This window comes from Melitaea cinxia, chromosome Z (genome assembly GCF_905220565.1).
Source record: "Melitaea cinxia chromosome Z, ilMelCinx1.1, whole genome shotgun sequence".
NCBI lineage: Eukaryota > Metazoa > Arthropoda > Insecta > Lepidoptera > Nymphalidae > Melitaea > Melitaea cinxia.
In genome coordinates this window covers 18,836,793-18,908,881 of record NC_059424.1, presented here as the reverse complement: position 1 = coordinate 18,908,881, position 72,089 = coordinate 18,836,793, and the positions used below count along the sequence as shown (strand labels likewise).

The following is a 72,089-nucleotide window of genomic DNA, read 5'->3' as shown; positions in this document are numbered from 1 at the left end:
TCAAAGCATGTAATAAATGGAGTAACATTAATCCATATTATTCTCTTGTGAAATCAAATGGACTGAATCTGACAGTTGTGTGTCAAGGCTTTACTGAAATTCTCCGCACGGATTTTTATTAAAGTTATGAAATAAGCGTGTTTTTGATTTTATTTTTGTAATATATATGATATCTTCAGCAGGTTTACCGCTTCTTATAAATTGGAACGTGTCACTTTAGATGATATGTGACATCTTTTGTCATTACTTTGATGTAAGCTTCAAAAAAACATAGTCTTATCTCATAATGATCTATGATTGTTTTAAAATATGTTTAAATGTAATAAAAATTTCAGACGTTAAGTTCAATTCTTCAATAAGTTGATTATACTATATAAATAAGATAAATTACATTAATAATAATAAATAAATATTAATCTATAATATAAAAATGAATCGCAAAATGTGTTGCTAAGCGCAAAACTCGAGAACGGTTGGACCGATTTCGCTAATTCTTTTTTTAAAATGTTCCTTGAAGTAGGAGATGGAGAGGATGGTTCTTACGGAGAGAAAAATTCTAAAAAAAAAAAAATTTTAAATTTCCTGAAAAAGTCTAAAAACAACACTTTTCTATACTCCCATACAAAAGATTTGTGATAATACTTAAAAGTCAATTTGAACTTTAATACCATACGGTATATACGGATAAAGTTTGTGTTAGGCGATACGAAGTTCGCCGGGTCAGCTAGTAATGTAATAAAATCATTTACATCGTTTTGTATTTTGCGAGTTAGGAACATAAAAGTCACAAAAAAAATTGGGACAGCAAAGTACACAAACTTTCATAACTAGTTTTACAATGTGTAGTATTTTCATCGTAAAAGTTCACAAAATTGCTTTTTTATATAAAAATATCACGGTCCCTTGTGTGTTCTTAAATTAATCAAACGTCAAAGTCGTTGTTTACGTAGAAAAAAAATCTCAATTACTCTTATTGTGTCTCAAGATTGATGCGAAGTAAACGAATAAAACGGTTTGATATTATTACAAAATTGAGAATCGAGTTACTGTGAATTTTCCTATACTATTAATACTATGATATTTTATTAATTGTTAGATGTATTGCAGCTTCAATTTAATTAATTTTAGTATTAAGTTATTTTTGATTTATTAATATTTTAACAAAATGAAATTATTGTTTATAATTGTGAAATGAGTCAATTTTTCTTTTTGTCAAATAATAATCATGAATGTTAAATTTTATTACACAAACGCATAGCGTTTAAATTCAACTTTTATCCCTTTTTAAACTTACAAAGCTTACATAGTATGGCTTAATACAAGTTAACAGCTATGATAATATATATATATATATAGTCATATGTATGAAAAACTACAAAAATAACTCAAATTACAGCATATCTCGTACCAACGATTTTATCAACATATGTGCGCATATTCTATACATACACAACCAATTATACACACGTAAAAGCAAGCTGTAGGTTACTCAAGAGACGACAAACATTAGAAACAAATATTGAACTAACACGCCAAACCTTGACAAATATTTGAGTTCTGTTAATTTAGCAGTAGTTCAAGACTAAACGGTAACTCATTTATAACTCTCTGCATCACTACTAATAAATGAAATACAACGTTTACCGTTTCTGAACAGTTTTAATGAGTAATAAAGTGATTTAACTGAAAAGGAAAGAAATATTTAAAAAGTCGTTATTTCCTGATATTCGATATGAAAAATTGCAAATACAAAATTTAATTCTAATGAAAAGAAAAGCAAACAACTTAACATAAACTCTTTAAAAAACGTCAACAGTTTATAAAATCACTAACTGATATTATATTACATATCTCGCATCGAAGACAGCGCCACTGAATCTACTCATACTTAGTTACACATTTACTACATACTAACTTGAACTTATACTAAGTTTTGGTATCTGAGTCTATGGAACTTACACGCGCGTCTTAACTTGCTAATATTTTGGTTTATTGAGTTCAAGAAGTCCACGAAATTGACTGTATATATTCACAGTTACCTCAGACTGATAGACAGAGACCAGATGATTTTTTGTTTTATTTATTTATTTGGAGAAGAGAGCGCGGAACAAGTGACAGAGCGGCACAATCGGACCAAGCGTTGGTTTGTGACATATTTATCTCTGTTCTCGTGAGAGCTAGTAGTTCGAAATAATTCAGTGATAATAATTCAATTCAATTCATAAAATTATGCATTTTGTCATCAATGTTTCTTTACGACGTTATCACGTGAAACTATACATATTAATAAAATATCAAACTACATATACTCGTATAGTAAACCGACTTTACAGACAACTATTTGTTTTCGCTTTCAAGAAAAAACAATTATTTTACGTGAATTATTTTCCAAATAAATGTTTCTTTTATTTATTGACTTATGTCAGGTCGTCTGGTCTGTAATTTATGTTAGACTGGCTCTAATAGGTATTAAGCAATTGTAGGAATAAAATATTAATACCATTATCAAGTACATCTCTTGGCGGGAGTTCTAATGTAAAAAATATATCTCAAGAGAGAAGTAAAGACAAACGATTGGGTAGTTAAATATTGTCTGTTTCAAATGTGTCAATCAAAACACAGAACATACAAGCGTAAAGCGTAAACATCTTTGCCAATTGAGCCAACAGGCCTAAAAATTAAAAAAAAAAAAAACTAATGTTTAAAATCCGCTCGCTTCAGCCTGTAATATCTAACTTCTGGGCATAAATGCTAGGATGATAGGCATTAATATAATTAAATTAAAAACTAAGCATAATATACGACAGATTAAAGACTCAATTAGCACATTCTGCGTAGATGGGATTAAATAAAATATTGATGTACTCGTATGTCGGGTAGTTTCGAATAACTTTGTAACGTTAGGACGTCTGACACCTCAGTCCTCCCGTGACCATGGTTGCTGTAAAGTATCCGAAACGTCGGGAATCTAAAAAGTTAATAAACCGCGATAAATCCGAAAAAGTTGTTTCATTTAAATGAGTAAATTTTGCGTAAACATACTTTTTATCCCGGATTTCCCACGAAATCGGAATTTACGCAGTAAAAACTGTGTTTACCGCTCTCGATTATATACAGCCCAAGAATATATGAAATAACGAAACATTTTTTTTATTACATAATATTATATATAGCAATTTTTGCGAGCAAATCATACATATTTACTAATACGCAAAAACTGAATAGTTTGTTTGTTTCCATTGGTTCGACTAGAACAGTCTTTTTGTGTTGGATTTAATCCATTTACCGTAGAAGGTTTTAGTGTTTTACTTTAAATTAACGCAGGTGAAACTGTGGGACAAAACTAGTTTGTTTGTATAGTAAAATTTGTACAATTTACGTCGTGATTTCTCCCTTTTCATATTTCGATTTGACGTTTTAAGCTCTCTGTAATTAAACGGAATAAATAAAATTTGAATCTAATATTGAAAAATAGCTCTGTCAGTTGTCAGTACCGTGAGAATCCAATAGGATTTTTATTTTTTTTCGTTTTTTTATTGTACATTGCGGAAATATTTTATATCCGTTTATCAAAACGCTGTTATTATAGTTGTATATGAGTATTATTTAGCTACTACGGTATTTTTTTCTATTTATGTGACACTAATATTTTGAATACGATTAGTTAATCATATTCAAAGCTAGTACTCGCGACTTTGTCTGCGCAGGATTAATAAGAACTTCGAGTAGCTTAAAAGATATATGCTGTCGCGGACTTTGTAGGACTATTAAGATAAACGTGTCTCATAAATTTTATATGTGTAAACTCTACAGTTTTGCAACGTACGCCAGAATAGCTCGCAAATGGCAGATTTTTTCCGACTTACTTGACAATAATCGTTATATTTTGGACAGTTCAAACACCATCTTTAAAAATTATAGCCTATGTGTTATTCTAATATATAAGCTATATTATTGTAAACTTTCATTAAAACCAATTCGGTAGTTTTTGCGTGAAGGAGGAACAAACATCCATACATCCATACATATAAACTTTCACGTTTATAATATTAATAGGATTTAGTAATTAACCGTTTCAAACTATAAAATTGGAACGACCTCTTATTATCAAAATTAAATATTTATCGGCAAACACTACTTGATTCGAAACCAATTTTAAATTATCATTTTATATTATTTTTCTATTAATTAATTCGAAAGAAACTGTACTATCAATGTTTTAAAAATAACTTGACCACAGATTAGCATTAAAAATTAATTTTTATATCCTAAATACAACAAAATTTTCTCAACCAAATAAAGTTTTTGACCATCAAAGATTATAGTTTAATGACGGATTATCGCGTCCTTTAGAAGTATCTGGCTTGATAGTTTAAGCTAGGCCGTGAATTATTTGCCGATCATACTCAACACGCATATGTTACACCCATCACGTCAGTGCTTTCCGTTAGTAATAGTAGAAAGAAATAAGAATGTGGTTGATTGTTACGATTATGTAACAACGGTCTGAGCTCATTAAGTAGACGCCTTTTTGTAAAGTAATATAATTTGATAAGCGTTGGTATTCAAGTTTGAATCGTTTTAAATTAATTTTCGGTATAATATACATTTTCGTTTAACTAATTAACAATAATCAATTCATTATTTTATGTAGGTAGAACATAGTAGAAAATATCTTGTTTAAGCTCTGCAGCATCTAACAGGGAAAATACCCACAAACTTACAGAATATAGCCCAATAAAACAGTTCTCAAATAGATTTGTGTTCCTATGATAGGTTAAGTAGCCAGAAGTTATGGTTAGGCTAGGCAACATGCTCGCGATGCTTCTGACTTAGACTATCGTAACGGCTTACTTTCAGCTGGACTGTACGCGTATTTGCCATCTAACTCATGTGATAAATCGTCACTTCAGAATCACGTCAGCGTGTTCCTAGTTACATTGGTCCAGGCCAATAGGCTTTTGTAATGATATTAAAGTGACCTTCTGAAGCAACCTTCTTAAAATATTTCGAAATGCATTGCACTGATTCATGACATTCAAATCCTAAAGTTCTACTTTTTCTCATATGTGATAGATCCTTATCATTTATATTGCAACAAATCTTAGTTTTTATAAACGAGTATATGTAGAAAATGTCACACGTGGTCGTCATCGGACGCTGTGATAATTATTCGGTTAATGTTTTATTTTCAAAATTTACTGGTTCGACTCAACTTAAAAGAGTGTTTTATTTTTTTTTTATTTGGCCATCTATAGTGTGACTACACTGCTCTAATGGCTATTATTTAGCATCGTCAATAATGAAGCTAATGACGCCTAACGAGCTCAAGGTATCATAAACTCTGAATATCAGCTAGAATTCATAATATTTATAAAAAACTTTGGTTTTTATAAAACCCAAGTAGTCACCATCATCATCATGCTCATTTGGACGTTGATGTAATAGTTACAGCAACTAGCTCGTACACTAGCAGTCGCGGCTTCGACCATAAGCGTGACGTAAATGCGCCATACAGATGTTTATCGTGCTCGGGGCGTTTGAGAATGTTATGTCTATTTCCGGACTATTGATTATTGACTCCGAATTTATAATTACTGCTGACATCGTTGTATTTGTCATGTTTATTTATTTATTTCTCTACGAACAAATGCGGCAATGATTCGCAGTTGCAGGTTAAATTTCCTAAATTGTAAAATTTTGTAATTAAATTTTAATTACAAAAGTTAACTTTATAAATAACCATTTAAACTAAACGAAGAGTCTCAAGTCACAATTTTGCGAGCAGAAATTCTAATTTAGAACACGAATGTGGACTGGTATAAGTTAATTTCATAAAAGGTACTCATTATTTTTATGACACAGAACCGCAAGAGCCTTAACTGCAATTAAAATAGGAGAACGTGACCCACTTTTCTTTAATTCAAAAGCTCACACAGTCATTAACTAATTTTACTTTTTAATGATCTAAATTGATTCTATACATATAACTGTTTGTTTTTTAAAAAGCTTGCTTCGTACAAATAATTATATAATTACGTTATCAATACTTCTTTTAGATAAATGATTTGTCTTTATAAAATCAATATCAATTGGACCATCTTTGCACTTTCATTTAAAAAAAAATGCGCCCCGTGGATCCACCTTTTTTCATTTCTCAGAGTTATAACATCAAAAAGGTATAAAACTGAAAATTTGCGTTCATTTGCTTATTATAATTAGCATTTTAATTAAAAACTTAACGACAGTTAACGATAGTAATTTATAATTCTTACGCTCTATTATTCCGTATCGTTATATTGTAATTCATCTATCGTAAGTTATCTGTTTATAAAATAATATTAAAATTCAATCTCGAATTTTTATTATTAAATTTTCCTCTCTAACGCAAGGAACGGTGGGTGATGACGTAACAACGCTCGTTCACTTTATGGTTCTTAAAGTAATATAACTTAAGCCATATATTCCTATTAAAAATTGAGAGATGATCTCACGGCTTACATTGCATAAATTAACGACGATTGTAATAATGAGGATAATAGATAAATAAAAAATACATCTTATCTTACAAATGAACTATAAATGTTAAACGTAATATTCTTTTGAATAATAAATATAAGAGCTCATTTCTTACCTAGTAGGTCATTAAGCAACTTTCAGCAAACAACGTCGACTTATCTTTGAGCATTTTTATGGTTCTCTACACTTATATCAAAAACGGCGGCTTTATATTTTGTGCTAACTAATTATGATATATGAAGATATTTTTATTGATAAAAACGATTTACCGAAACATCCCATGCAGGAAATCCCCAGAGTTGACAAAGGGGCCAGGCTTGGGCCAGTACTGGGAAACCCAGCCTTGGCGTACCTGTATTGGCCCATACCTTGGCCAGGCTGCTTAACCCAGCTTCAGCCATGCCAATGATCAACCAAGCTTGGCCCAAGACTGACTGACCCAGCCTTGGCTATTCCAACGATTATCCATCCTTGGGCCAAGACGGGCTAACCCAGCATTGGTCGTTTAATGGGGATGCAAGCTCAGGAAGCGTGATACAAGTATTATTATTGTTCTAGTTCTGGTATGATTCCTTAGATATCGCTCTACAACTCAAATTATTTCTCTAAATCGCACTGGCCAGATTCTTTCGCGTCTAATGACCTCCCTCAGTCGCGTCGATACCAAAATTTCGCTTCTCGGCCTACAGGCTAAAATCAAAGTGTGTTAGCTGTCTTTTTCAGCTTCATATCCGAAAGCTCCCGCACTGCGGTACCAGTAGGTACTCACTTTAGCTTACCGAAGTCTAATGCCGGACATAGGTCAGATATTAAAGCGCGAACTCATGTATTTTGTGCAGGTAGTAGGTACTAGGTATATTAAACTGATTTTTGGAAAATTATGGGGAAGTTAGGGGCTCGCTCCACTCCCTTCACGGGTCGGCCCGACATTTTTTTTAATAAATATAATTTATTTAGAAAAGCGTTTACATAATATGAAACCGTTGTTGGCATTGTAGTGCTACCACCCCGTATTACGAGTATGTTTTTGAGAACCAAGTATGGTCCAGTCCAGAAAATTAAGCATGGCCCAGTCTTGGCAATTAAACATGGCACAGTTCTGGCAACCAAGCCTGGCCCAGTCCCGGCAACCAAGCCTGGCCCAGTCCCGGCAACCAGGCTTGGGCCATCGTTATCATTCCAGATTTCTACCAAGACTGGGCTAAGCCTACAAGCTTGCAAGCCAGGCATTTAGTACCAAGGGGCCAAGCCTGGCCCAGGCTCACATTTAAAACAAAGAATTATCACAAATGTTGTTTACTAAAAATTTAATAATTGAAATAGTTTGGTAAAAAAATAGGTTAGTACGGAGTCATCTGTTTATTTGTCGTGAACTCGAACCTTATTAACAAATAGTTTCAAAGTTTCTAGCAATGTGTACACGTCCTATATATTTTAAATATAATATACAAAAAAATATGGCCCCAGTAGGTCTCAACAAGAATAATGAGAAATATGACACAAATATGACAGGCACTTTTTTTATCTTTCAATAAATAATTGTGTTTGTTCGCAAACGAAAAAAAAAACCGACTTCAATTACATTGACAAGTAATACAACGTAGATCGACGAAAACATAGTCAAGTAACTACGCGTTATCAAAGATTACTTAAAAAGTAGTTATTAGATCTCGATAAAATTTAAATGTGACCACATGATAAACATCAGCTTTTGATTAAATTAAAAATTATCAAAATCGGTACACCCAGTGAAAAGTTATGCGGATTTTCGAGAGTTTCCCCTCGATTTCTCTGGGATTCCATCATCAGATCCTAGTTTCCTTATTATGGTACCAAACTAGGTATATCTCCTTTCCAAGAAAAAAAGAATTATAAAAATCGGTACATGCAGTAAAATGTTATGCGGTATAATACAACGTAGGTCGACGAAAAAAGCGGCAAGTAAAAACGCATTATTAGATATAACTCGAAAAGTAGTTGTTAGATCTCAAACAAATTTAAATGGGACCAATTGGCACACACCACCTTTCGATTAAAATAAAATTTGTCGAAATCGGTCTACCCGGTCAAAAGTTCTGATGTAACATACATAAAAAAAAAAAAAAATACAGTCGAATTGAGAACCTCCTCCTTTTTTGGAAGTCGGTTAAAAAAGTGCCTGTGTACAAAGTACACATGTCAGAAGTGAAACTTCTTTGGCAAACTAATTTTTTAGTCTCGTTTATATTTATACAAATCTAAAACTTTAGTTATCCGTTCCAACGCCATCGACAAATAGTTGCCGTTTCATCCGTAAAAATCTTACACTCATGCGCCTGAAGTAGTTTCTCTTCAATAAAAAAAAAAAAAAATTAATAATTTGAGTGTCGTCACAGATAAAAGCAACATCTTCGTGGCGGTAAAAAAAAAAAACAAATTCCATTTCTTTCTCATTTGTTACGTAGAGTTTGTATCGTGTTAATAGATTAATAAAACCTTAACGCTTATGTTATAACCTACAACCTGTGCTCCGCAATATACCTACCGCCTACATATATTGAAAATAAACATAAATCAATAGTTATCAAATTTGCGTGTATATTTGGTAGACAGAGAATACGTAAGGGTATTCCTATCTATATGGAAGAACAACGTTTGCCTGTTCAGCTAGTAAGAATATAATTATTGTGCCAAGACTGAAGACGGGAATTGAAAACATGATCCTGCAGTAGAAATCAATGTCACTGTCAACAGCGTCCATGGTCCGGACAAAATTAATGGCTATTATAATTAATTATTATTTATAATTAATTAAAGCTACATATATGTACACACACACACACACCCACAAACACACGCAGGTATGAAACATAAACGCCCAGACCTAAACAAATATATGACGTTAATTCACTTTTATTTTGAATGGGGATCACATCCGCAGTCATTTGCGCAACAGCTACTAGCAACGACCAATATGCCAATCTATTTTTTATCCAATTATAGGTTTAACTTCCAGCGCAATATTGCAGACAATTGATTGAATTATCAGAAACCCATTTGGGCCGATAGGCGTTTTAAATAAAACTGCAGGAGTATACTTTGGTTATATGAACTGATGTTGAAAATGCAGTAGCAACATTAAAATAAAAGTGACAGAATTTTTCATTTACGCAACTTTTAATCTATTTATTATATTTTTAATACCATAATAATGTCTAACAAACATTCATCATCATTCTCGTCGATTTTAATTTCTTCAAAATTATATATATTATAGAAATTATTCTTAAGATTTTATCTTTTTCTTGGGGTAAATGTCGATAATTTTAATATTTTGGGTAAGACATCTGTTTTTTCAATGATCATTATGCATTTAATGTAATCGATCACTTACAATCTTTTATCCTTGTAACCGTGTTTAATATAATACAGCAAGTGCATTACTTTAGTTTAATTTCAACAGTTAAATGTCTAGGCTTTTCAATAACACACACCGTACTGTAGTGGCCTCAGGCTTATTGAATTATAGGTTTTCAATCATATGACTAAACGACTTCGTCCTCTAACGTTTAAATAATTGCCCAGACATTTATTTATTTATTTATTTATTTATTAAGAAAACCAACAGCGTTTCAGTTAATACATACTATAACTAAATTACAAAAAAAATAAGGCCAATAACAGGTTTCCCTTTATAATATTTACAAGCATAGTTACATTGTTGCATTTGGACCGATGGGATGGCGCGCTTACAATAGTCACAGTTATGGATCAATTTTTTTTTATTATTGTTCAATAAATTTATACGAGTATTATATATAAAGTACAGCGTGTTTGTCGATGTTTCAATGTATAGGTATATATGTATAATATATAATAATGTTTTTTATAATATATTAAAAAGTTATTTTAATATCATTGTATTTACTATAATCATTAGATAATAAAATAGGTATTAGGCAGACATATTATGTGTGTCATCACATAGTGTGTTGTGTGGATTAGGAATTGACGCCCTAGCCCTACGATGTCAATATCTTGGGATCGGTACATGACCACTAGGGAGCTTTAGCTTGCAATAATGGTTATTATCTTGATACCTAAAGATTCAAAAATATTTAGCGAGGGTTAGGCGCACATTTATTTACTTTTAGTTTTTAGTTTTAAGATTAGTTTATTTCTAAAATTAGCTTTAGAGAATGCAAATAAATCTATGTCGTTGAATGATTCATTAAAGATACGCGGTAATCTAGTCAGTGCAGAATTGGCAGAGTATTTTCTGCTACTACAAGGAACAGACAACAGAGGCGTATGACGCGTACGACGTTTAGGTGCACAATATGACAGTGTACCTACTAGCTCCGGGGAATCCACGTGTCCATTAGCTATATGTTGTTTTGCAATATATGTTATTAACCCCCTGAATTCCTCCCTTATAACTTACGGGTATGAAAAATAGATGTTGGCCGATTCTCAAACCTACCCGATATGCACACAAAATTTCATCAAATTCGGTCCAGCCGTTTCGGAGTTGTATTGTAATTGGTATTGTGACACGAGAATTTTATATATAAGATAAAGTTGTAGATTTTATTTTGAAATTAATATCAGGAAATATTCAATTTTAATACCTTGTTTTAAAAAAAAAACTTCCGTAAAGAAATAATAAACCGTAAATTAGAAGAAAAAAAAAACCGAGCTTAAAAATATTAAAAGAAAATGTAAAAATACACTCTATGCGTGTTTATATTAAAATCTTGTTAAACTTAAAACGTTTGCACAGTATAATAAATCATCAGATACAACATTAATCAAAGACCTACAACAGCCCTCGTACACGGTTACAATGGTTGTGTAAAGTCTGAATGTAATAGGCAATAAATAGGTCAGTAGGCCACGAATGTTCGTGTTTGTGAATTGTCATAGAGTGGTCACAAAGAAAATTGTATGTGTGTACCGACATAAATTTAAAGATGTATTAGGTTGAAAGGAGAGGCATCTTTGTATAAATAAAAAAGATAAAAAAGTATATTTTTTATTTATTTAAGAATATATAATTCAGAGCCTACCTATTATAAGAGATTATTTAACTGCTGTGACTATTCGATAAAACCAACTATTATTATTGATTATCAAAAGAGTTTTTTTTTTTTTCTTTTTATATTATAACATTATGTATAATAGCCGATTCGATTCAATATTTTAAACAAAAAAGCCCTGCATTTGGCCAATATTTGAAGCTTTACAATATTAGAGTATAAACTGTAATTAAAGATTACTTACAATAATATAGGCATCTAAACATAGTACCGATATGCACAGTCTATTCTAAAATAACGTTACCTAGAACACGATTTATTTACATTTGATTTAAGATAGTTGTTAAGTATCTTATACATTATTTAATAATTAATGACACAACACAATTCTATTCTATCATTTGCAATTTATAGTCAGATTGTTGGACTGTAATAATACGGCGAACGCTTCATTACACCTTACAGTAATATGTTTCTGTAATTACACTACTATCATCAGCCTCTCACGGCTATTCGCTGCCGGGCGTAAATCTTCTGCACGGATCTCCAATGTTCGTACTTTATCCATTGCTGTTTTACCATCATTATTTTTATTCCCAATATTCTACAAAACTTCCAAGTTCTGTCTGCATATGTACACCCCGACTATTTCGTCCTGAAAATTAATAATCTGTCGCGCTATGCGATCTTGATGTGTACCGAGATAATTTGCGAATTTTTATGATGAACCGTAAATAGTTGTTGAAAATTTCTCTCTATTCCGTTCAGAAAACATTGAAAATACGAGTGTAATAGATGGTTATAGTTATACAGTTTGTTTACAAAATAGTACTTTTACTAGAACGTTTTCCAAACGCAAACTATGCTACGAAGTAATCAATAAATTCCTTTATAGTTCAAACAATAAAGCAATGAAAGTGGTTTGCATTTACTTCAACCCAACTGCGGAACTACCAATGCAGTATGTTTCATATAGGAGCTACTAATTGTTGTTCTAATTTTTAATTCGAAAATTATCGTTTGCAATTTAACTGGCGTTTGCGTAAAGGTTGCTTGTTCGTCCTTGATAAAGTGATGCTTTTTGCGATTCACTGGTTAATCGAATTTGTTGTTTACGGCGTCGTACTTGAACCAGATGATCGATTATGACGTATTCATGTGAACGTATGTGTGTGAGTATTGCTTAAATATAACTTTTAATAAAGCTAGTTAATATATGAAGAATAATATTATTTCAATTCTGTATTTATAATTTTTGTTTTATTATTGTGTTATTGTCATCCTTGTCTACAGTTTCATTTATGTTTTCGCTATCTGAACGCAAAGTCTGATTATGTAACAATAAACTAATATTTGGGGAAGTCTCTGTGGCATGTAACACAGCTTTTCTTAAGCTAGCACAGGTCGCAGGGCTTCTAGATTATGTAAACTACATAATTTGAGCAGATAAAATTATTTTATTATTATTATTATTATATATTTATCAAAAAAATCAAAATGTATATTGAAAGAGAATGATTTACACTAAAAAAAGAAAATAATTCAGTTGAACCTAGTTTGCAATTTTTGTTTTTGCTCTCCTGTAAAATGATGGCACGGAGGCACTGATTTTATTTTACTCTGTGATTCTGGCGAACGGAACTAAGCGTCGTTTAACCGTTTCAACTATCCCGTCGCAAATGTTACAAAATAAAACGAACATAAACATCGAGCTTTATAAAGTTGAATCCATTTAAAACTCACTTGAGAGTAAACATTTTATAGTCGCCTGGTATAGTTAAAATTGTAACGTTATTAGTAAATATTGTCAAACGGTATTTAAAATGTACGCAGCGTCCTTTAAGGTATACGAAAGTATATATAAATCTATACAAATAAATAAAATTGGAGTGTTTGTTTGTAATAATAAAATAACCGCTTTTTACTAAATGCATATGGATGTATACACGGTACGTATACCAAAATATATATTTATTTACAATTTTTGTCTGTCGATCTATCTGTTTGTTCCAGCTAATCTCTGAAAGTGCTGGACCAATTTCAACGGGACTTTCACTGGCAGATAACTACTGGTTTTCGAAAATGTCGCTCCGCATTAGATAATTTGTCTTTGTTTGTCTTTTGTTGTCTTATTCAAGTCGGTTTCTCGAGAAGATTAAGCACTATATGTTGTTTTTTGGACTTACAGGATGCGTATAACAATATCAATATATCGGTACTCTTAAAAAGATGGATGACTTGAACGTGTGTAGTAGAATGTGCCGGTATTTGTTGATTTTTTTTAAATGATAGATTATTAAAAATTAATATAGATAATGAGTTTATTAGTAGAAGATCCAGTAATGGTTTAGCTCAAGGAGATCCTTTCTTACCCATACTTTTTAGTATTGCGACCCTCGAACTATGTAAAAAATTTCATAATAATTCTATAGCTATATCCCAATATGCAGACGGCTTTGCATTATATATTACTTGTGAGAACGTTGAGAGAGGTACGCAACAACTCCAAATAGAAATAGAAAAATTCTTTAATTCCTCTTTACAGTTAGGACTTTGGGTATCTTCAAGCAAATCTGAAATTTGTGTTTTTAGTACAAAAAATAGAAACGAAATAGCAAATATATATATCGATGGATTAGTTCTTCAGCAAGTTGATTGTATTAAATGTTTGGGATTATGGTTAGATCAATTGTTACTCTGGAATAGGCACATAAATGAAACAAAAGAGAAATGTTGTAATATATTAAAAATGTTTAATGTGTTAGCAGGTTCCGGTTTGGGTGTACATCAAATATATTTGAGACGTCTTTATATATCGGTGCTACGTAGTCGTATGGATTATGGCAGTTTCTTATATGCAAACAGTAGTATATATAAATTAGACCGCGTACAAAATCAATATATGCGAATTATTGGCGGTTTTATAAAAACTACACCCATTCATGTAATGGAATATGAGATTTGCCTTCAACCCTTGAGTGTAAGGAGACAATTTCTTGCTGCAAAATATTGGTTTAAACATATGTCATTTTTACGAAACAATTTTTCATTATTTTTAAATGAATTAAGCCATTTTTGTCAAACGAGATCTTGGAGGCGTAAAAAGAATCCTTAATAGCAATAATAAGAAATCCTTATTAGCAATTACACACAACCAGTATCATCATTACAGCCTATACAGTCCACTGCTGGACATAGGCCTCCACAAGTTTACGCCAAAAATAACGTGAACTCATGTGTTTTGCCCATAGTCACCACGCTGGGCAGGCGGGTTGGTGACCGCAGCACTGCCTTTGTCGCACCGAAGACGCTGCTGCCCGTCTTCGGCCTGTGTATTTCAAAGCCAGCAGTTGGATGGTTATCCCGCCATCGGTCGGCTTCTTAAGTTCCAAGGTGGTTGTGGAACCTTGTTATCCCTTAGTCGCCTCTTACGACACCCACGGGAAGAGAGGGGGTGGCTAAATTCTTTAGTGCCGTAGCCACACAGCACCACAACCAGTATAAATCTATTTTTTCTGTAGAAGTTTAAATTTAGAATGGTTCTCGTTAGATACTTGGGGACAACAATGTGAATTTAATCAATATAATTGAATTTAATATTACTGGAGTAGATGATTGTAAGAAAAGTTATAATGCCTGTGTGTTAAAAGATATATGTGTAAATTATGTTAATATTAAATATAAAAACTATTATAAAATTTATACGGACGGATGTAAAGGAAAAAATGTATCTGGTATGGCTTTATTCGATTTTCAAACAGGGATGTCAGCTAAATTTAAAATGGAATCGGAATTTGCATCGATCATGCATTTGGAATTAACAGCGATACCAGAAGCAATAGTAGTAGTGAGTATTGATTCATTAGAACCGAAAAACTATGTAATTTTGTCTGATTCAAAAAGTGCCCTTCAACATATTTTGAAATGTACAACTATATGTCGAGGCGCACCCATCGCTTATGAAATTATTAAATACGTTCAAATTGTTCAGTCTACAGGTAAAGTTTTAAAACTTCAATGGTTACCCTCACGTGTAGGAACTAGGTCACGTGTACGTATACCTGGAAATGAGGAAGTACCGGCTTTCAAATGAAGCATGTTCAGATGGTATAACACATTCGGTTTTTCCATATTTCAGTGAGTTATTTAGTTTAGTTAAAAGAAGATGTACTGATAACTGGAAGGAATACTTTGATGCTAGGTCAATCAGTAACTCAATATGGTGTAAAACAATTCAACCGACACTTCCTCATACACCATGGTTCACAGGCATAAAAATTAATAGAAATAATCTTGTTGTGGCTCTCCGACTTCGATCTGGACACATTCCCCTAAATGGTTTTGCATATTTAGTTGGCAAGTCTCCAACCCCAATATGTTTAGAATGTGATGTAATTGAAGACGTGTGTTGACCATGTTCTGATCGAATGTTCGCGTTAAGTCGGAGAGGTGGGATTTTTATATTAAATATAATATTAATTTGTTCGATTAGGGTCTGTGTAATATGATTTTGAGCAATCCATTGTCAGCAGAGGCTGTAATGATGTATAACTTGTACAAACTAGTAATAAAGCGTAGATAAGTTTAATATAAGCCCCTATGAGGGTGACATATTCACTGCATGAATAAACCCTCAATAAATAAATAAAGATTAAAAAAAAAAACAAACATTTTTCACAATTTTCGTCTGTCCGTATGTCTGTCTGTCTGTTTGTTCCGGCTAATCTCTGAAATAGCTGGACCGATTTTAACGGAACTTTTACTGGTAGATAGATTATATAGTAAGAAGTAACTCATGCTACTTTTATTTTAGGAATTTATTTATTTTATAGTTTGCGAACTGAACAATATTTTCCTTTTATTCCACGCGGACGAAGTCGCGGGCACATCTAGTAGCAAATATATTTCTTTATATAAAAACTCAACCAGTTAATGAATTTAGTTCTAAAATATACTGAAGAAATAATTTATAAAATAATAATAATTTACGAAATGAAATTTTAATGGTCTTTTGAATAATAAAGTCCATTCGGTTCGGTAAACCAAGAACGTCCTGAAGAGCCGTTGGGTAATTGCTTAAAAGATCAAAGTGAAATATAGTTTTGTATTAATTCATGATAATTAATTAACGTTTTAGACCTCTTAAACTCTGAATAAACTTTTGTTGGATATCTCTTTGCGTTGCGAGTTAGTAAATTTGGTATCTTTGTGCCTAAAAGATTTTAATAATTGATTTCATTTTCTCATTATTTTCTAAAATTTTCTAATCCATTAAAGATCTAAAGCTGGAAAGTTAATAAAATCAGTATGATTTGAAAAAAAATATATTAGAATATAACGTATCTACGTTAGAGATCGCTAGAGATCTCTCTACACATTTTTCTAACACTTTTCTTCTACTCCAACTAAGACTCTTAAGATGAAACATTTAAAAATACCTGTGTGTATATAAATTAAAAAAAGAGTGCAACGCAAGTCATTTATTCAATGCATGCTCCTGCAATGAGGTATAATTTAACATAAGCATTCACAAATTCAAAATAATTCCCTTTCAATTGCCCCATTCTATGAATAAGTAAATTTCATCAGATAATGAATTAAAGATTTTAAATTAATTTGAATGTATAGAATTCTACAGTTTCTTAAATGCACCGTTTACTGTCTTATATAACCTATATATACGGTTAGGAGCCTTACCTTTGCCAAAGGTTTGGCGATTTGGCGATTTGCGTGGGCTGCACGTACATGACTTTACAATGAGTATAATATAGTCATAAATAACAGTTATGTATTTATTGTGATCAATTTTCAAGAATCATTTATTTTGTAGCCTAATAGACTATATCAAAACTGACACGTTTCCTACAAACCCTTTGGTTTCATTTGAAAATTAGACTTTAGATTACGAGTGCTTAACGCGTACCTGTATTATTAATTACAAACAAAACGTGGATTAAAATAATACTAGCTATACCCGTGCGCACTAATTAAGCGTAATAATTATCACTTTAAAAAATTGCAAAAAAGTATTTATGCGTGAGTTGATTTGAAATTTAACAATTTTACCGACCGTCAATCATGTTGACGTTGTTTCAAAATTAAAGGCGTCAGATGGAAGCATTGCTGTATTTATCTCGATGTATAGATATCTATGTATTTAATTTTAATAATAAATTAATTGACAAAAACAAAAGCAATAAACATTTTTAGTTGTTGATGACGGTAGAGCAAGCATTTGTCTATAAAATGATATATAATTTATGTGGAATAATTATGGGGCTTTTTCTAAAAACCCTTTTGAAACAAAGGCAGGCAACATCATAAACCTTAGTTTATTAATATAAATTATGATTCACAAGAATGGAATAACGAAATTCGCAGGCTTAGACAACAATTTTTCACGCTTATTTCCAATGACAAAGAAAAATAAATCACGAGTAGGTTGATTCCAATAACAAGGGAAAAAGTATGAAAGACCTTTATTTAATACTAAAAACTTGGTATGCCCATCGAAACAAAAAAGAAATCCACATTGAAAGCCATTATAAAAAGTTTTAAGATCGACTATATTAATTACACGCTCCACAAAAGATCTTTAAATTGGAATATTTAAAATTTTAGAAGTTTTAACCAATTTATATTTTACCCGGTATAAAGTGAAAAGAGGTTTTAATACTCCATTTTACTACTTCTAAATATGTTTTATAAATTACACACAACTTACGTTTTTATGTATTTACAATTTAGAGAGTCGGACTTTCAAACAGTATGTTTCAAAACTCATCATCACTTCAGTCTGTCGTAGTCCACTGCGCGACAAGGCCTCCACAAGTTTACGCCAAAAATGCCGTGAACTCATGTGTGTTGCCTATAATCACCACTCTGGCCAGGTGGGTTGGTGATCGCAGTTCTGACTTTGTCGCACCGAAGACGCTACTGCTTGTTTTCAACTTTTGTATTTCAAAACCAGCAGTTGGACGGTTATCCCGCCATCAGCCGGTTTTTTAAGTTCCAAGGTGGTAGTGGAACTGTGTTATCCATTAGTCGTCTCTTACAACACCCATGGAAAGAGAGGTGGCTATATTCTTTAAGGCCGTAATAACATAGTCGTAAACTTAAAAAATATATAGCTTTCAAAATTATAGTTTATTATATTATTAGTATAAATTGATTACGGTTACTAATTAATTGTTGATCTTGTCAACGTGGGTGTCATGTATGTGTTAACTTTGACCTTTCGGCAAGGTTTTGACAAAATTATTATAAAATTATGTTGGCTTTGCATACGTGTCTTTTTGATCTGTATTATATGATAATGCACAACGAGTAAATCAATAGCATTATTTTATGTACGAAGAGAAAATTTTCAACCCTTGAATAACGTTAACTCTAAGCTGAAAGAGAAGCAAGGTAAGGTGAAGCAATCACTACGAAGTCGAAAAATATTACGTTAGTGATGCGCGATTTTGTTGTCAACGTCTTCTATGTTATAATAGTCATATCGCATAGATTGGTCTCGCGTTTTGTCAGTGCCGCTCACGGTAAGCATACGAGAAGAAACAATATGACACTGTGATATATCGCGATCAAAATCTTGCATAAAGATAACTTGGTTGATTGGATTGGAGGCTTAACTAGAATAACTGGTAATAGCAAAGGTATAACGAGATTCCTAAATTATATTGTATTCTTTACGATGCTTTCAAATTGCGATATCACGGACGTAACACAATTGTCGTAAAATCATCGACATTGAGTCTTTATTTCCTATTTAGGCGTAATAAAATAAGACTGGAGATGGTTTTAATTAGCGGACTCTTGGAGGAGGCATTTTTAAAAACATCAAAATTTTATTAATGACCCTTATCTGACGTGTGTGTTTTTATTGAAAGTAAAATGTTAGTCGAATTTCGAATAGAAGATCTATTATACAATCAAATGAAATTAAATACAAAAAGCTGAGGAGCGCTGATACTTGAAGTGCGTTATGAGCGAGGCGATGACAGGAAATAAAACAGTATGTGAAAAAATTCCTGCCTTCCTTCTTCTGATTTTCTCTCAACCTTATTAACTTCTGTACTGAAACACTGGAACATTGTTTTTTTCCTTAGTTTGTATTTTAGGATGTCTACTCATATTTGTATTCTTAAAACCCTATTGCGTGGTAAAGGAAATGAAAAACTGTGGCTGATTGTGCTAAAAAAAGCATTTCTCCGAATGGTCAGATAGAGGGCCATTTCTACAAAGACATTATATCCCCTATCATTCAAAATACTTACTGTAAGCACTTTTGCAGTGGTAATAATCTTAAAACCGTCCACCCTTCTAAACAAATATTTGTTAACAGTTAGTCTAAAGATTTTTTACCAAATTAAACTTAAAGTTTGTATTAATATGCGTGTTTATGCACGAAGATTACCGTTTGGCTTCAGTTTTGGTTTTTGAAATTGGTTGATAAGTTAACACTTTCAACTTATTCAATCACACCGCTCCGCCCCTGATTTTCAAACAATTTCTCGATCAAAAGTATCGACTAACATTAACTATTTATGATAACAACTTTCGACTTTACGTGTTCAAGAATCAAAGTAACCAAAGATATCAACTAAATTGCCTTGAATGGAAAATTAATAAGGGACCTTGCCCTGTGGGTCTCCTTTTATATAGAACGGCTAATTTTCGATCGTAATTTTCTTGGATAAATGGAAAGGATTTTGTGTAACCACAACATTATATTTTCCATTACGCATATATATGAATTTTATATCTTCGCATTTTTAATATCTTCTCTTATTGTGTTCGAAATATGAATGATAATATTTGGATTGGCATCTTTAGCTATACGTTTTCAGTGATATATTCAGGGCACTGTCGTTGTATATAGAAATCGTAAAACTAATTTTAATGTTTTATAATTAAACTGTATTCAGTTGTGGTTATATTAGAAACAGACTAAAGCCATACATATACATATATGTAATATACAAAATTCTATACAAATACGTACGTTAATGTGTGTCAAGTGCTTCCTTTTAATCTCTATTTGAGGGAAAAAGAAATAGCTACATGTAATTAAATAATGAGAGATAAGGACAAAAAACGGCTTAGTCTCATGTTACTTAATCCGTAAATAATTTTTAACACTCCAATGTTTAATGGTATCTACATACTTTCGTAGATCAGTATGATACTTTTTACGTTTATGTAATTGTGCTACATCAATACATACAATTAATGGTTAACGGTATTGTCTATCTATGATTTCAAACTAACTGTATTTCCATGCGCGTATTTAGACGATATTAAAACATAAGCGAACAATTAAAAATAAATTAAATTTAAAGTATTAATCAAATTTGTGTGGGCGTGCTGTGTGGCACGGCACTAAAGAATTTAGCCACCCCCTCTCTTCCCGTGGGTGTCGTAAGAGGCGACTAAGGGATAACAAGGTTCCACAACCACCTTGGAACTTAAGAAGCCGACCGATGGCGGGATAACCATCCAACTGCTGGCTTTGAAATACACAGGCCGAAGACGGGCAGCAGCGTCTTCGGTGCGACAAAGCCAGTACTGCGGTCACCAACCCGCCTGCCCAGCGTGGTGACTATGAGCAAAACACATGAGTTCACGTTATTTTTGGCGTGAACTTGTGGAGGCCTATGTCCAGCAGTGGACTGTATAGGCTGTAATGATGAATCAAATTTAAATTTTTTGTCTGTCTGTCTGTTTTTTCGGTCTCATTTTCGAAACGGTTAAATCGATTTTAATGGTTCTTCCACTGATTTTAGTTATTAAAAGTGAGTGAAAATTGAATTCAGTATTTATGGAGATTCTACCATTTTTTTTACCCAGAGGAAATCCCTAACGGATGCCTACATCCGGGGGCAGCTGGAGGGTATATCCGAGTCGCACGGACTAAAACCTCTGGGGTGTTCCGTCGACACGCCTGGGCGGGATCATGGGGACGCAGTTGCACTTCCGTGATACCGCTAGCGGTTGCCATAGAGATTCTACCCTTAAAAGAGTAAAATAGATGTGGACATTGTTATAATATTTTTAAATGAGTAAAAATGTATCTCAGAGTTTATGGAAATTTCCCCCTTTATTTTTTGATGATTACTATACAAATAAACATGAAAGTGCGCCATTTTGGGAATTAAAGGTATAAAACTTTATCTTTAGGCTTTTGATGACAAATACAATAACATTTATTTTCGTATTATTAAAATTCAATCTCTAAAGAAGTTAAACAAGGCTTGATATTATGTATGAAATCGCATTATTTCTCCAAAGTTCTATAAACCTTTATATTTGTGTTGCTTTTAATGTTATATACGCCCATCTTTATTATTTGACCCGGCTGGGTATTGTATTGATTCATAAATAAATAAGTTTTCCGGTCTTAATCGATTTTTTCCGTATCATATGTAAAAGCATGTCTGTCATATCGTAAGTTAGACGCAAAAAATTTTTTTAGAGTTTTGAATGAATGTTAAAAAAATAGATTTTCAATGTTTCATCATTACAGCCTATACAGTCCACTGCTGGACATAGGCCTCCACAAGTTTACGTCAAAAATAACGTGAACTCATGTGTTTTGCCCATAGTCACCACGCTGGGCAGGCGGGTTGGTGACCGCAGTACTGGCTTTGTCGCACCAAAGACGCTGCTGCCCGTCTTCAGCCTGTGTATTTCAAAGCCAGCAGTCGGATGGTTATCCCGCCATCGGTCGGCTTCTTAAGTTCCAAGATGGTTGTGGAACCTTGTTATCCCTTAGTCGCCTCTTACAACACCCACGGGATGAGAGGGGGTGGCTAAATTCTTTAGTGCCGTAGCCACACAGCACTAATTTCAATGTTTGCGTACTAATAAATAAAAGTAATTCCGGACGGTGAAATAGGCGACTAGTTCGTACTACTAAAATTACCTGAAAATGGCTGACGTGGATCTAAGGGGATACTGTTTTTCGCACAACTGCTTTATGAAGCTTGATCGAAATTAAGATCTGCGAGCAGTCTTTAGCGACCAAGTTATAATAGACAAAGTTATAACTTAGTCGGGAAACACGCGTACGGTTCACTTGATAGTAAGCGATTACCGTAGCTTATAAACATATTCCCCTCAGGGGCTCTAGTCACCTTACTCACCAACAGAAACATAACACTGCTTGAAAACAGTATAATATTGCTGTGATCTTCTGTAGTGTTGAGATACTAACCCAATCGAGCAACTCCATAATTTGAGCAGGATATTTCCTGCTGTGGCCTACCTCACTTAAGCAGTTGGGTAGTTTTTGATTAGGAAAACCGAACCATAAATGTGGTACACAAAGACGTTCTATATTATTGTAATAATTAGGTACTATTTTAGCAAAACTTAGTAAATACATATAAAATCTATTGCTACGCGAGTGAACCCACGGCCAACAGCTAGTTTATAAAGTACGAGCTAAGGGCATTTTGCATTAGTCTATAAAGTAATTACAAACACATAATAAAAAGTTTAGACCGTTTATCATTTTATATCACTTGGTATTTTACGTTGAATTAGCATAAATTACGAATTTGTGTAGCAAACGTTTAACAAGATTTGAGAGAGAATTCTACTTCTAATGGCTTAGTTGTAAGAAAGTGAAACGTAGCTTAAATAATAAAAAGTTATGATGTTGAGGGTTTAAAACTAAATCATCACGCTGCTACAGTAATCACTATTGATTCTAAAATTAAATTTTGTAGTGTTTTAGACCAGAAATTTTGATATAATATTTGTATAACAAAGATATTTTTATTTTATTGAAATTGAAGCTTGTTAGTCAGTTTTTTTTTAAACACTGTTGTTCTTAACTTTCCATTAAAGAATTTATAGTTCTTCATAACAAAAATGTGCTACTTCAATTTTTTAAGTTACATATTATGACAAAAAATTATAACATTAACTTTGTTGTTTCATGATTAAGCGCTATGTCATTTTCAATGGTTTCGTATAAATTATAACAAAATGGAATAAAATTATTATTTCAATGTTTTAAATGTGAAAACGCAACACTCAAACATAATTGTTTTCAACTTCATTATACTCGCATTCGTATAGAAAGAGTTTCATCTGCAGGGTTTAAAGCTTTTTCAATACTAGACAAAAGTGATATCTTAGTTATATGTATAGTAGTTTGAACTACATAATGTACAGTGAACGATATATTATATTAATTTATAAATAAAATTTTGAAAATTATAACCTGGGGATCTTTAAGTCGCGAGTGAATAGGTTACTTCTAGGTAAGCGTGCTCCATCTTAGACCGCATTTTCACTTATCATCAGGTGAAATAGTGGTCAAACGCCTATCATTGTATAAAAAAAAAAAAAAAAAATTATCATGAATAAATTTTCACAAAATGAAATTTGTTATTTAATTCTATAATATTCCATTGTATGCACGGTATGTGTCGTATAACATGAGTAAGGGTAAATACCCTTGTATTATAAGGATGTGGTATTATAAAGGTACTTTATTGTACACATTTCAAGTACATTGTTTACTAACAAGATGTAAATTTTCTCACGTTTATTATACTACACATATATGTGACCGCTTGTTTCATTGTATTACAATTCTTTCATATTTATTTTAGGGGTACTACTCCTGTGGGTATGACATGATGTATACAGTTATTAAATTAAAAGTTTTTATTCTTCAATCTGACAAGTCGTTATTGAGATTAATATACCGAAATATTTGTAACATGTACAAAGAATCCGAAAAGCCTTCATTATTTTTACATAGATAGTTCTGAATATCAAATATATACAAATATATTGGATTCAGGTAAATATAATCGAAAAGATTTTGTTCATTTCCCATCATATTTTTCTTTAATAGCCTGAAGGGAGGTAATCCAATTTTTCTCGTCTTGTCGACAAGGACGTTTCCTACATACTCGTATCTTGATTTATATATTTGCAGAAATATGAACTTACGTTACATTAGGCTTAGATCACACATGCGGGTTTACTTTGATTTTTTACAATCCTGCATCAAATTAAATATTGAGCATAAAATATTCTGGAAAAAGAAATTTAAAGTGCGATCTTTAGATCAACATATTGGAAATAAATAGTTCTAACTTGTTAAATTTAGCGAAGTATTACAAATTAAATTCATCGCTTTGTATTATACGAGTAATACATAGGAGCTAGCGCAGCTGCTGACTTTGTGTAGGTTATGCTTCTCTGATAATCTCAAGAGAAGTTTTCACAATTGAAAAAATAACTTTTACGTAAAGAGTACAAAGTACCTATTATGGACATTATTATTTTATTTTATTTTATTTATTTTATTTATTCAGAAAAACTTACAGCTATACATAAATTAAAAATACAATTAAAAAAACTAAAAGCCATTTATAAGTTTTTACAATTAACAAAAATCATCATTATACATCTATCCTTACTAATTTCAGTGATAAACAAGTACAAACTAGGATCGAAAACTAATTAAATTTTAATAATGGTTGTATAAGTACACTTTAAATAGATTAGCTTGGCATGGTCGTATACAAAACTCCACAAAGCGACCCGTGCAAGCATAGTAGGATTTACTGATCAGAAAAATTACGTGAGTCACAGGTTTATTTATCCCCGATGCTCTGTGTTAATGTAAAATCGTAATTAATAAAAACTTTGGAAGAAAGAGCTCATAAAAATGAAAATTTGAAAAAAGAACAACAATTTAATTATCACAAACAATGGTCCTATAATTTTCTAAAGTCCCTAATGTGGCAGTTGACGTAATATTTAACAGCACGATACGCGCTAAATATGCGCGGTAGTAGCTTGTTTAGTTTTAAAAACTATCTAAAAATATATTCCTAGAGAATGTTAGAAGTTTTATTTTATTAAATATTCATTAGAGTTCATTAAATTTATCACTCTCCTTGAAAGGAATACTAATTTTCAACTTAATTGTACCGAGGAAAACTTTAAGTGGCTTCACAAGAAACTGAGAATAACAAAATAACAAAATATAAAATTATATTTTGTTATTTTAACGTACTGTTTTATGGAAGCCTATAAATGTCACAATGTAAAAAAAAATACCAAACTGTTTTCATGCCACGTCATTTATTTCAGAATGGCGAATGTTTCAAAATTTCACCGAAAACGGCAGTTTGTCCTTCGATTTTTCAAACAGAAACTACATACAAATTTAACTTTTGGTTACGCAGTTTTCAACCCGCAACCGGCTGCGATTAAGGCAACGTTTCGATACGAGTTATTATAATTAGTAAACACGTAACACTCTCACAGTCGAGGTGCATTGACAATGTCAGTGTCAAACGTGCCTGCGTTTTCAATGTCTTGGCACTTGTAGCTATTTCCTACCTAACGACTACTCTAAGTTCACGTTTAGTACATATAAATAGCTTTCGTCAATGGCGTTTATCATGTAAACTGTCTTACTCTTAAAATTAATAGGTATCTGACGACAGAGATTCGATAAGTAATTGATTCTTGTACACAGATATACAAGTAAATTAAAATAATTATAAAACGTACGATTATTGTTTAGTATTTTGCATTGAGAAATGTTTATAGCTATAGCATTATTTGGTTCGAGATTATGCTAATGACTAAGATTACTGGGGGATTGTTGGGTAGATTTTGGGTAGTGGTGGGTTTTTATACAAACGTACAAAATTTATAAGAATTGACAGTTGTTTAACGAGAGTAAGTGGAATTTCTTTACGATTCTTCTCTGCAGAATCTATATTCCGAATCGATTAAGGCTTTACATGAACCTTATTTATTTATTTACATTTTTTACCCACCAACACAAAAAGTAACAAAAATTTAATTACGTAAACAAATATAATAAAGTTGCATTAGTTGCAACAGGTGGCCTTATCGCTAAAGCAGTAATTTCTTCCAGGCTATCTTTGGGCAAAGGACTAGAATTGTTAGTGGGAATTGGGGCGTACAGTAGAGCGTAAAATATGTACTATCAGACATAACTATAAAAATACATATTATATATATTTATACATATGCACATATACATACAAATACACTCACATAAATACATACAGATACACGAACACAAATATTTACATAAACTAATAATAATTTAATAAAAAAAACTTTTATAACTTCTCTAAATCATATAGGTATATTATTATTAAAACGCTAAGGTTAAGATGTTTGCCTCCCTTTTTAGAAAAAATCGCCATAATTACTGAACATAAATTATATATCATTTTATAGATAATGGCTTGTTTTACCGACATCAGCAACTAAAAAAAATTTAAAGCTTTTGTTTTCGTAAATTAATTAATTTATAAAATTATATATACTCGTATAACGGCTTTAATTTTGAAATAACATCAACATGATGGACAATTGTTATACTTATTCAGTGCGCATTATTGGCACGGATATTGCTAGTGTAATTATAATTGTAAAATAACAATTGAAAAGCGATTTTGAAACTAACTCAGCCTCTTTTAGCATATCCGAACGTATCCCACCAATCGTTAGCTGTCATTATATGGTCGAAATAAAACAAAAATTAGTAGGAGCTAAACGAGTTGCGTAGGTGGAATTAACGTGTCAACATATTATATAGTCGAGTAACATGAATAGGCACTTAATTTTCTCATGTCTAGTCGTTCTGTCGTTCACTTGGACAATGGGTAATCTTATATCCTTTTTTAATCAATAAAGAAAGGTAAACACGCCTATTACATGAATAAAATATGATAAAAGAGAAGAAATCTATGAGGTAAACAAAATAATTATTTTGAAAATATGCAATTACGCACAAAATGAAATAATTCTAATTGAAAATAAATTGTTTCCAAATCTATTTTCGTTTATTTATATTTCTTCGTTTAGTATTACGGAACAATTTTATATACATAATATCGACATGTAGCATTTAATTTTATAATTAAAAAATTCAACAAGAATATTACATTTATCAAAGTAATATTAATTATTTATTAGTCGACCCTTTTTATATTGAAAAATAGCTCTCAAAAAATTATTTAATCTAGATTCATGATTATCTTGAACATTATAGGAAAGTAATAAACTAGGCATTTATTTGAAAATGAGATACTATTAAGTATATTTCCAATAAAATATAATAAAATTCAGGCAACACTTTAATAAGAAAATAAAAATAAAATTACTCAAACGAATGCTGCAATAAAATTTTCGTACCAATAAAATCACTTTAACAAATACTTAAGTTTTGAATTTATATACGTTTATTCCCGAGTAATCAAATATTGTTTCGTTATGTATAAATTATTATTATTACTTTCGATCCAAAAAATTTATATGAGTTTACATTTTTTAATATTATAATATTAATTTCGAATTGCAAAAGAATCGCCTGTCGTTACGTACCAACCTCAGAAAATATTTTAATGAAAAAAGTTACGATAACAATGAAATCTTATATTTCAATGTCTAAACCCTACGCTTAAGTGAAATTAAAATATTTGCTAGGTTGTGTTATTATACGATAAAATGGTATTATTAAAAATATTTTCTCAAATAATTTGTTTCAACGTAACGGTTATTGCTATTGTACATGAAATACTTTGAGTAAAAATTGTAATTAGCAAGCCAACAATAAGAATGATGATGCATCACTGCGCTGAAATAATGACTGAAACTTCCAGAAAAGTTCTAAAGTTAAACATTTCGTCCTTTGTTATTATTTTCATACATGTTTTCATTAAATATTTAAGAAGGCATTAAAGATGCAGAGTGGGTTGCACCTTCGTGATCTTTGATACTTTGTAGACTGGTAAGGGTCAGAAAGTTCTTTCGCGAGTACAGTCGAGATCGAAAACGTTGGGGGAACGTCTCGAGTCAACACGAAAGAAAAGCTTAGGAAAGTGTAGAACTGTAGATATGCGAAATGTTGATGTTATCGATACCGAATGTACGGTAGGTTCGAGCGGGAAAGCCCAGCGGCCGACCGCAGTCGCGTAGCGCCCGTCGCGTCATCACGCCGCGCCGTTTTCTCAAATCGATATCACCGCGCCGTCAATGCACTTTTATTACACGTAAACATTTAACGACTGTTTCAAACTTTTATTACGTTCATTACAAACTATTACACATAGCGGTTAAAATTGAAATTTATCGATTCAATGTTTTTTTTAATTAATTGTTACAAACTTTAAATATATTTAAAAAAAAAATTGTCGTAAGATGTCGTGAATAGAACGCGTGAAATATTCTCGCCGTGCGATAAACGTGAAGGTCACGGCTTGCGTAGCGGTTGGCAGCGGCGCGGGCGCGTCGTGACGTTCTGTCCCGTACCGTTCCGTGCGTCCCGTCACACCGTCAGTAGCGACGCGGGCCCGCCGGGACATGTCCACGGTATGGATTACCAATGCGTGGTTGTGTACACGGTCATCAACATTGCACCGCCTCGGCTATCTCAAACTGATTTACCAAACGGGTGCATTGATTGGATAAAAAATAAAATCAAGAGGCAAGTTTTAATTTTTTTTAAAGTATTTTTTTATGCTGGCGATAATTTATATATGAATTAAGCAATATTTTTTCTAATATCTAATTTTACATGTGCAAATGCCCTTTAAAGCGAAATTAACAATGCAATATTAATGTATATGTTTTAGCAACAAGACGTTTTTAAAATAGTTGAAAACGAATCTTTGAATAAAAAAATAAACAAATGTAAGAAATTAATTTAATATTTTGTAGAAATTAAAATTTTATTATTTTGTATACCGAATAATTTAAGTAAAATTTAATCAATGGTCATTGGACAGAAATTTGTTCCATATTTGAATAAAACAATAAACAGTTAGATTTCATCGTTAACGAATTGTTAATTAATTCAATGAGTTGTTATTATGTCATTACGATTCATTCAACAATGATATATTTCCAGTCAAAAATAATCTCAAGATAAAAAATACTACGTTACAGAAGACTTGAATCAAAACTTTTTTTATAATAAAAATAAATTCTGAATCGTTTGAATAATATCAGCCATTATTGAAACATGCAATTATTATTGATGTTAAAAGTAATTCATTAATCGAGAGCAATCAAACTGACGCTGAAAAATTTGTTATAAAGCAACCTTATGTCTGTTGATATTCGCATTTTTATTGAATTGTGTCTCGAATGTTTACCGATTAAAAAGTTATTAAAATCTGCAGAGAAAATAATATTAACAAGTGGAAGAGAATCGTCGTTATTACGAATTGTTAAATAATAAAACTAACATGGTGATTTACGAATATATTGTAGTGATTATTTACTCAACATTTTGTTATTAATAATAAGTAACGAATAATTAAAAATATAAAACTATATTTTCAATAAATGACCTTTAAAATCGTAGATAAAATCGCCTCTAGTTGAAAGAGCACCGGCGTCAAATATAAAAACTAACTTGTAGCAACGACAAGTAATTTTCACTTTTGAACGATTTGTATCTTAGGCATTTTTGGCATCAAGAGTAATAATTGCATTGCAAAATATATGTCCGTCCATACACGTGTCAAAAAATGAAAACATCTTGCGAAGCTTTGCTTTTAGTTTACAATAAACGTTAAACTCAGTAAACCCGACTAAAGAGACGAAAAATATCTAATAATCAAAATATGGTAATCGGGAACTTTGCTTTATCCTAAGTTAAGTTGACATATGTCTGCGCCTAAGTAAGAGCTAAACACAAGATTGCTGAGCGTGGCGCCTGCTTACCATACAATTTGCATTTTCACGAGACATTTCGTATTAATTAATATCCTTTCAGTTTGATATTTAATAAAATTGTGTATAATTTAAAACATATGGGAAATTTTGAAATCCCCCTCTTTCCTATTTATTATTGCTTATCTTGATATCTCCAGTTATCAAGCATAAACCCATAGTGGTGCGCAATCACGTATATCGTGAAAATCTGACGGATATCAAATTAAACACAAATAAAACATCGATATGTTGAATTACACACAGTAAATACGATTGCTTTGCGTTATTAAATATAAATGCAAACATATTTTCATTGCAATTATCGATGTTCGTAAATATCTCTTTGTTTTGCTTATTTCTGGTTAACTTATCAACAGAAAAGCACGTTAAGCATTCGCCTTTGAATTTTTGAGTTAAGACAGCTATCGACTAATTATTAATAACCTGAAAGGTACCTGTTACACATATCTGTAATTTTATTGATTCGGTATACTTATCTCACTTAATTATGTTTTATGCAAACAAAACGCTCAATTTGATAAAAATAAATTGTTTGATCGAAATTTACTGACTGTTACTGAGCGTAGTATGTATTAATTTTGAATATTAAGTCATCATAGATACTTGATAGTGATTGTTAATCATGGTATTGAAGAAGAGCATAGTATTAGCATTGGAGAACGGTCGGATATATTCCCATAACTACTCGGAGTAAGACGCCTATTCCCGGGAGTGAGATGTACTGACTGAATCAACAAAAAATTGAGTTAGAACGGCTCTATCATAATTGTGTTTGCACGCAAATTAAAAAAAAAAACCGACTTTAATTAAATCGACAAGTAACACAAAATAAACGAAATATAGTCAAGTAACTACGCATTATCAACAATTACTCAAAAATTAGACATCAGATATCGATCAAATTTAAACGGAACTACAAAATAAGTATTAGCTTATAAGTATTACTCAGTAAAAAGTTATACAGTGTAATAAACGTAGGTCAACGAAAAAATAGTCAAGTAAATACGGATTATTAGATATAACTTAAAAAATACTTATTACTTATAAAATTTAAATGGGACCACATAACCTTTTGATTAAAAAAACTTATTGAAATCGGTCCTGGGTGGTTAAAAGTTCTGGGGTAACATATATTAAAAAAAATACAGTCGAATTGATAACCTATTTTGGAAGTCGCTTAAAAATATGCGAAACGGAAAGTGTAGTATGTGGGCGTTCATAGTTTGACTGACTTCAATGCAAATAGGTTGGTGGCTGGTGCATTCTAGTTGTGATAATTGTAACTAATAAGTAAGCGGTAATAAGAACAATTAGCTTGTGAGGCCTTTCTGAGGAAATTCAATTACATGTGTATATTGTTAGTGTTATGATATTAGTTATAACATTTTCAAGTATTCTACGATTACAATTTTATTTTTATTTTTATGAAATGAATAATCAAATACGACAAAGATTTTGTAGAACATAAATGTTTATATTTATATTATATAATAATCACTTAGTCGACGCGTTGGCGCAACGGTCACAGCACTGGTTTGTGGCTGTTTCGCAGGCGTATACGGGTTCGATCCCAGCACATGAGAAACATTTTTCTCGGCCTCGTTAAGCCGTCGTCTCGGTTGTTATCATATACACCCGATCGTTACTCAAAGTAGGGAATATATCTGCCGATCTGCATTGGAGAAGCGTGGTGGATTAACCACTAATCCTTCTCATATATAGAGAAAAAGGCCTATGCCCAGCAGTAGGAGCTGAAGCGTTATAATAAATAATAATAAATATTTGTTCGAGCAAGAAAAACATTACCTGTTCGTATGAAAACTTGTTCACAAAGACTATGGTATAATGAAAATATGTGTGAATAAAATGGGTCGTCTAATGTTTTCCTTTGTGAATAATAGAAATGATTTGCTGTGTTAGTTTTAGTCATACGTCGTATGTGTCCTGAAATTTTTTTTGTGATTATTATTAAATTCGGTGACCGTATCTTTTTTATGACAGGTCTAATTTTATGCTTGAGATACTGGTAAAATTATCTGACAAGCTCTGTAGTTGAATTATTTTTAAGGGAAATTTCTTTAGGCGCCTGGTGGGTAAAATTTTTACAGATCAAACGTGTCACAGCGTCACGAGTTACGAATTTTTAAATGTCCATACCACGTTGAATACACCGGATCTCCTCCGATCACCGAAGTTAAGCAACGTCGGGCGCGGTCAGTACTTGGATGAGTGACCGCCTGGGAACCGGACGCGGGACCGCGTGACGTTGGCTTTTTGTTTTTCTTTCAATTCGTTTTTTTTTTTTTTTTTACTACTGTACTACTTACTACTGTACTTTGTACGCACGCAATTTTTTTTTCTACAACTAGTTGGACAAAACATGAATTTAGTCCGCAAAACGATAAGCGTTTACCATAGTAATATACCATACTACAGTATGTAACAAATCCAACCGCCTCCGAACGCAGCGACTCCAGAAGTTTTGACTATCGCACTTACTAAAGGATCACTAAACTATATAAGACTAGTATTATTTGGCTGTGAGGTTTTCTGAGGTACTCCTCTAGTTGGGTTACACCAAATTTTGAAAAAAAAAAGTTTTTTATAATATGTTTCTATTAAAAATCTTATAATACACCACTTCTCTTAATCTGAAACTCAAAATATACTAATCACACACTAAATCTATATAAAAATGTATGTTTGTCTTTATGTGTTTTATAGAAACGTAAACTATGCATTTGATCATGTCATGATCTTCAGTAGTATTGTGCATGAGCCCGCAAAGGTTTCTGACTTGGTAAGACCAAAAAAGCGTACCAACGCGCGCAGGGCACACCTAGTATCTTTTATAAAATAAGTACACAAAATATTGAAATTTAATTAACAATTTATAATTCATTCACATCGAAGCGTTTTCGCAGAATTTTATTTAATTTTTAATTTTATGTAAATACAGGCTGTTGCTGATTATTTTTAAAATTTTATTTATTATTTAAAAAAAGTCATTCATGTAACTATAGTTTTATTTTATGTTCTGCTGTGGTAATTTTTTGAAGTTAGTTCTCAATAACCTTTTGTTGTCCAGAGCTGAAACAAGGATAGTACCAACAATGGTAGCGTTGATAATACTGGTAGCGTTGATTTCTATCTTGATGAGTATACAAATGTGTCTTTGGAAACAAACCACATTTGACAAAAGATTTTAAAACCGAGAGTTTGAATTACAATTTAAATTAAGTTATTTAAAAATAGTGTATAAATTTGATCTTTACTTTTTTATACAAACTAAATAAACTTTTTAAAACGATTATTATGATAACACGATAAATATTTAATAAGTAATAAAATTTGAGACCATAATTTCTATTCTATTTTATAAATTGAGACACATCATAGGATAAGAAAAAAAAATCGTAAAACATTTTCGACGTAAATAATTTGAAAATGAAATTGTATTCACGAAATCAGTTTGTTTTCAATTAACGCGGTGGAGATTTTCGTATCTGAACCGCGTAACATTAATTAATTCAAGAGGCTTAGGTACAGTCAGAAATGACGATTTTCGCTTGCATCAATATTGTTCAATAATCATAAATAAGTTCATAATAACGAAGTAAGTGAAAGATGTTTATGTGAGATTATTTTTAAGTTTAAAAGCTCACTTATGCGCGGCTTAGCGAAAGTTGAAGTAAGAATTTAAACTAGTATAGGAATAGCTAAGTTTCTAAATAAAAGATGGTGACACAAAACTTGAGTTTAGAGAGAAATATACCACTACTTCTCTCTAAACTCAATTAATTTACATAATAAATGATAGAATCATTAAATGATGTGGTAAAATATACTGAACACAGAATGCCTCTGAACTTCTGACTTTATCTTTAAAATACCTTTAAACATTTGAAACAAACGATAAATAATCTAAGCGAACATAACTCATCGACAAAATGTTAAAGAATGTTTATTATTTCAGAGCAATAGCAGTATACCTCACATCTTTGAAGTTGACGCCAAACAACGGAATAATTTATGGCAACTTAGCGTGTCTGTATTACAAACAAGGCTTCATAGATCTCGCTATTGACACATACAGACAAGCAATAGAACTCCAACCTAATTTCCCAGATGCATACTGTAATCTCGCTAATGCACTCAAAGAGAAGGGCCTCGTCCACGAAGCAGAAGAATGTTACAATAAAGCTCTACAGTTATGTCCAACACATGTCGACACTCTCAACAATCTTGGTAATGTTAAACGGGAACAGGGAAAAATTGAAGAAGCCACTAATCTGTACATGAGAGCGTTGGAAGTATTTCCAAATTTTGCAGCATCTCATAGTAATTTGGCATCACTTTTGCAGCAACAAGGTATTCTAAAAATTATATTATTATACTAAACATTTAATAGTGAAATAGTTTGGTTCGTTGATTGTATATTTGACTTTCAATAGATTCTATTTCTGATTTTCAGTCTATTCCATTAATAGAATTATAAGATTATGTGTACTCTATTTACATTAGTACTATTACAAAGACTTTAACTTGATTTTATTCTAGTTGATAAATATTGTTAACAGTCAATATTAGTCAACAATTGTCAACAATTTTGTTGGAATGATAAATTTCAGTATATATCGACGTGGAAATTAAATTACAGCAGTCACCTAATAGAAATATAATAATATAATAATAAATGTTTAAATTTTTACAGGTAAACTAAGTGATGCCTTATATCACTATAGACAAGCGATTAACATTCAACCGAAATTTGCTGATGCTTATAGTAATATGGGAAATACCTTGAGAGAAATGCAAGATAGCCAAGGAGCACTGATGTGTTTTAAAAAAGCCATAGAACTAAATCCAAATTTCGCTGACGCTCATTGTAATTTGGCTAGTATATACAAAGACATGGGAAACATTCTCGAAGCGATTGCCTTATACAAAATTGCTTTGAAAATAAAACCAAATTTTCCCGATGCTTATTGTAACTTGGCACACTGTTTACAAATTGTTTGTGCTTGGGACTATTACGAAGAACGTATGCAAACAGTCGTTGAAATAGTCGAAGATCAATTATACAATAGTGATAATTTATCCTCTATACATCCTCATCATTCCATCTTATATCCACTGTCTAACAGAGCAAGGAAGGAAATAGCCGCCCGACATGCTGATTTATATTTAGATAAAGTAACTATGCTCACTTCAATCACTTTTAAACATAATACAAAGCTCGAAGGACGTTTACGTATCGGTTACGTCAGTAGTGATTTTGGTAACCACCCTACGTCACATCTGATGCAGTCGATACCAGGGTTGCATAGTCGTTCAAATGTAGAAGTTTTCTGTTATGCTCTAAATGTAGACGATGGTACCACATTCCGTAGTAAAATAATTAAGGAATCAGAACATTTCATTGATTTATCTCTTATTCCGTGTAATGTTGAAGCTGCTAGACGAATACATAGCGACAATATAAATATTTTAGTTAATATGAATGGTTATACAAAGGGGGCGAGAAATGAAATATTTGCTTTAAAACCCTCACCAATACAAGTAATGTGGCTTGGTTATCCAGGGACTAGTGGCGCTGAATACATGGATTACTTTATCACAGACGAAGTATCAAGCCCTCTATCAGCAGTTGCGGATTTTAGTGAAAAGTTTGCTTTTATGCCATACACGTACTTTGTAGGGGATCATAAACAAATGTTTCCTCATTTGAAAAAACGATATAATGTTAGAATTAAAGATGAAGAATACACGAATGATAATGTGGCAGTAATAAATGCAGCGGAAGGTATTAATATGAGTCAATATCTTGATGTAAAATATTACGAAGAAATTGTAGCCTATGAAAATTTAGAACCAATAAATGTAATAATAAGTGAAGTAGACATTCCTAAGGACGTGCTTGAATCGACAATAAATCCAAAACAAGATCAGGTATTTTTTAAATATTAATTTGCAATTTTTAATAAATTAAGTTTTTGTTATTGCGAATAATAAAATTTGAAGATTTTAAGGGATATTCTATTTGTTCTTGTAATAATAACTTGTAGCTAGTTTAATGAATTTATTTTTTCTCCGTTGCTGAATGACGAAATAAATGAATAATTTTTAATCATATGAGTAAAACATGATAACGTGTAGTTAGTTGTATATTATTCTTTCTTAAATCATAAATATTCAATTAATAACAATAAATTTTTATTTTTACAGGTATGCGTAAATAAAACGATAATCGACAATGGTTTATCTATGATCAATGTTGATAAGAAGATTGCATCAGGGGAAATAATATATGACAACATAATATTTACTTCGAGAAGACAATATGGACTTCCTGACGAAGCTATAGTATTTTGCAATTTTAACCAATTATACAAAACGGATCCAAAAATTGTTGCAACATGGGTTAAGATTTTAAAAAAAGTGCCAAACAGTGTTCTCTGGCTTTTAAGTTTTCCAGTTGCAGGGGAACGAAATTTACAAAAATACGTTCGAAGTTTAGGTTAATATTAACGACGTCTTAGATATTCATGGCAAATATGATTCTTATATCTGAATGTTTTTATAACATTTTCAGGAATATCGCCAGGCCGCGTTATATTTTCTAAAATTGCTTCAAAAGAGGAACACGTAAGACGCGGGCAGTTAGCTGACCTATGCTTAGATACGCCTTTATGTAATGGTCATACGACTACTATGGATGTTTTATGGGCTGGTATACCTGTAATTACATTACCAGGAGAAACTCTAGCGTCAAGGTATTATTTTTAAATTATTTATTTAAATTATTATCTTAATATAACTTCAAATATAAAAACATCAAACAAAAAATTACAGGGTTGCAGCGTCACAACTCAAAGCACTAAATTGTCCGGAACTTATAGCAAAAAATAGAAAACATTACGAAGCGATAGCTGTGGAACTGGGAACTAATGATCAATAGTAAGTTTTTTTCAATAACAAATTGGTCAAACCAATTAATTGGTGTTATAAATAAAAGGTCATCATGAATTTGAAACATAATTGGTGTTATATATAAAAGGTCATCATGAATTTGAAACGTGTGTCAGTATTTAATTCTTCGACAAAAATATTTTTTATCGTTATTTGGTTCACTGTTTTAAATATTGTGTTATTTTTTTATATATGTATTTTTGACTTAATTACTTTTCAGAATTGCGAAACAAATAGCAAAAGCTTGTTATTCCATACAAACTTATTTTTCTTTGGCAGATTCAATGTTTTTACTGTAATTACGGTCGCGCATTATGTTTAGATATAATGACACGTTTCCTTTGCCTCTAGACAATACTAATTGCTTGTCACAATGTGACTATTTACCTACCTCAAGTGATTAAAAACTTTTTTGCGTAAGATAAAGAAATAAAGTATACAAAAAACCGTTTGGTGTCGTAGGACACCAGATAGGAACGAAGTTCCTTATTATAAAATATTATTTTAAACTTTTATTCTATTTAAAGAAAACATATATTCGGGTACATTTTTTATTATGATTTTTATCGTTAAAACAAACTACTTTATAATTATCTTAAAACCTTTATTATATTTACAATGATTTATGAAAATATATAATAATTATCGAATGATATAATAATAATAATAGTAGTGCAATAATAATAACAGTCATCACTCATCATCATCACTTCAGCCTATGGCAGTCCACTGCTGGACATAGGCCTCCCCAAGTTCGTGCCAAACATCCCGGTTTTACGCAATCCTCATCTAGTCTACACCGGCAATCTTACGTAGATCGTCGGTCCAACAACGGGCCGGAGGACGTCCCACACTGCATTTGCCAAGACGCGGTCTCCACTCCAGGACCCGTCTACTCCAACGGCCATCGGTCCTGCAACACAGATGACAAACCCACCGCCACTTCAACTTGCTAATTCTGAGGGCTATGTCGGTTACTTTCGTTCTCTCGCGGATAATCTCATTTCTAATCCTATCTTTGAGAGAAACCCCAAGCATAGCCCGTTCCATTGCACGTTGAGCGACTTTAAATTTGTGGACCAGTCCCTTCGTCAGTGTCCACGGCTCCGTATGTTAACAGAGGCAGGACGCATTACTCGAACACTTTTGTCTTCAAGCATTGCGGAATCTTCGAATTGAAGACTTGACGAAGCCTGCCAAACGCCGCCCAGCTGAACCGAATACTCCTGTCGGCCTCCTTCTCGAAGTTGTTGCGGCCTAGTTTGATAGTATGGCCTAGGTAAATATAATCCTGAACAACTTCGAGAAGGGTACCATCGACCGATACCGATCTCGGTATGACTTGGTTGTTAAACATAACTTTCGTTTTGGCCAAGTTCATACATGATCCGACACGCTGGGAGGACTCGTAATAACAGTCATCACTAGGGTATACACTAGACACTGTATAGCCATCATACATGACTATACAGAACAATCTTACGCTTTAATTTAACGTTATGGACGTTATTTTCCGGTTAGAGTAAAACGCCCCATAAGGAACTTCGTTCTAAAAAGATGGAATACTAGTAAAATTCGTTGTTATTCTCCCTTGTATATTACGAATGTCAATATCATTTTTCTTTATTTATTTTTTTTTCATCCTAAAATAAAACTAATACGTCTTAAAGTAACTTACTACATTTAAAAATTTTAAACACTGTCCATAATATTACTCACAACTTTAAGTGGCAATTAATTTTGACTTCTCTTATAAATTGTAAACTAAAATCAATACTCGATTTTATTTCATTTTGATAAGTAACTGTACTAAAGTAACTGCTTTTGATTAATTGTTAATGCTTTACTATTTATCATTTTAAACAGTATAATATAATTTACTACATAGACAATCGATAAATTTGTAATTATTAAAATTATTATTGATTCACGGTATTTAAAAGTGTAAGTTATAATTGTATTTTGTACTTTTATCACTAAAATTGTTTAACAATAGACTATAAAAGGTCGTACGTAGACGAGCCTCACGAGTCAATACAAAGGTTTTACTTTCACTTTCGAATGAACATTGAACTTGCAGTCACGCCGCGCCGACGTAAACAAACAACGCCATCTTTTATGACTTTCAGGCATTTTCACTTTTGAAGCTCTTCTCATTTATAAATACGTAAAGTTATTTCAGTAGATATTATTTAGACTTAATAAAATTATTATACGTCATTTTATTTTTGTTGTTAGTTTAGGTTAGGTTGGGTTAATATTTATGACTGCGTTTCGACGAAATGCTTTATCGTCAGATTTTGTGATAGTTACGATTTCTGCTAGAATCCGATGAGTATGTGTGTATGTATGTGTGTGCGAATGCGCGCGCGCGTGTGTGTGTGTGTGTGTGTGTGTGTGTGTGTGTGTTTGTGTGTGTGTGTGTTTGTGTGTGTGTGTGTGCGTGTGTGTGTTTGTGTGTGTGTGTGTGTGTGTGTGTGTCAAGACAGTATTAAAACTAAATTAGTTCAAGTAGTTTCATAGGTTTATATTATATTTCCCTATCCGCACACTTCCAAATTTTATGTAATTTGTATTTGGCCTCATTTATTAAATAATAACTATTGACTTTTTTATCATTTCAGTCGTAAATATATTCGGAGTAAGATATTTAAAGCACGCTTGGATAGCACACTATTCGATTGTAATCACTACACGAGAGCTTTAGAAAATATTTATGCCAAAATGTGGGATAATTATCAAAATGGATTTGCACCGGATCATATCAGGGCATTTTAATAGATTTTTTGTGAACAGTTTATCGTTTTTAAGGTAAGAAACCTTTTTATTCAATTTTACCCTCATCATCGGTATACGTACATGTGTATGCTATTGTTATTAAAAAATTCTGTTTTTGAGGCATAAATACAGATGTTTTTGCAAAAGGGTTTTTAACTGTTTTCGCTTCTAGAAGTTTTCAAAATTTATTTATTTGAAAGGAAATAAAACAGAAGGAGTAACAGTGTTTTTTGAAAGTGTTGCAAATAGTAATATTTTTTTTAGATATAATCAGAAAATTTGTCATACTAATTACCGACGTTTATCGTGACATCTTTGAGACTTCAACTAACGAAAAAGCATAGTTTTAAAATTCTTTAATTTTAATTTTAATTTTTTTAATGCATATAATAATGGAAATTTAAAATTATTTAAAGTTTTAAGTTTTTAACGTATTATAAATGTTTTAAGACATTTTGATGCAATGCTCTACATATACGCATATCAGTCGAATTATAATATATATATATTTTTTACTTACTTACATTTTAAGCCGTCGGTCCCGGTTGTTATCGTGTACACCTGACAGCGATCGGTACTCATAGTAGGGAATATATCCGCCAGCGCAGCATGGTGGATTAAGGTCTGATCCTTCTCCTACATGAGGAAAGAGAAAGCGATATTAGGGGCTGAAGTAGCTTCATTACATTTATAATGATTCAGTCAATCATTCAGTCATCCAGTCAGTTCAGCCTATTGCAGTCCACTGCTAGACATAGGCCTCCCCAAGTTCGCGCCAAACATCTCGGTTTTACGTAATCCTCATCCAGCCTACACGGGCAATCTTACGTAGATCGTCGGTCCAACGGGCTGAAGGAGTCCCACACTGCGTTTGCCAAGACGCGGTCTCCACTCTAGGACCCGTCTGCTCCAACGGCCATCGGTCCTGCGACATAGATGACCAGCCCACTGCCACTTCAATTTGCATTCCGTGGGCTATATCTGTTACTTTCGTTTTCTTGCGGATAGTCTCATTTTTAATCCTACCCTTGAGAGAAACCGCAAGCATAGCCCGTTTCATTGCACGTTTAGCGACTTTAAACTTGTGGACTAGTCCCTTCGTCAGTATCCACGTGTCTTCTCCGTATTTTAACACAGGCAGGACGCATTGCTCGAAGACTTTTGTCTTCAAGCATTGCAAAATCTTGGAAGTGAAGACTCGAAGAAGCCTGCCAAGCGCCGCCCAGCCCAACCGAATCCTCCTATCGGCCTCCTTCTCAAAGTTATTGCGGCCTTGTTGGATAGTATGTCCTAGGTAAGGTAAATATAATCCTGAACAACTTTGAGAAGGGTATCTTTGACCGATACCGGTCTCGGTATGACTTCGTTGTTAAGCATAACTTTCGTCTTGTCCAAGTTCATACAGAGACCGACACGTCGGGAGGACTCGTTTAGGCCGGCCAGCATTTGGCCTAAATCACCCAACGTCTCCGCAAAGATGACGATATCGTCGGTAAAATATAATATATGATATAATTATAATGATGATAGGATATAAATACAAATAATGAAACACCATATGCAAATTTTAACATATATTTTTTATTGGCTGTCATGTGTTTAAAAGTAAATTTCAATTTATACAAACACTAGCATTTACCCGCGGCTTCGCACGTATTGAATTTTTAATAAAAAGTATTCTATGTTACTTCTAATACCTCCAAGAATATGTGTACAAAGTTTCATGATGCTCGGTTAAGTAGTTTTCGCGTGAAAGCTTAGCAAACAAACTTATATTCACATTTATAATTTATAATATTATACATATATAATATAATGACAGAAAATAATAACAATAAATATAGAAAAATCCCGAATAGCTGAAACTATAATCAATTGGATTGAATATTGACGTGACCGTCGGCGTCGACAATATAGTGCAACGGTATTATTTACAGTACTCAGGGTTGGAACTTCATTACTGGACTGCTAGATGGCGTTGAAGTAGCTAAATTTTGAGATTTTTTGACATTTTTTTTTTTCCTAAAAAATATTTTTTTTTCATAATAAGTATCCTATGTTACTTCAAATACCTCTAAGAATATGTGTACAAAGTTTCATGATGATCGGTTGAGTCGTTTTCGCGTGAAAGCGTAATAAACAAACTTACATTCACATTTATGATATCAGTTGGGATTCCAAGTTGTTATACAGAGCAGAGCGCCAGTTACAATCAACAAAAATCTTTAGACGTACTTGAACACAAATTTATTTGCGGCATTTATCAATTTCAATACATTAACGGCATTTAAAATATGAAAATACATTAAATTAACCAATTAAATATTCTGATAAATAAACGCTTACTTCGTTTCTGATGATATTTTTTTTACGACGATGTATTTTTTTTTTCCAGATATATACAAAAGGATTTTAAACAATCGTTTCTCCGTCCGGAAAAATTCAAGGCCAAAAGAAGTAATTGTTCAACCAGATGAAAAATGTTATGTTTGTGTTTAAAAATATTGTATGTTGTGATGTATATGAATAAAATACTATTCCCTTAATGTCTATTTATTAATTAGCTGGATTTTGCCTGACTTCTTTTGCTTAGTAACTTTAATGCTATCCCATATATTATGCTATCATGTAGGAATCATGTATTCTTAGAGCTGAATTGATTAATAGCAGAACTATGTAGTGGTAGAATTCCGCAAAAGGCGTTTCATTAAATTAACATGAAATTCAAACTATCTTTGAATAAATACTTAATCATCCCTATTTAGAATTTAAAATGTACGCCATTCATTGCTAATATGAAAGATAGCTTCGTATAAAATTTTAATCCCTTTTTTAGCCACTTAAGCGACGACCACTGAAAAAAGCTTATTACAAAGAAATTATAGTTTATAAAAAAAATGAGCGTGCTTTAGATCACACGACTGAAGTGAAGCTTCTTAAGTTGCCTTTACAGTAATATACGAAACCTAACTCTCACTCTTTCTATCTTCACTAACTTATATATCTCTCCCAATTACTGTTCGCCCGATCTCACTTTTCATAAAGCTCTCGTCGCGCGTCCACCAGCTTACTCCCCAAGCCAAGCATGTGTAAAGAAGTCTTACTTCAATAAATATCTATTCTAAATTCACAACTTCCTCTTATTAGTGTGCTTAAATAAGTTGTTCTTTTATTGTTTATATATTACTGTTCTGCGCCGCTCGACACTGCGGAAAACATTGTCCCAATCCTGATTGGATATAAGTATATTTAATAGTAATAGGAAAGGGTATAAAATAAAATACGAATTATCATTTTTAATAATTTTACACATTAAGGATGCCTTTATTACTCAAACGATCAGTTTTGCTAATTATGTCAACAAACGATACAAGTAATAAATATTTAGTGAAAAAGCAAAAATACATTTATCACACAAATATCGGTAAAAATTAGCACATAGGTAATACATTAATAGTTTACAGATAAAAATAAACATATCTTAAATTTTTAATAAAGCGTATAAAAGTTTTTTTGAAGAATTGTTTATTAAGGCGCTTACATACTAATTTATCGCAGAAATAAATGTGAAGATTTATCTCAAACGAGCTGTGTTTATTAGATGGTTATTTAGACGCATCCTACTTATATTAATATTCATGTCTTTTCGTCATTAAAATATCACTTAAATTTAACTGCTATGTTTTGAAAGGAAAGAATTTTCAAAATTCCCAATATAGATGACAAAATATTTTCCTTTTTTGCAAAAAAAAATTAATATGCCTTATTACTCTTTATCTTATCTTATACTAATATCATAATGTGGAAGAGTTTCGTGTTTGTATGTTCTCTCTCAAGAGCTGAACTGAACTGAGGATAAATAAGAAATGTAACGAAAATATTTTTTGAGGCCATACATTGCGAGCGCTGCTTAAAGGTATCCAAAAATTATGTAAGATAGAATTAATAGCCATTAAAAAAAAAAAAAAAAAAACGACCTTCGTAAATAACGCATTACTTACGAAGGTGGTTTTATAGATATGATATATGTACTCATAGAAATGAATACCTTATTTATCACGAGTTTCTTTTTGAACAAAATTGTCTTAGACATAATTTAATTTCAACGAATATCTTTGAAGATGTCACAGTTTTAAAAGTTTTAAAATAACTCTGTAACGAATTAATGATCACAAAAAATGAAAATGTGATTTTCTTGTATTACTATTAGCCAGGAATATGAATAAAGTAAATTTCACGAAGATAAACTTTGCCTCTTGTAGCATTTAATTTGGACGCATAACTTAGGAGGTAATGTCAATGTCAAATCAAATAACACGTTGCCGCGTCGCTTCGTTTCCGGTGTCAGTCAATGGTTTAAAAATATATTGTACGTTTTTTCCTTGAACTAACGCGGGCCGAATCGCGAGGCACAACTAATCATCTAATAAACACGTAGCATCATCCGACCCACCTTGAGCTTTCTCTACGTCATGATAATTCTGACCACCGACTTATGTTAATATATTTTTTTCTACCTTCCTCTAGGATTACTACAAGTACATTACCGATTACCATAACACTATTTGAGTAAATTCTAACAACCTACAACTATGTATTGAATGCATTAATTGGTGCTATGATTCATATATTGAGACTTTATTATTATTAAATATATATAGTAACCGATAGAAAACATTTTATATTAATAACGAATCATTTGCTTTTTTTTTAAATCAAAGCCTAAGATTTGAGCGATTTTGTCATTTAATGTATAACTTACCAGCGAAATATATATATACAACTATGAAGGTAAATATAATTATTAAAACCTACATAAGAAATAAAAACTACAAAAACATATATTTCTTTGGAGTTTAATGAATTACGATAACCTAGTTTAGTTGGACTTAATGTTATATTAAGGGCAAGTTTAGTAAGTTAGGTGTGATATATGAAATAGAGAAATGAGTGCTAGAATATAAAAGGACAAAGTTATTATTTGACGATACATTTTATATTAAAGCTTAAGGCTATTATTAAATTCTGAGATAGATACAATGACGTCACTATAGCTAACTTCAATATGATAAAAATCGTCGATATTCACATACAAGTAAAGGACAAAAAAAAAACATTTTAGCTGTTGTGATAGACTAACTTACAATACAAATGATTCTAGTGCTTTCCACGTAATTGGAATAAAAATGTGTTTCTATTTATTATTTTATTTTTATTGTGAAAAACTAATTTAGTTGATGGTTGTGATTGAATTTATTTTCTCAATTTTGTATTTCGATTGAGCATAATGAATACAATCATTATAATCACGCAATCTAATGCATTATCACAGGTTCATTCACGGGATATATTTTTTTACGTTTTCTGATTAAGTTTTTATATAAAAGAATTTTAGTCCGTGACTGGCAATGAGTTCGATGATCGTAATTATTGGATATTGAAAATTTATTATTTTAAATTGTAATATCCATTGCCCTTTGTATTTAAGTTTTATTTATTTATTAGTTTTCTCATTCAATAATAATGAGCTACATTTCTGTAAGTATTTTCCTATAATTATTTTTAATAGTGGATATTCTGAAACAACACATATTGTTAGAGATCCTGTAATCGTATGAAATAAAACTTTCTCCAATATTGTTTTTATGTTCTACCTACAAAGTATCGCCACGAACGCCTGATAATATGTACTTTTTCTATTGTTATTTGTGCGTAACTCGGCATGTTAATTTGCTATATCTTACTTTTTTATAAATCACTGTACATTATTTAATTTATAGTCCTTATAAATTTAGTATGAACATCTTATCACCGTTTTTTTTATATATGTACACTTATTTCATACCTTAATTATACGATTAGCAAAATAATGCTATTACGATAGTTTGTCGTTTTGAAAATAGGCTTACTACTAATCGATTAACTTAAATCGTTCGATTGGTAAATCGACATAGAGATTTTGACATATTTTCGAATGACAGACTTAACTAATATTTCCTTATAAAATCGCATCTACTTATAGATCCACTAGCTGTGTGATAATTAACACCGATTTGCTTATAATTTATATTTCTGATTATATTGTTATGATAAATATGGCTTTAAACGGTTGCCAGTCTTATGCATAAGAGCTATAATTATTTAATCGTAAATGTCTGGTTCTAGCTTTTTATGATGACTGAAATAAAGTAGGTATACGAATTTAAGGCGTGAATTTTGTCGAACTATTTATTAATAACGCATTATTATTTAACAAAATCTATAGCGTTTTTTAAAATTTAGACAAAAATAGACTAAGACAAATTATGGCATATGGACTCAATTTTGACAAATAGTGAATTTCGCATTCTGGGACATGTGTTTTGATAAATATATGGTGTATAATCGGGGATATATGTATATCGTCATCCTTATCATAATCATTTCAGCCTGTCGCCGTCCATTGCTGGACAAAGGCCTTCACAAGTTCACGCCAAAAATGGCGTGAACTCATGTGTGTTGCCCATAGTCGCCACGCTGGGCAGGCGGGTTGGTGACCGCAGGACTGACTTCATCGCACCGAAGACGCTGCTGCCCGTCTTCGGCCTGTGTATTTTAAAGCCAGCAGTTGGATGGTTATCCCGCCATCGGTCGGTTTTTTAAGTTCCAAGGTGGTAGTGGAACTGTTTATCCCTTAGTCGCCTCTTACGACTCCCACGGGAAGAGAGGGGGTGGCTATATTCTTTAATGCCGTAACCACACAGGTTATAATATATCGATTGATTTATTCTAAATATAACGATACTCTTGCGGCAGCGTTATCAAAAGTTTCTGCCAGAAATTTTATTCTACTTTTTGAATTTTCTAACAGAAATATTAAAAAAATTTACTAGTTGCAATATTAGCTAAGCTTTCTCGATAATTTGGCATGCTTATAAGTAATAAATGAAAATATAAATTCAATTATATGTGATTCGATAGGAATAAGACACATGTGTGTATTTTAAACTATGTTTTAAATATAAAATATTTTAAAAATATAAACAGACGTTTTAAGTCATTTCGGCTCACGCTCGGTAGATATTTTATGTTATGTGGGCCTGTACAAGTTTATATTACATTATTGTATCTACACTGTGTCTAGTGTTTTTAAATACAACTTGAATACGCCGCTTTACTGTTCATCAATTCAGCCTATGGCAGTCTACTGCTGGTCATAGGCCTCCCCAATTTCGCGCCAGACACCCCGGTTTTCCGCAATCCATATCCAGCCAACACCGGCAATCTTACGTCGATTGTCGGTTCAGCGGGTTGGAGGACGTTTCAGACTACGTTTGCTACGATGAGGTCTCTACTCCAGGACACGTCTGCTCAAACGGCCATCAGTCCTGCGACACAAGTGACCAGCCCACTGCCACACCTCAACTTGATAATCCTGTGGGCTATGTCGGTTACTTTCGTTCTCTCGCAGATAGTCTCATTTCTAATCCTATCTTTGAGAGAAACCCCAATCATAGCCCGTTTCATTGCACGTTGAACGACTTAGAACTTGTGGACCAGTCCCTTCGATAGTGTTCACATCTCGGCTCCGTATGTTAACTCAGGCAGGGCGCATTGCTCGACGACTTGTTTTCAAGCATTGCGGAATCTTATACAAACAATTTTATTTGAATAAGTTGTGTATATGCAATGATTCTCTTCGAAATGATTTCAAAGACCTAATCGGATATTTGACCGAGTATCTTAAGCCAACGCTTTATTTTTGGATACTAAAGTCCACCTTGAATTATCATTATTATTGCTAGATTGCGTGGCTGTAGCTTCTCCTTCTATTAAATTAAGAATGGAAATTTCGCCAAGTTCATTTTCTTCTGGCGAGTATGCTAGAACACATGTCAGTTTAAATCGATTCGTCAATATTGTTCTATTATTGTTTTATTGTAAATTGATAAAATCGTCATTAACTGCTCTCTGTTGTCTAGTGTCTACTTTATAATATGATGAACTCGAAATCAAAAAAAAAAAAAAAAAACTAGCGGTATTTAAACTCCGACTCCCGGTCTTTTTATATTTATAGTAATATGCGATATATTGAAAATACAGTCCATTTATTAACTAGCGTTCGGGTACCCAGTTTTCCTTACCACACCGCGGCACAGGGCACTGGCCCTAACAAGCAGTATAATCTAATATATATACATACAACTACGATAAAATATGTAATACAACGACTACATATATTTTTTAAAACAAAAACGTTAATATCGTAAACTATGAACCTATATTCGCGACGCTATTATTTTCTAAGACGTTTTAACGATGGAATATACGTTTATCATATGGCAATATCTCATACAATTTTATGTATACTGTTTTAATCTTAGACTCATTGTATTCAAGAATAAATTGCCTTCGGTTTTAAATCTACATCGAACAATGTATAAATTAGCTATAAATATTATTCTGTTATAATCGAATAACGTAATAAATATTCATTTGAAAATTTTTAAACGAACGTGCTTGTACTTGAACTATATTATATATTAAAATCACATCTACGATTCACTTATGTACTAGTCACTAGACAAATATTTTAGAATTTCGTTTCAGATAATTTTATAATACTACGTCGAATCTAGACCTAGGCTTTTATTTATTATCTAGAATTGTATGTAAAGATTGCGATCTAAATGTGTTCATTACATTATGCGCTTAAGTGTAACAGTGTACGCCTTAGCTTAGCTACATAATATTGACAAAATTGTCACTTATACCAATATAATTATTCTATTACAAAAATTTGTTATTGTATCATCTAAAATTATTATTAGTCGAACATCATCGATTCCGAGAAAAAAATTAATAAAATATTTTCAAAAATTACTTTACGTGTTTCAATTTTGCTTGTTCTATAAATGCAGATTGTGCGACTGTTTAGGTTCTTTCATACTGCACCGTTTATTGCAATAAATCGCTTCGATTGCTGGGAGAGAACGCGTCAGGTTTATAGAACGCTATAATTGTTGACTTTATTTCCTAAAATTATTCTTACAGCATAAATTCTGCATTTATAGAAAATACGATTCAGTCATTAAAAAAAAAAAATAAATGTTCAATAATGATATAAAACTTCTATCATTTCGCTATTTAATAAACAATCGGCTAATTAATCATTAAATTATTGTATAAAATTGCTAAATATCTATCCTAAGTTTTATTTTTAAAATGACTGTGAACCTTTTCGCGGGTTCCGTAAGGCAAAAAATATTACTTTGTTTGTAATTTAGATATATTTTCTACAATATTTAACATTTAAGTCACATTATATAACATTTTATAGTACGAGTATTGCTTTTTTTTTCATATGAACTTTGGTGTTTTATTGGCAGTGTTTATGAACAGAATTCTGTTCAATATTGCATTTATATCTACAGTTAATAGTTTATATTCCTTAAGGAACCCAGTTAGTAAAAAATTCATTGAGTGAGTCGTAGCTGAAGACAGGAGCTCTGCATGTCAGATAAACGAGGGAAAAGAAAGGTTGTTAAATTGGGAAGTGGTATTCATATTTCCATTATTTTGGTTAATTCAAAATATTAGAAAGCGATTGTTATCACATGACAATGCTGACAAGTTTTTTATTTCTACACTTCCAGTGTCTTTTAATATCTATTTTGCAGTCCGTGTGTGTCTGTCGTCGATACATTGGGTTTGCTATTGCGGTTGTTAAACGCAGCGACGTAAAATCGCTACAGTCAACACTGTTATGTGATACCAACCTTAGAAATTAGCTTCCCGAATTAACAACCAATGGATCTAATGCTCAATTTGCGGAGAAACTACAAGAGCATTGGTAGGTAGGGCCAGGAAAAAAAGCTTATTTTACTAAATTGATCTAATTTGAGAAGCCTTGCATGATCTACATAACTGTGCAGTACTATTCTATTTAAATAAAACGTTTATGTATCAGTACATGAAATAAGCTACTGCACAATTGCGTTATACGAAGAAAATATTTATTGGTAACGATATTTATATCTAATATTAATATTGAAATCACTATAATTTTAGAGCAAAATAATATTTTGACTAGAACAAGCGTGGAAAGATGAAACTAATATTCTAATTTAAATTAAATGTAGCTTTAGAGCTAATGAATAAATTGTAATGAAATGTTTTTAAATATTTTTTATAGTTTTGAAGGTTTTTTAGAAGAAATCGTTACGACTGTTAGACATTCCGTCTTTTGTATTAGTGCTTGAAACATTTTTTTTTTTTTTTCGTTAGTAAAAAGATCGGAGAAATATTTTTGAACGGTGTGATTAAAAAAACATATCACACATGCTTTGAGGCTTTGCAACTGTCATGCATGCTAAGTGAAATTATTTTTTATACAATCTAGCGTTTTGTAGACAATCCATGATTTACTATTTGATAATAAGAATCTAACTTAAAATAATATAAATGTAATAGTTGTCAATTCTTTATACTTTCATTAATTTATTTAATGTTAGGCTTGCAAATATCCTAATGAAAAAAAAAATGCTAATATGTAATAATATCCAAAATTTCAAATATACTAAAACTTAAACAGAGCTCATAGGATAAAAACAAACCCAGATAGTTGAAATTTCATAATACGAGATCAACATGCATAATTTTCAGTGATAAGCGAACGTTTTATCAAGACACAAAATTTATATACATAATACATGTAACATGTTAACAATGAAACTACGATTTTTTTTCAAGTATGTTTTTGGAATGATTAGGCACTACTATTAAAAACAAAATACCTAGTGACATAGTAACAGTAGTATAGAATTTGCAAAACAATAAACAAGTATCTAATTATTTAACAAAAGTACATAAACTTCTACTAATCAATGATAATAATTTAAGCAGAGAGGTTGAGCATCAGACTTATATTACAATCAATATGAATTATGTTCCACTCATTTTACCATATACATAATAATTTGAAACATTTTATGTACGAATTAAAATGATTAAATAAGCTAGATTGTTATATGGGGTACTACAGACCCTAAAACTAAAATGTCAGTAGTATGCGATTCAAAATGAAAGTTTAATTTAATGATTTTTAAATAGTTTTAGGTCTTAAAATACGATCTTGAAAAACATAGATCATTATTATGATAATTAAGTTACGACTAGACTAGTTTTAATAGTGATAAGCGTTATTCATGGAATACAAATTGTTACTTTTTAAAGATATATAAATTTAATGCTAGAGGCATCGAAGTTTTATTAGTCTTCTGCAACATATACAGAGACAAAATCTCAGTTATTATAAGTTAGGTTAGCCAAGAACTGCATTTAAGAAGAACTTTATATGTCATTTTTTTTTCAAATATAATTTTAGTTGTATATCATTCTATGTACATTGTGATAATTTCAAATTATTACAATGCTTAAATGCATGGTGAAATAAGTGGATTTTAGTAAACACCCTCTATTTATCCTCTTCCAGTAGAACCAAATCATCAGCCACGACGTCGGACACATGAAGGTATATGATCCAATACATGAGATTAAAACAGACGAAGCAAACGGGAAAAACTATTCGTGAATACTTGTCGATATCCGACGGCGTCATACCCAAAAGCTTGCTTATATCCTGAAAATTAACATCCTTACGTTAATTCTGAATTTAATACCATTTCCAACGATAAAATGTCCCATTTCGCTTTAATAAAACATTCGATAATATCAAATATTTAAAACACGAAACCATTAATAAAAGAAACCTTACTCATTGTAACAACTAAGAATTATAACAATTTAATACTTATATTTTAAATATAACATAGCTGAAATTATTTTTATTATCAGAAACGACACGCGATGCAAATTCGCAGAGCAAAACACAAACGTTAGCATAAAATATCGCACAGCGTTTATTTTAAATGTTAGAAAATCTTTACGCATTTATTAAATTATAAAATTTACCTTTCCCGGGTGAATTAAGTGAGAAGGGGGCCCTGAGTTTTCATCATCTGTACCTCTGCCACTACCATTTACAGTATTCTCCAGTGTCCCACCCTTTGAATGTGCCTTAGGATCATGGACTTTGAAACGAACTTCCTGAAAATTGTTTAAGAAAAATTTAATTTAGACCATTTAACATAATCCATGCTTGCAATTATATTAGATTTTTTTTATATATTAACGTGCGTCAAAAGATATTCTAAGTCAGTGTGAAATAGCATTTTTTTTATTGACTTACTGAAGGCCTGCCTGGAGGGCATCTTGATAAAGTCCCCATTTTAGAAAGCGTATGCGGATCTCCAACTGGAGCACAGTCAACGGGCATCTTTTTGTTCTCCGAAGCTATTTTTTGTATAGCTACAAATCGTTGCTTTCTCATCTGGATCCTTTTTGCCATATATCCAACCGTTGCATATTCTGGAAAGATTAAAAACTCCGGCCATATTTAAGAGTTAATGAACTCTGTAAATTTTTGCAATTAAATTTGAATTTGCTTTCGCACTGCAAAATCGTTAGTAAGTCATAAATCGCAGGGCGTAAATTAAAAAAATTTTGCTCAGCAAATATAATTTAAAAAAAAGTAATAATTACCCAGTAAACTGGCGAAAACCATCACGAAACACGTGCCAAGGTAAACGTCGATCGATTTCACGTAAGAGATTTTAGGTAAGGCAGCGTTTGTTGAAGACATAAGCGTAGTCATTGTCAAGACAGTGGTTACACCCAAAGCAACTCGAGCTGGCGTTGCATTCCGATTTAACCAGAACGATACCCAGGATATAATTACAATCAAACCAGACGGAATATATATTTGGATTAAATAGTATCCCATAGAACGGACAAACTGTATTTCACATGCCAGCCTCGAATAATTTCCTGTAAAAATTTATCAATATTTCTTAGTTTAGAATCGATTAATCTTTTATGCAATGTTATAAAATTATTACTGTTTTAATTTAGGTATCTAGTTTTCCTGATTATTACGTATATAATGCGTCAATTTTAATTTAACTCTGTGGCTATTTTAGTATGTAATAGGGAATTCACTTATATTAAATTGACATTACTAAAACAACTCAGTGTTGTTAGTGCAAAAATACAAAAGCAGGACGTGAAAAGAATCGTGGCTGTTTATGTTCAGTGTTTCACGTTTTGTAAATTTGTATTGAGTTTTTCAGTCACTTATTTTTTAAACTACCCCGTTATTTTGTACCTGTTGTGAGTGAGATCTCCATTGCTCGCTGACGATGGCCCAGCACCTTGAACTGTGGTAGCGACACCTCACTCGAAACACCGACAGAATTAGGGCCCTCGTTCCATTTGTATCGGATGTCCCGCATGGTGTAGCCGACTGTGCGTAGCGGATACATAAATGAAAAAAACCCCAGGCCCATCGCAATGGGTTTTATAACTCGAGTCGTTATTCGGTCGGGGTAAGAGCGGGGAGTCGCGAACTCGGCGTCGCGCGTCTTGTCGTGCGGTTGTCATGTCGTATTTAGCGTGTGTGCTAGTGTCGCGGATCGAACGTCTGCACACGGGCTGAGGGAGACGGGGTCGGATGCAGAGCATGGATGGACAATGCTTGGACAGCAGGCATTGCAAATTATTTACCTGTAGTGAGAGTTACAACGGTCGCGCTTTGGCGGTGACCCAACACACGAAACTGGGGTAGTTGCACCTCGTTGCTCATGCCGACACTCAATAGCCCGTCCTTCCAATGGTACCGAATGTCTCTCATTGTGTACCCGACTCCGGAGACATGCCAAACACACAAAACGCTATCACTTACGCTGAGAAGCCTCGCGTATCCCTCAATCGGCTGGTGTCGGTAGGACTCGTAGGAACATAGAGCGAGACTTAATCGAGCTGAACCGAGTTTGATATATAATATAACTTCAAAACTCGGATCGACTCAGAATGGATGATAGAAAAATATAAATCTACTAGATCTATCTATAGGTGTCATAGCACAACGTAAATTCTAATATAAGAAAACAGGTGAAAATATTAATAAAATTTATATTTAAAATCAAAGCAGTCGAAAGTGAAAGGCATGCAACTATCAGTAATGTGCTATGGTAAAAAGCGTGCGTACAGCGATATTTTTTGATGCGTAACACGTAGTGCGTGAGGGTGACCGGGAAACCCTGGCGGGTGCGGATGGTGAGGAGTGCGGGGGTGCGCGGGTGCGCGGGTGATGTGGGGGTCGGTCGCGTGCGGTCCGCGTCTGCAGCACGGCCCTCGGTGGTTGAGCAGACCCCGCGGTCGCCGTACCCCGCCTCCTTCGGCCCGCTCAGCTATCGCAGCATCGATGTCACGATATCAGTTTTTCGCTTAATGCACGTGAGGACAAAGGCTTACTATTTTACGAGTCTGCCTTCTGCGGGTGCTGTATGCGAGAAGGAGACATTCCAATATATGAGAACACGAGGGTAATCACAGCACGTGTCGACGATTAAGTTGTACGCTTGTGCTCACAGGGTATCCCTGAGTAGCATCTGTGATACAAGAAAGTGGTCACAACACAATATCGTTAAGCCTAGTGATAATTTGCATTGTGGTAAGAATCAAATTAATGATTGCTTTAGGTGAAGACACACGCACATATCTCTTAAATAGAATTAATTATAATTACTATTTTTCTATCATCATCTGTTTTTTTATTGGGCTCGCATATCGTACGAGTTTTTATAAATAGTCAAAATGCTCAGACATAAGATACACCCAACGGAGACTCTTATTACCTGGTATTAGTTCAGTTAGTTTGCATAATACGTATTTATATCAAGCGTGTCATCAAAAACAACTCTTATTAATAGCATATATAATTATAGTCAGACACATTAAAACATCAACATTATTATTTTTAAATATATATAAATATTGATTATAATTTACATAATAAATATATAAGTTAACCTTTACACAGTTTCACATTAATTCAAACTATTGACAAGATACTTACAACTCTCGATTTCAATGTGACAAAGTTGTCGATCCATAGGAAAATATTGTAGGTTCATAGGGCACGATGCGGTAATAGTTAATCTGGAAAAGTCAATTTTTTATCCTTAAGATTAATTTTGTAAAGTTTTTACATGGAAACACAAACAATAATTTCGCGATATAAAACGATATCCTTTGCAGTACACACCAATTAATTCAGTGATCTCCAATAGCTATACAAATCAAAACTCACAAAAAACTTTTTTTTTTTTGTATACATACTTATTCTTTTTGTTTTACCTGTATTTTTAATTATACTATTTACGTAACACAAAGTTTATGCTTTACCTGATACTTCTAGTGATAGAGCCGGAATAATGAATACGAATAAATTCGTTGCTAGTTGTTGCGATGTGAAAATACGATTGTTTTTCATTTACGAAAAAGGTATCAGGCACCCATATGTTCTTTATAAATTCAGAACCAACCGATAAAGTCTCAACCCCAGGTCTTTTTTTGTACGCCAATCGTGGATCAGTCCAAAACTGTCTGAAGTAAAAATCCAGCGTGAAATCCTGAAGAGGAAATAAAATAAACGTAGTATAATAAGTAATAAAAAAATATATATAGAAAAAGAAAGTGATAGACAGCGATCAAAACATAGATCTCACTGATAAATGTTATCAAATTGATATATGATTATAGATATATATATGTTTCAAAGAATAGTTAAGAAATATGAGTAGTTATTAGTATAAGTATCAGAGGTGAGAGCTATGAATTAATTAGCAACTATAAATAGTTGAATGGATACTATTAAATTAAAATGCTATAATTATAAAAACATCTAACACTTGCATGCTTTGTTTTGGTTGCTGGTTTCATATATGAGGTAGTAAAGAGCGGTAGTGGATTGGCTAACACAGTCGAATCTGACAAAGATTCTGACGTGAGGCATCGATAATCAAGAGGAAAAGTACGTTTGATACAAATAGAAACTTTTTGATTATTTAATTCTAAATTTAATGGACAAATTGAGCTAAGCCTGAAACGTTAAAACAAAAAGTGCACAGTGTGGTGTGTGACACGAAGCCAAGGTAAATTTGGTGAAGTCTAAGTATGAAATGGGTGCTCGGTGGTGGGAATGGGCGAGGTGAGTGGGTGGTGGCGCAGGCTGGCACCCACGGCTCGATAAACACTATCTCTTAAATATAAGCTAACAAGCCGACAAGTATACAAATTGCCACGTGTAAATATTTGATAAATGTTTCAAGAGCAAAAGTATTATTCATTGTTGGTATCGGCTATTTGAGTATCGTGTGACAAATTAGACAACCTCTCCATGGCCATGGGTCACGTCTTATTGTGACCTTCTAGCTTTGATTTGGTTTCCACTTCGGGGGTCTTTACCCAAACGCCTAGCAGCTCATACAGTAAGTACTATATTTTGGAAGACCGGGTAAAGTGGGTTCACGAGTATTATAGTTGTGTTACAGTACACTAATATATAAAACATTAAAGTAATTTAAGCGAGTAGAAAAAGTAGGACTATAAAAACCGGTGTTCCAAATTACTTGAGAGCGTGAAACGAACATTTAGCAATTTCAGTAGATACACATATACGTACATACACATCAAACTACGAAATGAGTTACGAAGAATTAAACAGTCGTCGCAAATCCATAGAGTATCTTCAATTTACACCTATTTTGTATCAAATTGTTAGTGCATTTCTGTAGCAGATTCAAATAACTATTTACAAACGAAGTGTTGATGGTAGCTTTCAATACACATTTCGAAAAATATTTTCATATTACAAATCTTAATACCGTTACCGTAAAAGTTGTTCCTAATGGCTTTTTAACAAGGGGCAATAATAATAAAGAGGGAACTTCATCACCACTTCGCGATAAATAGATGAATTTGTCTTTGGAATTACGAAAACTGGTGGACACACAACCTGATAACTTGTAAAGTTAAAACGGATTGCTATTCTTATTATGACGTCTCAAAGCAACTTTTGCTTAACACAAGTTATAGGGTCTGGGGACACATAATAAGAAAGCAGGTTGGCTGACAAAGGGCGTTTGTTCCACGAAACGCGGACATGCTCGCAGCCTCGTATCTGGGGCTGCTCGGTCGCAGCGGCCATGGCCGGAGTGACCGAGTCAAGCGTGAGCTGACATTGGCGAGTACCATGAGCACTTCGGAGACGGAGCTGATAGAGAGCACATACATGGTGACGCCCACCTCCACTGGCGGACCTGCAATCAAGCCCAATCGTGAGTCGCGCGCGCGCCTCGCGCCGTGAAAACCAAACCAGAGGACGATGACGTGCCCCATCGCCGGAGCGGGGCGAGAGGCGCGGGGTGCATTCGGAAAGAGAACGCGTTGATTTTTTTTATTCACCGCGCCTATTGTAATCGAACCGTGGACACGGGTGCTACAATGAACGGTAATGCTGGTGATTGTACTAAAGGACAAATCTTGCTATGTATGCGCTGTGTCTTTAATATTGCGTTGAATATGAGATACCATTTTCACTTCAGACAGAGAGCTGATGGAGAGCACGTACATGGTAACCCCCACTTCCACGGGTGGTCCTGAAAACGACACAATATACACATGACATGCGGTAGTTTTCTGCCGCGTCGATGTCGCTAGTACCTAATATGAATACTACGGAATTAAGGATAATATAGTTATATGAGTATTATACTGTAGCAATGTAGATATTAAAAGTTTTAATGTTTTTAAGTTGAAGTGGAAGTGCCGAAAGAGAAGCAAAACATTTAGGTAATTAAAAAAAAACTTAAATGTAAAATTTCAAAACTGTATTTCAAGTTTATCGAATGTTAAGTATACCGGGGAATTAATCGTTTGTAAGTTGTTATATAGGAGTATCCCAAAACAAGATAGTTATTGTTACGAAATATTTTTTGATATGTAGCTACTTACAGGTATATTGTTAATTATTAGTAATAATACTATTATAATACTATTATATTTTATAGTAAGTTTATTTTGTGAAGTATTCAAATACTTTAATTAAAAATATTAATCTATTTTGTTGTAGTGATTTTTTATAAAAAATGCCAATTTAGAAAGGTAAAACAGAAAAAAAAATACTTTACATAAAAATAAAAACTATTTCTAATAAAGTATTTAATACACAAAATGAATTAAATAAAAATCATAAACCTAAATATTTTTGATATTTAAATCAGAATATCATTAAACGTTAATAACTAAAGTTTCATACAATACGAAAAAAAAATATGTCCTATCATAAGTTGAGTAAATAAAATAAATTATAAAAGATAATCTATTTATTTCGGTCATAAAATAAACGGTAAAAATAAATAGTTAAATGTAAAATTTCACTATTGTGTCGCGTTAACTGAACTCAATATTTGAATTCCGTGAAATGAAACAAAATCTCAATTCAAATTTGAATAATTTACACGTCGAATCGGTTTAACGAATTTCCGAAACGCTCTGTTAATTAAAGGTATGATATTCTTGTTACTGCTTTTTTATTATCGCTTATATTATTTTTAATTGCGCTTAAATTTTTTTTTTTTCTATGAAACATTGCTCTTTCTAAGAATATATTTTATATAGACTTATGCCGAACTTTTGGTTCTGTAATTTAAAAGTTTAGTTACGCGGTACAGATATACATAAGTAATTGAGAAATTTTATTTTTGTGACAGCGTTTTTAATTATAAGTTATTTTAGTCAAAGATGTCGAGGGGTTTCAACAGTTAACTTCCGTTTGATTGTGATTTATATTGTTCCCTTTAACGGCTTTAACAAACATATTCTAGAAATTGATTAAAGTTTATTACTCTATGTTTCCAAAGAGGAATTTATTTAACGTCGTTCGGAATTTCTTGTCAAGTTCGACTTAATAGGGAAACGGTAATAGGATAATTTTTAGCAGTTAACTCAGAAAATTTTTATATGTAGAAAAAATTGTTTTGAATGTTTACGAATACGTTAATAATGTTCCTTTGTTAACATAGATTTTTAATTTTTTTTTCGATACTTTTATTATGAAGTACGATTAGATTAAAAATAGTTGAAATTGAATATTAGTTTCTTTTACAGAAGAAATATTTCAAAGACAAGTTTTCAAGTTACATAACAGTACCAACGTTTGTGTACAAAAGTCACACATAGACGCTGCCTCTCTTTTTGCGTGAACATTTTCTTTCATCTTTTATATATTTGTGATGAGGTCGTACAAACATCGTATCAAATATTGAAAAGGTCGAAATAGAAAAGACGCGGGGGAAATGTTTTACACATCATTTTTAATATTTACATCCATGTATGCTATAGTATAAAATGTTGCTGTATTTGCCACGCCTTTTTTGTGAATGTATAATGTATATGTGCGTGTGTGTCGGTTAGTAATAGTTTTTTTTTAATTTTTTTAAAGAATAGCAGTTAACGGCTGTACCAGATCAAAGCAGATCAGAGCTAACTTTAAAAAATGTAGTGTTTAATCAATTATTATGGAAATGATAACTAATTTTAATTTTTCTTGTTAGTTTTGCTGTGTAAGTTTGTTTGTAAAGTAGGGTAAAAGACGGCTAGTAAAAACTTTAAAATAATTAAATTTATTCATTTAATCTATAAATGTGTAATAAAAAATATTATGAGTGGAGTCTATTTCTTTTATATAGTTTACGATTCTCATATAAAATATTAATAGTTTAAAATAAATACTTTTTATCATATTACCTGTTTTAGTTAAATCTTAGATTTTCATAAATTTATTTATTATAAGTACATTAACGGTTTTAAAAGCAAAAATAAAAAATCGTACTCATTTTTGGACGTACTTAATACTTCAGAATAATTTTACGATAAATTGTCAAATAGTATATAAAAATGGAAATTAAAAATATTTAAGTGATCACAGTTCGCTATTTAGGTGTGTTTTATAGCATAATTTATTAATTTCTACAATATTACTAACCTCCATAGTTTGGTCTTACTCTTTTGTCGTAGCTAATACTAAATGAATCCAGAATGGCGGATATATTGACGTCACCAAACATTCCGCCTCCGCCAGCGCCCCTGTGAACAATTTATATAAATTAGATGAAAAGTATTTAAAAAATCTCAATATACAAATATAGATGTCAGTTTAATATCTTTATCTTTCAGAATAATTTGTAAAATGGCGATTCGAAAGTGCTTTGTGTCTATTTGAATAAAGCTGGTTTTGATTTTGATTTTGTAAAAGAATAAAAAACTGAGGTTAAAATGTGATGTGAAGATCTGAAAATATTAATACCCGATTTATGTATCTAGAAATGATATGATAATAGTACGAAAACTTATATATCTATATATATAAATAAAATTAGTGTCTGTTTGTAATATTAAAATAGCCGCTTTTTATTAAATGCATATGGATATATACACGGTACATATACTATATACTATATATATAAAAAGAAGTAACTTAGGCTACTTTTATTTTAGTTTTTTTTTTTCTATAACTGCGATCTGAACAAGAACATTTTTTAAACATCACACGAACGAAGTCGCGGGCACAGCTAGTACATAATAAAATTATACGTATAATTGAGATAAGTAATGTAACTATGAGATAAAAAGATTACAAACAATAGGAAAAAGATTATGTCTTTTAAACAGTTAGTAAAAACGGTAATTAAGATAAAAGAGATAATTTAAATACGCTATCAAATAAATCTTAATAAACTCGCCTGTTGAGAGAGCAATAAAAAGTATAATAAATTTCCTTTGAAAATATTAATTTTAAAGCTCCGTTATTGTGTACTCAGAATTCTTAAGAAATAACAAAATTTCATCTTAGCTTTTTAGATAATAACTGTAAAGTGCAGGTCAATTCCTTATAAATAATAAATAAAAATTATACAAAAACGCAAGAAACTGCGAAACAAGATTTACTTTATCTCAGCACATATATATATACGGTCGAATTGAGTAACCTCTTCCTTTTTTAAAGTAAAAAGGACAACAAATTTTTTCCATTTGGACTTTTATGTATGGGACCATAAAACGAATGTCGAACCGAAATCGACTTTTCTTACTTTATTAAACAAACCGTTCTGGTATAATAATGCGTGTGCCATGTCGGCGGCGTCTAAACAGCGACGTTCACGGGTTGATTCCCGCTCGGAGTGGATATTTGTGTTTATGCAAATATTTATTTCCGGTCTGGTTGTTAGTCTTTGTGGGTCTCCCCACCAAGCCTCGCTGAGCATGTAAAGCTGTCGGTCCCGGTTGTTATCATGTACACCTGAAAGCGATCGTTACTCATAGTAGAATATATCCACCTTATTAAACTCTGATCCTTCTCCTAAATGGGGAAAGAGGTCAATACCGCTGGGTATTGTGTATAGTGGAATTATATAGGCTGAAGTGTGATTGGACAAACGTTTCAAAAGACAAGTCTGAAAAATATACATTTTAATATATATAAATGTCGTCTTATAAATAAAAGTCGGTTAACCTGTATCCAATTAAACAAAATATTTCCTTTGTTTAAAAAGTACATTCGAATCGAAATCTGACAAAAATTGTTATCGATATCGATGTTACAAAATAAAACGAAAAAGTCTGTAAAATGAAAAATGTGTTTAAACCATTATTGAATTTTCTTGGAATACAGAACGTTGGCCAGGTATTCAAACTATGAAAACCGCACCGCTTTAAATAAAAAAGGCTAACCATTATATCAACTAGGAAACTTTGTTAAAACGCTTTTTTATTTTTCTATCGAGCTATGTAATCGTTATATTTGCAATTTAAAAAATATTAGCAGAAAATAATAATTGTTTTACTTAATTTTAGAATTAATCTGGCTTAGGGTCGTTAGCGATGGAATATTATGATCGTAATTTTGTTTTTACGGTGTATAATTTTTTCATTTTCTTTTCTGCGAAAGAATTAAATTTTAAAATAGCGTATTACTTTCTCACAGTCTGCCTCGAAGAAAAGAGTTATTTAAAAATAATTTGACTGTATTTATTTAAATTTCAATATTTCAGAGATCGGATACGTTTAATTTTTAATAAATATTTTTTTATATATTTTAAAATGTATTTACTCATAATATATGACTTCATGGACATCGTTATTTTACTATAAATTTTCGTAATATGTAAATGTGTTTATAGTGTCTCGTAATATTTGATTTAAGTATTTGTAAATAAATACAATGAAAACTTTGCAATTTAAATTTATAGAATACTTATAAATTTGATACATTGCTTGTTAATTAAAGTCTCTATTGAAGTAAGTTTAAGTGTCAAATATATCTTGTTCAAACTAATATCAACTAAACATCGAACTATTAATACCTTAAAGTTTAATAGTCTCCAAGTTTCTAGGTGCATTTAATACCAAGTTTTAAGTAGCTGGCATACCTCGATGAATAGAGAATGTTTGTTGGTTTCGATCTTTGAATACCGATACTAATATTGGTGCTTCGCTTAACTTAAAGGTATTTCTGACAAATTTCAAAAGGAATATTTTTGGATATAATATACGGTAATATAATTATTACATTTTAAACTGATTTGAATAAAATTTGATTATATTTCTTTTTCGACTATAATAAAAAGAAAACATCTCAATTTTTCAGTTGTTGTAGAGTTATATAATTGATATGGATGTGTGGATTTACTGACACTGTATTTCGTACAAAATTATACTACTATCAGTATTATATTAAAACAGTTTTTTTTTAAGTAACTGCGGAGTTTCCTTCTGATTCTTTTCCCACATCTTCGTTCGAAATCGGTAGTGAGAGTCAGAGGTAAATTGAAATTCAATTGAACTTACAATTTTCCGAAATGAAAAGGATACTGTTTTTGAAATGACAAAAATAAATGTTTATTATTCGTAGGTAAAAATATTAAGTAAATAGTTGCTCGAACAGACTTCGTTCTGTCAAAAGTTAATAGTATTAAAAGAAAATAAATTTTTCATTTTATTCCTTGGGTATTAAGGCACATACAAAAATAAATTTGCCGAATTGGTCGAGCCATTCTGGAGTTATGCGATTAACAACATTCATTTTTATATATGTAGATTATTCCGGTAAACAAGTTTGAGATGATTATCAAATAAATTACCTTTTATTTTGATATTATTGAAAATATATTTCAAAATATATTTTGTGAATAAGAAGTGGACACAAACGAAAATATCTTTTTATTTTAAACTCATTTAATTTCTTGTTTAGAAATATTTCTTATTTTAAGAAACGTATTACTTAAAAAAATAGTATTATAACTATTGAAAGTGATAAATAAATAAATATGTACGCTATAAATAAGTATATACGCTATTGCAAAGATAAAATCAATATGGAAATGAATAAATTCAAGCTTGTATTTGTGGCAGCTCGAATAAAACGCAGGGAAAGGTCGTAGTTTAGTCACTTGTTACGTATTGCGTGGTTATTTAGACGGATAAAATTTTTCTCGTTCAGAAAATCCCTCTATTTACTCATTGATTCTACCGATTAAAAAAAAGTTTCGTGCTTCCGTTTCGGTTTACGTTTGCTGAACTGGTTCACGATATTCGAAATTTAAAACCGAGTCGTGATTTTTAGTGTAAAAACTTCCTCTGTGATTGATTTAATACTATTTTGATTTAATTTAATTCTAAATCTTTATGTTGTTTTAATTTATTTGTCGTATATTTTTCTAATATTCAAAGTAAACACGATTTTTGCGGGATTGAGCTTTAAAGTGGTTACATTTTTATGAGATATTTAATTTTCAACAAAATTATTCATTAACTCAATATACACAATACTTAGTTACATTAAAAATCATAAAAAAAAAAAAAAAAAAAAAAAAAAAAATTAGGTCCATGTTGAAAATGATGATGCATAGATAAACAAAGAAAATTATATATGGATTAGTACATAAAGATTTGCTGATCCGACGTGGATAATCTAACACTTTAATTTGAAAAAAGGTCTTACTTACGTAGTAAATATTTAGTAATCTGTGGTAGATAGTAATGGTATGTTATAGGCTATCACAATATATCCCTATCAATAGACCCTAATTTAGCATTAATCAATTCACACTAATTAAATTATTTCAAGTGGTTTAAGCTCGACTGAAGTACGCAGTGATTATGATAATTAAGCCTCCCACTTACCTTAATATAAATAATATTCTTGTGCATGATTAAAATTTCCAAGTGATACAATTAGACCGTATTTACAAACGCAAATGATATAAGGGCTTAAAAATCTTGTAAAAAGACAAGTTTATCTACTACTTCAAAAAAAAAAAAAATTTGCATAGAGTTCCAGACTGGAGACCTGTTTAGAAATATTAAAAAAAAAAAAAAAAAAATAGCGAAAAAACTTAAAAAAACAAGCTTTCATTTAAATGCGCAAAAAAGTATAAAGTAAACTTTTATTTTTAAACTTTTACTATCAACATTAAGTTTCATTAAACAATTTATATTATATAAATACTAGTCGCGAGTGTTATCCCTTATCCGCTTCTTACGACCCCCACGGGAAGAGAGGGGGTGGCTATAATTATTCTTTACTGCCGTAACCACACAGCTCACACAAAAGCACACAAAAAAGTTCACGCCATTTTTGGCGTAAACTGTAAAATTGACTATGTCCAGCAGTGGACTGCGAAAGGCTGAAGGTGATGATGACGAAGTGATGAGTAATTTTAATTTTTAAGATTTTCAAACTAAGGAGATTACTTAAATCTAGCGACAAGCTTTTATATCGTATTGTATATTGACAATTTATATGATATATATTAATAGCGAATCCATATCTATTCCAATGTGGATTCTAATATACAACTGCTGGTGTGATTGCTACTAGCACCAATACACTGCAAATGTTGTTTATTAATACACTAGAAATACGTTAATATTGTCTGATCAGATTTAAGATAGAACAATCTAGTAGAACTAAGACGGACAGTTAACGAAAGTCGATAAAACAATTTGTGAAATCATAGTGATATACTTTTTCTTTTAAGAATAGCGATTTTATCACAAAGGCGTTAAGTCAAGTGTCAATATGCAATATCAGAAAATTGTGTCTATCAAATATCGAATATCTTTTTTGTATCTGTCGATGACATATAGCTTTTGTTAAGCTTCTGTCAACTGGAAGCTTAAATCATATATATTAATACGCTAAGGTTACGTTTGGCTCCTTTTTTATAAAAAAAACTCATAATAATTCCACATAAATTATATACAATTTTATAGATAATTGCTTGTTCTACCGGCATAAACAACTAATTAATTTAAGCAGAAGAAGCTTTAAGAAGAAGGAAGGCTATATTTTCCCTCAAATGCGACCAACAATGCAGGTGAAACCGCAAAGCCCAGCTAGTCATAATTATAACGCTAATACACATTTTAAATATTCTTCTATTCTTTCTACTGATTTATTTTCTTATTTTTAAATAATAATCATTAAAATTGATTTAGCAGTTTCGTAGTTTATTAAATAGAAAACTTATATAAGAAACCCTCTTTTCTGTTTTTTTTTTTTTTTTTTATTTATAAATTTTTGATCCACGGGCTCAAAATGCCCGTGCCTTTGTTTATCATGCATGCATTATAATACTACAGGCGATTTTTCTACTTATTATACTACAGATCGACATTCCTGTGACTGCCTAGTAAAACTAGGACGTGGTCCGACGCCGACGGTTTTTTTTTTTTTTTTCCTTACTAAATACTGTTTATGCAGAAGTATACACATAATTGCTTTCTAATTTCTAACATTATTATTTTTCTTATCTATGTCTATATTTACACTTATTTGCCTAGTTATCATATATGTACACTTATTTCCTAGTTACCATATATGTACACTTATGTTCTACTTACAATGTACACTTAACCTATGTTACTGTTAGTAAGGATTTTTTTTTCTTATATATATATATATTATTTTTTATATAGTTATTATTTGTTTATCTATGTATAAATTATCTATTTCTGTTATTTACTTAAATTTCACTACATAATTATTTATTTATCTATTTTTTTATTTTATTTTATAGGTACATCCACAAAATACATATGGAACATTATATATAATTCACTATTACATTATTATCTAATATGTATCCCATCACGGGGTACACAACATTCCACAATATATTAATGCCGTGTAGCAAGTATAATTAAAATTACTTCGCATAAAAAATTAACAGTAAAGATACTACTTGTTAATAATAAAATTCATTTAAAAAGGTCATCAATCAAATTTATATAAAGTGTAAAGTTGAGATAATATTAATAATCAAACTTAGCTTAACTAAAATTTAAATAAATATATCAACATGCAAAATAACTGCTATTTGTAACTATTTGATAAACCAAAAGGATATAAGAATTTATATATTTATATATCTACTTTCTTATTTCTATATCATGAGCCACGGCTGATCGCAGCATCTTGAGCAGAGCCCTTGCCAACGACATATCACGCTTGTGGATGGTTCTTTTCAGGCTGTGCTCCAAGATTGTTTTTGTCGAGGCACCCAGCGCTCGGCTAACGAACCTGCCGATTGCGTCATCACCGTCGTCAGTGTAGTAGACACAGGTGTTAGTGTGTCTTGTTAACGCTACTACCGCATGAGGCACACTATCGTGGATTTGTAGCCTCTCGGTCTTTGTCTGGACGATGATGACCTCGCTGTAGGTTTGCCCTTGTGCTTCATGAATGGTCATGACGCGCGATCCCTCTCCAGCACCGTATCCCTGGTCCATCAGGAATTTTTTCTCTTCCTGCGTATAGACCAAGTATAGGGTGTCCTTTTGAAGTTTTGGTATTGGCGCGCCAGTGTATCCATTCATTCTGAGGGAGTGGATGGTGGGATTTGACGAGTACATGTTTATATATACCTCGCAGATGGCATATACAACGTCCATGGGACTCCGGTATGTGCAGGAAAACTCACGTGAGATGTTGATTGTCAGGTAAGGTCTACAGTACCTTATTTCGAACAGATTTTCTCTGTCTATATAAGGCAACTGGTTGACATCTCCGATGAGAACAACTTCGTTTGCCCCCGATAGCCGAGCCGCCATTACTATAGCTCGAAAATGGTTCATAAGGGCTTCGTCCACCGTTAAACGGTTACATTTCGTGCCCTTTTTGAATCCATTTGTTAAAATGGAGGCCATAGTACGTACCCTAGACCTGATTTTGTCGCCAAAGCGGCGGGCTAGTTTCTCTTTAAGATCTTTGGCAGCTTCGACCGTCGTGGTAACTACTATTTCTACATTCTCATCGAAGTTCCTAACTATGTGTGTCGTTTTTCCGCACCCAGGTACCCCGTTTATCCACTTCAGCTTCGGCAATTGCCAGCCCACGAGGCCCGCGTCGACATCAAGATCAACTGAAATGGATTATGCCATCTCAAGCATCCTGTCATCCAGCATTACTCTCGTGCACTTGGCAACCACCAATACCGGGTCCCTCGCAGGTGTTAAAAATTTTGATGACGTGTTTTCCCGCCCCGCAGCCTCGGCCGTGCCCACAAAACCACCCGTGCCGCTATAGGCTGCCATATATTTTCCTGACATGTGTCCTTTGATAACCTGGGACGTGTCGTTATTATATATGGCTGCCTCTGCCTCATCGAGCAGCACCATTAGCAGACCTTCGCTGCCTCGCTGATGGGCCTCCAAGATCTTTTTGCATGTGGCCAAGTTGACTTCTCGATTGGCTTTTACCCTCTTTTCTGTTATGCTAATACATTCTGAACACTCGTAACTTTGTGAGGGTGTGCTTATTATGAAAATTAACAGTGATTTTGGAACGAAGTTCCTTATGGGGCGTTGCGGAGTGATACCCTAGCCGGTAAAAAATATCCGTTACGTTAGAAAAGCGTATGATATTTATCTATAGTCATGTATGATGGCTATAGAGTGTCTAATGAATAGTCTACGTGATGACTATTATTATTATTGCAGTTTGCTATTATTTTCTTATATATTTTTATATATCACTGTAAGGTGTTAAGATATATTTTTTTTTATTTATATCGATAAAAAATCATAATAAAAACGTTTATCCGAATAATCATTTTCTTTACACCTCAAATAGAACTTGAAATTAATATTTTATAATAAGGAACTTCGTTCCTGTCTGGTGTTCCACGACACCACACGGTTTTTTTTAAAGTTATTTATTTAGAGAAAATAATTGTATAAGTGTTAACTTATACAATTATTTTCTCCGTAGTTTATAAATAGTAATGATAAATTCTGTAATATATGAGCTGAGGTAGGGCACAGCAGGAATTTCCTGTTCAAAATATGGAGCAGCCCGACTGGGGTAGTACCTCGACTTTACAGAAGATCACAGCAAAATAATACTGTTTTCAAGCAGTATTGTGTTCCTGTTGGTGAGTAAGGTGACCAGAGCTCCTGGGGGGATTGGGGATTGGGTCGGCAACGCGCTTGCGATGCTTCTGGTGTTGCAGGCGTCTATAAGCTACGGTAATCGCTTACCATCAGGTGAGCCGTACGCTTGTTTGCCGACCTAGTGACATAAAAAAAAAATATGTATTTAAATTACAAATGAATATCTTCAGTTTTTTAATACTTAACTACACATAGCATTCATTGTAGAATATATAAGATCCCTAAACCATTAAATACCATGTTATATATCTATAAATCTCGAACCCTTTATAGTAATCTAAAAATATTTTCAACCGCAGCCGCGTTTCGGGTCTAACGCTTAAAATCGTTCTAAGAAATTTCGTAAATACTATTGGGTAATAAGGTCTTTTTTTCTTTCATGTTAAGTGAATTCCTTCTGTTTTCGGTATCAATATGTCCTTAACTATTCCAACTTAAGACATATAACGCCCACGAATGAGGGATAGAAGACGCGTAGTATGAAAAATTGCCTCATAGTGCGTCAAACTTAAAGGAAAAAGATTATTGAACAATTACTCCAAGTGTTGATTTAGATATTACGAGTGTAAGGGAGAAATCTTTGATAACGTACCATAATGTGTCAACTACAAGCACTTCATCACTAAGTAAAGGCTTTTGTGCTCATAGACGAGGAGATTTGGGTTGACGTGTGGTTATTATGTTTGACGATAAGAGTTTCAAAACAAATGAGGACTTGAAAAGGGACAGCCTAAATGTTTAGTATATAGATAAAATATTAATTCCCTATAAAGCATATTATTTTCAACGTTTTGGATCAAACATATAAGTATAGAAAGGATTGTGAATTTATCGAATTAGTTAAATTTAAATTAGTTGTAACTTAAACTATAATATGTATACATGTAATTAATTTGTTTAACCCGTTCCCGAAATAGGCAATGTAATCTAATCGCTGATAAGTTGATTCAGAAATGAACGTGTTTTGTAGAGTGGGCGCAGATGATGATCCTTACTATATTATAATGATCAGAGAAGAAGAAAAGTATGAGGACAATAAAATATTTGTAAGTATTTAAATAAACAAACAACAAAAAGAAATTATGCGAATTGCTAATTGAAAGTGACTTAATACAGTAAAACTAAAAGAAGGAAAGAGAAAAATAGAAATACAGTAAGGGATTTACTTATAGCGTTAATATAAAAGGAAATACAAATGTTAAAATGTCGCTGTTAATTTGAAAGCTTTAGCCAAACAAATGATAGTGCTTTATACGGGGGATAATCAATGCACTAAAATACTAGTATGAGTTTCCAGTTGCTGTATGGACTAATGTCTGTTATATACGCCTACTACTAGGTCAGTTTCAATGTAAACACTTTAGTTGATTAGCAAGCAATTTAACTGATTAAAACATCACTTAAATAAATTTTAAGTAGTTAGATGATTAATTTTCAAAGATAGATAAAACTAATTTCAAGACGGTTCAGTTCAGTTTTCAGTTTAGAAGTCTCATCTATAGAAATATGTACTCTTTACACTGATTGCATTAATCACGAGCGAATCGCTTGCTTCCGATTATAAGTTCCGTTCAGGTTGCCTGATATCTTGCCTTTTGAATGTTATACTGGATACATTTATACTGGATGACTTCTAAAGTTATTGTTTTTTTTTTTTGATATCGCAGAGTAACCCATTTACGGGTGATATCCAGGATGCCCGGGTAAGCATTCCTAGACCGTATGCCGGCTTCAACACTTGGGGGTGCACTACCGACCAAAACCCCTGCGGGAGCCTTCAGCCGCTTTAATTGGATTTAATTTCATTTATTATTATTTATTTCATCAATTAAATCACTTATTGAATTTAATTTCTTATAACAAAAATAGTTATCATTAAGACAATAGTAATAATAATAGTCTTTATTGTTCACCATTAAAGGAAACCACAAAATAATTACATAAAATGTAGGATTTACAAAGCCGGTCTTATCGCTGAAAGAGCGATCTCTTCCAGATAACCTTTGGGTATAGAACACGAAAAAGAAACTGAAGTTAGGAAGTAAACAAATAATTGGAGTGCAAATAAAAGTATATTGCAATGAGAACATATAGATAACTAGCGACCCGCCCCGGCTTTGCACAATTGCAAAAACTATCAATGTTCATCTACTGTATTATGCGTGTATTACACATAATACAAACCTTCCTCTGGATTTACTCTATTAAAAGAAAACAGCATCAAAATCGGTTGGGTAGTTTTAAAGATGTAAGCATTAAGACAGCCGGAAGCGACTTTGTTTTATACCATGTAATAATGATATATAATAATAAACATACACATAATACTTACATTAATAAAATACATATATCATACAAAACAGATAAAGGATAATATCGATTTACTTTATTACTGTTGCGTGATCAACATAATATGAAAATTATAACATTGTGTTAATAAATACACAGTCATTTATTCAGTGACGTTTTTTTCCTAGTGATTATTTAATTTTCTTGCCTTCAAATTATCAGTTTAAGTTACGAAGGCTATAATTCAACTTTGCTTCAGTTATAATAAGAAATAATAGACAAAGTGTCGCTTGAAACGTTTTTGACATCGGAATATTATATATTGCTGAAGACATTATTGTGTTTCAAGTAAAATTTGTGTTATTAGTTTCTTTTGTGGTTAGAAAGCCTTCAATTCTACCGAGACCTGGGCGGTGCTAGAGTCTCTCTAGCAGTGTCAGATTGACTACCGGTACATTGATGAAGTGTCTGTACAAAGCCGCAACCTTGCCAATCCGAGTACACGACAGAAGCACTGAACCTATTCCACTGTAGCCCGAAGTTTGACAGAGGGATGTAATATCCAAGAAACTGTTTACTGATGCACTGACGTGTTTGAGTTGATGGTATGGGAAGGAATAGGTATAAACATCAATGGCGTACACCTCACAAACATTCGTTTTGTTGATGATATAGTAATCCTGGCAGCGTCCTTGGAAGAACACGGTACTATGCTAGGTGATCGGAGCGCGTGGCAATGATTGGGTCTGAAAATGAATATGGACAAGACAAAAATTATATCTAATGTCACTCCCACACCCGTCGTTGTTGACGGCACTACTCTCGGAGTTGTTGACGAATATACCTGAGATGTATGAAATGATCCATATAGGTAAGTTCATCTTCGAGAGATAGGTAACTCGTAGAATCCTCGTAGAATTGATTGGGCAGCGTTCGGGAAATTACAAAGTATGTTCTCGTCCAATATACCTCAGTACTTGAAGTCAAGTGTTTGAGTAATTTCGCCAGTGATGACCTACGGCGCTGAGACGTAGTTTTTTATCGTTAGCCCTTTCCATAGGCTCAAGGTGGCTCAACGAGTGATGGAGAGAGTTATGCTTGGTATTTTTCTACGCGACAGAATCCGAAACGATGAAATCCATAGATGAACGAAGGTAAAAAGTATCTCTCAAAAACTACAAACTGAAGTTGCATTGGGCAGGTATAATGCAAGGAGAACCGATAATCGATGCGGTAGGAAGTTTCTCGAATGGTGACCACGTCTCGGTAAAAGGAGTACACGCCGCCCTCAAAGTGGGTGGTGGACTGACGACCTCAAGAAGACAGTGGGAAGTTCAGTGGAAGGTGGCGAAT

At 32.2% G+C, this 72,089-nt stretch overlaps 2 protein-coding genes, 1 long non-coding RNA gene and 1 pseudogene across 3 annotated transcripts; 3 read left to right on the top strand and 1 right to left on the bottom strand.

Moving 5' to 3' along the window:
* Nucleotides 1-7,189: 7,189 nt before the first annotated feature.
* Nucleotides 7,190-7,451, top strand: LOC123669070 (annotated as a pseudogene).
* Nucleotides 7,452-28,895: 21,444 nt separating this feature from the next.
* LOC123668467 (UDP-N-acetylglucosamine--peptide N-acetylglucosaminyltransferase 110 kDa subunit-like) lies at nt 28,896-42,598 on the top strand. Its single transcript, XM_045602198.1, has 8 exons — nt 28,896-29,046; nt 34,279-34,673; nt 35,017-36,254; nt 36,531-36,822; nt 36,898-37,078; nt 37,158-37,262; nt 39,899-40,085; nt 42,448-42,598. The coding sequence occupies exons 1-7, from the start codon at nt 28,934-28,936 to the stop codon at nt 40,050-40,052; spliced, it is 2,478 nt and encodes an 825-aa protein (XP_045458154.1). The 5' UTR covers nt 28,896-28,933; the 3' UTR covers nt 40,053-40,085; nt 42,448-42,598.
* Nucleotides 42,599-51,407: 8,809 nt separating this feature from the next.
* Nucleotides 51,408-60,076, bottom strand: LOC123668657 (gamma-aminobutyric acid receptor subunit beta). The gene is made up of 9 exons (XM_045602368.1): nt 59,980-60,076; nt 57,525-57,592; nt 55,338-55,564; nt 55,009-55,091; nt 53,257-53,394; nt 52,635-52,919; nt 52,282-52,460; nt 52,005-52,139; nt 51,408-51,672 (listed from the first exon to the last, which is right to left on the bottom strand). Exons 1-9 carry the CDS (start codon nt 60,059-60,061, stop codon nt 51,508-51,510), a joined length of 1,362 nt encoding a protein of 453 aa, XP_045458324.1. The 5' UTR covers nt 60,062-60,076; the 3' UTR covers nt 51,408-51,507.
* Nucleotides 55,304-70,736, top strand: LOC123668658. Its single transcript, XR_006745616.1, has 3 exons — nt 55,304-55,314; nt 62,919-62,924; nt 70,659-70,736. It is a non-coding gene; the product is annotated as an uncharacterized LOC123668658 (long non-coding RNA).
* The last annotated feature ends 1,353 nt before the right edge of the window (nt 70,737-72,089 follow it).

Coding starts and splice junctions, on each gene's coding strand:
- LOC123668657 (XM_045602368.1), bottom strand. CDS start 60,061: ATGTTTGGTGACGTCAATATATCCGCCATTCTGGATTCATTTAGTATT. Junction 55,092..55,337: donor TCTATCACTAGAAGTATCAG/GTAAAGCATAAA, acceptor TGACTTTTCCAG/ATTAACTATTACCGCATCGT. Junction 52,920..53,256: donor GGAGATCTCACTCACAACAG/GTACAAAATAAC, acceptor AAATTTTTACAG/GAAATTATTCGAGGCTGGCA.
- LOC123668467 (XM_045602198.1), top strand. CDS start 28,934: ATGGATTACCAATGCGTGGTTGTGTACACGGTCATCAACATTGCACCG. Junction 34,674..35,016: donor ATCACTTTTGCAGCAACAAG/GTATTCTAAAAA, acceptor AAATTTTTACAG/GTAAACTAAGTGATGCCTTA. Junction 37,079..37,157: donor GGAGAAACTCTAGCGTCAAG/GTATTATTTTTA, acceptor AAAAAATTACAG/GGTTGCAGCGTCACAACTCA.